The following is a 72,089-nucleotide window of genomic DNA, read 5'->3' as shown; positions in this document are numbered from 1 at the left end:
ACTTGCATTTCTAACTGGCTCCCAGGACATGCATCTTCTGCGGAGGTAATGCCCACTGCCATGAAGGAACAGACCACAGTGGGGAGAGGAGAGGGCAGTATAAATACCCGACCTGTCTCCCCTTCCACCTGCAGTCTTCTGCTAGTGTTTCCCATTGGCTGGACCCAGCCTGACACTAGGGAACAAGGAGCAGAGTGGTGGTGGCTGGGGAGGTCCTGCCACTGGGACCCAAAGCCAGGAAGACAATGGGGCTGAGAGGTGGAGAACAAGGGCCACCAGAGACTGTCCCAAACTTCCCCTTGCCCTCCGTTCCACCAGTCCAGTAAGCAGAGGACCCCATTCTCATCCAATACTGTTTTCTGCCCTCTGGCTTCTTTGAGTATTATAATTGAGTGCTAGAATACATTATATTTTGCTCAGAGGCCTAAAGAAAATTATGACTCTCCCGACTCAATTAAATGAATAAGCTCTCATGTGTTGTTACCCTGCAGTAACTTTACCCATTTCTTACATTGATAGATTCACATCTGGAATAAAACTTTCTTTGTTAACCCCCCTCATTTCAGCCTTTTCCTCACAGCTGTTTCCAGGGGGCCTGTTTTCTGATTAATATATGGTATTTTTTTCTTAGAATTTGGGTGGCTTTTTTCAAAACTAAGGAAATGATAATAAAATAGTACTTCTTGAACTTCCTCACCCTTTTGCTTCTTTTTTTAAGTTTACTTATTTATTGAGAGACAGAGAGAGAGAGACAGAGAGAGAGAGACAGAGAGAGAGAGAGGGACTCTCCACAAGGGTGGGGGAGGGGCAGAGAGAAAGGGAGAGAGAATCCCAAGGAGACTCTGCACTGGCAGCATGGAGCCTGATGTGGGGCTCAATCTCACAAACCACAAGATCATGACCTGAGCTGAAATCAAGAGTCGGACACTTAACTGACTGAGCCAGCCGAGTGCCCCCAGTTTTTTTGTTTCTTATATTTCTTGCTCCCTTAAAAAGAAAACCTTTTTCTTTTTTTTTTTTTTTTTTTTTTTAAGCATTGGGCCCGAATCTGTGGCGATTTGGCATGAACAGTTCAGGAGGAAGAAGATCTAATTAAAGTGCGTTTTCTGTTTGTGAGTGAAATCGTGAACCATTGTTAGTAGTTCCTCAAGAACCCCAAGTCCCCAAAGGTATCCCTGAGACTGACACAGTTTCCCCCCAGCAACTCTCAGAACCCAGGCAAGATTGGTAAGAAGAAAAATGAGGCCAATAGATGCTCCTGGCCAGGAGCCCACAGGGCTGGAACGTGTCCAAGTGTGACTTACAGGAAGTGTATCTTTGGCAGCTTCTGAGTCACTGAGGACATTCCCCCTCACGGAATGCCCTCCTGCTGCCCCACAACCCACCAGGGTTCCGGCTCTGCATCCCTCACTGAGGAGCCTTGCTCTGCACCTGCAAAGGTGAACGGGTTTGTCTTAGGTCTCGATTTTTACCCAGTGGTAGTGGTGACCAGTAGTGTGGCGTTGAGACGAATTACAGTGCTTATCTTCTGGTAAAACAAGGAAACACATGAAGGAAGAAGATAATTCCAAATCGTGGTAAAGAGAGAAATTGGTGGAGGCAGTTTTAAATAGAGGGGTGGTCAGGAGAGACCACTCCATGGTATTTGAATTTAAACTGAAGAATGGCACTTTAATACATACTCAAAAATGAAGTGAAGTCCTGGGGAAAGGGAAGACTTTGGCCTGTTCCTGGTATAGGACAAGGCCAGCGGGGCTGGAAGGAGAACGATCAAGGGATGGAGCAGTTTGAGGTAAGTTTTAGAGAATCTGCCTATGGTTGGTGCCCTTAGGATGCCTCTCACATTTGGACTCACGCTGGCCAAAGAGCCATTTGCACTCAGTGAGTGTCCTGTGCCCACACCTTGTAAGCGAGAGCACCGTGTGTCTGACTTCCAGGGTACATGTTGAATGGACTGCAGCCTTTATTGCTGGGACAGCTGCAATTGGGTATCTAGTTTATGAAGATTTTTTGTTAAACATTGTCACAGCAGGGGCGCCTGGGTGGCTCAGTTGGTTAAGTGTCCCACTTCAGCTCACATCATGATCTCATGGTTTGTGGGTTCGAGCCCCACGTCAGGCTCTTTGCTAACGGCTCGGAGCCTGGAGCCTGCTTCGGATTCTGTGTCTCCCTCTCTCTCTGCCCGTCCCCTGCTTATGCTTGGTCTCTCTTGGTCTCAAAAATAAATAAACGTTTTAAAAAATTTTTAAAAAAAAGATTGTCACAGCAAATCTGTAGTAAAGCTTCACATCCAGGAAGACAACACAAGATAGAACATGCTTTTGACATGGAGGGTTAGGGAGACAAAGCTGTGTACCACTGTTGTTGGAGGCCAAAACTTCCCATTCTATGATGGATCTCACACAAAACACAACAAAGACACAAGAGAATGTGGGACCTCCGACCATTTAGGAAAAAGAAACTTCAACCAACAGTTTTGATGCTGAAACCGAATTGTGATGATGTTACCTGAATGTTTAATTGGAATGACTACCACTTCTAACTCACCTCCCCTTTGATATATTGCAAACTGCAGCATTCGTATTAACGGCATTTCCCTTACTTGTTGAACCATTGTGGTGCACATCTGTTTAAACAAAGAAGAAAAGGAAAAGAACAAAGAAAAAAAATCAGCCTCATGGCCTATGGGTCTAAAAACATGAGCTCAGTCAGTAGAGCAGGTGACTCTTGATCTGAGGGTCCTGAGTTCAAGCCCCATGTTGGGTATAGAGATTACTTAAAAAGAAAAAATGAAGAACATCAACTTGGTTTAATGTCATTGAGAGGTCAGGGAAGATGAAAACAGAAGTTTATTAGGTTTGGCAATATGAAGGTCATTGACACATTTAACAGATCTACCGTTTCTATAGAATAGTGAGAAACCATATATCAGATGTGCCATCATCAAGAATCTTCACAATAGCCCTTAAACCTAAAGATTATTAACCTTTCATATTATTCAGTTTATACCTGGTCTTGAAGATACTCTGGAGCCTGAATGCCTGGCTCCCATACCTACTGACTGCATTACCTGGACACATTATTTAACCAGTCTGTACCTGTTTCCTCATCTGTAAAATGAGAATAATGATCATACCTCCCTTACAGAAGTTGAGAATTGTGTGATTTGATATATGCAAAGCTCTTTGAAAGCTTGTTAAACACTTACTACCTAGTTTATCACCACCCCCCCCCCATTGTAGATGAAGGAACAGAGGCTCCTAGAACTTTCTGTCATTCCCAAGACTAATAATGAGGAAGGATGTCAACCCTGTTCTCCTGGACTCTCCCTCTGAGCTAGAATTTGAGGAGTTATTCCCACTCAGTCACCTGCATCTCCTGGAAGTTTCCTTTAAGAGCAAGAGGCCTCTTCAGGAGATGAGCCAAGTGATCAGCAGGACCCAGTAAACAAGTCTACCCTGTGGCAACACTTGTCACCTCATAAGCCCAGAGACTGAACTGGTCATTTATAGATAATGTACATACTCCTTAACCATACAGTATGAGCATCACATCTAGTAGACAAGAACCATATACCTACAAACAATAACTCAGGTTACAAAGCCATAGTTTCCAAACATGATTATCATCTTCCCAAGCTATTCACTCCTTTTCAGTCTGGAGATTACTTATCTATGTCAAGTTTATTCATTCTTTATCAATGTTCCAATTATTTTAATGAGATTGGAAAATAAATCACAGCACATGAACAACTACTATTGATAAACTCTTTAGGAAAACAATAGGATATTCTGTATCCAGGATCCAAATAAGGTTAACACTCTTTGACACATGAAATTCCATTTCTGAGAATTTGTCCTGAGGAAATAATCCAACAGAAGGAAAGGAAATAAGGGGCACGAAGATGCTGTATTATTCAGTGGAAGATTATACAGTCAGGCCTTCTCATCTCCATAGCAATATGACAATTACTTATGCTCCAATGTGAAAATTTTTTACAATACAAAATTATGTCTGTACTCTTAGAAGCGCACAAAAATCATTTATGCAGATTGAAGGAAATAACAAAGAACATTGCTTTGGTCGATATTCTCCCAACATCAGCTTTATGACCTGGGGCAAGAACCTCAGCAAAGACTCAGTTTCCGTATCATAAAAATGGATATAATAATAACAAACATCTCTTAAGCATTTACCATGTGCTAGCATTTACCAGTACCATGTACTGGGCACTACATGCTTTAGAGGTCTTATCATATTTAACCCCTCAGTGACCCTGTGAAGTTGAAATTATTCTTACCATCATTTTCCAAATATAGAAACTAAAGCCCAGAGATGCGAAGAGACTTGTCCAAGGTCACATAGTAAGAAGAGATGTGACATTTAAACCCAGACTCCCACCCAGGTGATCTCTGAGCCAGAGCTCATGATCACCAGGCTATGGTTGAAACAAACTGTGAAAATTAAAGTTAATACATAAAAAGCTTTTAGCATATAATAGCTGCTACATACATAGATCTATTTGCCTTGTGGATAACTAGGTAAGGGGAAACATTAGAGTGGGTGGAGGGGACATTAAGAAGGCACGCAGCTGTGGAGGCAGTGCAGAATGTTGGGACCCAGAAAAGTATAAGAATAGCAAATTTGTGTGAATTGCTTGCTTTGTACTTGCCACTGTCCTAATTGTTAATTCACTCAGTCCTTGTAACAATCCTGTGAAGTAGAAGGTATTATTATTCCCATTTTATAAGGTGCTGATCAATTAAGAAACTTGCCTGAGGAGGACCTGGTTGGCTCAGTAGGTTAAGCAGCTGACCCTGGATTTCAGCTCAGGTCATGAGCTCTCGGTTCGTGATATTGAGCCCCCAGTTGGGCTCTGTGCCAATAGCAACAAGCCTGCTTGAGATTCTCTCTCTCCCAATCTCTCTGCCCCTCCCCTGCTCTCTCACTCTGTTTCCCTCTCGCTCTCAAAATAAATTAATTAATTAAAAAAAAAATGAAAGAAAGAAACTTGCCTGAGTTCACATAACCAGTAAGCAGAGGAACCAGGAATCAAACCCCAGGCAATGCTGCCTTTTCAGCCCATCTGCTTTGCTACCTTGCTATAACTGACACTCAAAGATTATACCGACTGCTCTATTATGTGGTCATCTCAGATCTAGGATTATCGGTAAATATTTTCCCCATTTTATTGGAAGTTCAATTACTGTTGCTATAGTGTTAATAAGTTTTTTTCAAAAGTAAAAATGTCTAAAAGCGGGGAAAGGACTTGAGTAGACATTTCTCCAAAGGAAATATACAAATGACCAGTAAGCACAGAAAAGATGTTGAATGTCACTGGTTGTTAGGGAAATGCAAATCAAAACCACAATGTGATACCACTTTGCACCCATTGGATGAATGGGTATTATAAACAAAAATAAATAAATAAAACATAACATGTGTCAGGGCATCTGGGTGGCTCAGTTGGTTGGGTGTCCGACTTTGGCTCAGGTCATGATCTCCTCCTGGTTTGTGAGTTTGAGTCCCACATCGGGCTTTGTGTTGACAGCTTGGAGCCTGGAGCCTACTTAGAATTCTTTGTCTCCCTTTCTCTCTGCCCTCCCATGCTTGTGCTGTCTGTCTGTCTCTCTCTCTCTCTCTCAAAAATAAATAAAAACATTAAAAATTTTTTAAATAAACATAAGTATTGACAAGGATGTGGAAAAATTGGAATCCTGTGCATTGCCGTAGGGAATGTATAATGGCTGCCGTGAAAAACAGTATGGCAGTTCCTCAAAAAATTAAACATAAAATTACCATATGTTCTAGTATATATACCAAGGAGGGTCAAATAAATTTCTGTACATGTTCATAGCAGCATTATTGAGAACAGCCAAACGGTGGAAGCAATCTGTTATGGGCTGAACTGTGCCCCTCAACCACCTAATTTACATGTTGAAGTCCTAACCGCTAGCACCTCAGAATGTGACCATATTTGGAGATAGGGCCTTTAAAGAAGTAATTAAGGTTAAAGAAGGTCATTAGTGTGGGCCTTAATCCAATACAACTGCCATCTTTTTAAGAACAAGAAATTAGAGGGCGCCTGTGTGGCTCAGTCAGTTGAGCCTCTGACTCTTGATTTTGGCTCAGGTCATGATCCCAGGATCATGGGATCGAGCCTGGCATCTGGCTCCACACTGAGCATGGAGCCTGCTTAAGATTCTCTCTCTTCCTCTCTCTCCCTCTGCCTCTCTCCCTGGCTAAAAATAAAGAAGAAGAAATAAAGAAAGAAAAAGATAAGATGAACACGCACAGAAGGAAGACCAAGATACAGAGAGAAAATAGCATCTACAAGCCAAAGAGAGAGGACTCAGAAAAAATCAACCCTGCTGACACCTTAACTTTGGACTTCTAGCTCCAGAACTGTGAAAAAATAAATTTTTCTTCCTTAAGCCACCCAGTCTGTGGTACTTTGTTATGGCAACCCTGGCAAGCTATCATACAACCAAGTGTATACCAACAGATGAGGGAATAATCCACAAGTGGTGTATATATATATATACAATAGAATATCATGTAGCTTTAAAAGGAAGGAAATTCTGGGGTGCCTGGGTGGCTCATTCAGTTAAGTGAAGGACTCTTGATTTCGGTTCAGGTCATGATCTCACAGTTTTGTGAGTTTGAGCCCCACGTCAGGCTAGGCATACTGACCACACAGAACCTACTTGGGATTCTCCCTCTCTCTGCCCTTCCCCTGCTCTCGGTCTCTCTGTCTGTCTCAAAAACAAAAAACAAAAAACAAAAACTTTAAAAAGAAGAAAATTCTCGGGCACCTGGGTGGCTCAGTCGATTGAGCACCAGATGTCGGCTTAGGTCTCACAGTTTGTGCGTTGGAGCCCTGCGTCGGGCTCTGTGCTGACAGCTCAGAGCCTGGAGCCTGCTCCTGATTCTGTGTCTCCCTCTCTCTCTGTCCCTCCCCTGCCTGAGCTCTGTCCCTCTCTGTCTCTCAGAAAAAATTGTTTCAAAAATTTTTTAAGGAAGGAAATTCTGACACATACTGCAACACGGATGACCCTTGAAGACATCCTGCTAAGTGAAGTAAGACAGTCTCAAAAGGATAAATATCATACAATTCCACTTATATGAAGTACCTAGGAGTAGTCCAACTCATAGAGACAAGAAGGAAAATGGTGGCTGCTAGGGATGAGGGTCTTAACAATAGGGAGGTACTAACTAATGGGTACAGTTTCAGTTCCGAATGGCGGAAAAATTCTGGAGAAGGATGGTGTCGATGGTTGCACAACAATGTCAATAAGCTTAATGTCACTAAACTGTACACTTTAAAAAATTGTAATCTTATAAATGTAATGTGTAATGTTAAATTTTTTTAATAAAAAAATAAAGAATTTCCAATAACAAAATAAAATGAAAGCTGTATTAGTACAAATAGGAAAACAGAATATTTCTGTTTTATCATAGATATTTTAAACAAAAAGAAGTTAATACCAAGAATTGGTTATAAGGTGTTGGAAGGAGCAAAAGAGGGAAATCACCAAAAGATTAACAACTGTGGAAAGCAGCTACTAACCCTGGAGCTGAAGAAGTAAAAGAGAAAATGGTGTTGTCACCCAGAGCCCGGGAGCATGCATCTCTGAGGATGCCAAACCCAGGAGACTGCACTGGCAGGCCACAGCTTCCGTCACCACTATGCCCAGGGTCACTTCCGGAAACAGAGATGGGGAAAAGGCTTCTCCTTCTCTCCCACCTATGTCTCTGGCCAGTGCTTCCTATTGGAAGATCCTAACAGAAGCCAGCTGAGCAAGGATTCTGGGAAATGTAGTTTGCAGGGTTCCAGACTAGGGAGAGCAGAGAGGGGAAACCTGATTGGATGGCAGATTCCATCCAACTCCTAAGTCTTTAAATATAGTGATCAGAATATGCGCAGTACCACAGTTGCTGGATCGTGAGGTATTGTACATTTAACGTGACTAAGCTCTGCCTGTCTTCAACGACAGCCTGCAACCTAACAACTATGCATGAGGGCTGCAAGAGCCCCATGTCCCTACTAATACTTGACAGTGAAGGACTTTCGGATGTTTGCCACTTTCATAAAGTAGTATCTCTTAAAAATATAAGTGAATGAATGAATGAATGAGTGAATAAATAAATAAATAAATAAATAAATAAATAAAGTGATCAGAAAGAAGGTAGCAGCAATGTGAAAGAAAATGAAGTTTTGAATTTCACAGGATTCTTATGGACATGTGTTACCTTCTAGCAACCCACCTCCAGTTTTTTATTTTTTTTATTTTTATTTCTTAACATTTATTTATCTTTGAGAGACATAGAGAGACAGAACATGAGCAGAGAAGGGGCAGAGAGAGGGAGACAGAATCCGAAGCAGGCTCCAGGCTCCGAGCTGTCAGCACAGAGCCCGACTTGGGGCTCGAACCCAGGAACCGCGAGATCATGACCCTAGCTGAAGTCGGACGCTCAACCGACTGAGCCACCCAGGTGCCCCAACCCACCTCCAGTTTTCATGGAACTTCCCAGTACTACTAATCCATGGGATTATGTGGGGCTGGCATTCAGGGAGCATGTTGCCTCCTAACAAGGAGCATGTTGCCTACTCCACAAGGCCAGCAAGGAACCCTTGAAGAGTGATCAGAGCAGGCCTAGTCACAGCCATGTGAGGGAACTGCTGGGCATAAAAAGGATCTCTTTCTTTAAGAGATCTTTAGCTATAAGGACTCTGTGAGCCTGAAGGTATTGGAATCATCTCCCTACTTAAGGAGAAAAGGCTTGGTTTTTTAGTCACTATTACCAATTACTGGTTAGTGTTGGACATGGGATAAATTAAAAACCCTAACACAGCTTCTTCTGCTTCTTTTAAAAGTTGTATCTTCAAAGCTTTCTCGTGTGAAATACTGTTGATTCAGATCTCCTCACTTTAAGTTTATGCAATGGACTTTTTTTTTTAATGTTTATTTGTTTTTGAGAGATAGGGGGTATGCAGAGAAAGGGAGAGACAGAGGATCAGAAGTGGGCTCTGTGCTGAGAGGGAAAAGCCCAATGCAGGGCCGGAACTTACAAACGGTGAGATCATGACCTGAGCTGAATTGACATTTAATCGACTGAGCCACCCAGGCGCCCCTGCAATGGACTTTTTTTAAACCTTAAATTCAGGTTCAACTAGTCCAGTGATTTTTTTTTTTTTTTTATATTACACTCTAGAGTTACACTCAGGAGCTGCCCTCAGGGTGCAGGTCCCAGCACTGTGGCCCTATAATTATGTGCTTTGGGACTTTCTGTAAATAATTGCCTTGGATGGGGTCCAAGAAGCTTTTTATTGAGCTCTGATGTGTACAGAAAGGTGTCTCTGTGACATGTCAGTGCATTTGTTTGCTTAGTGAGGACAGAAGTCACCAAAGCCAGGAAAAACCTAGAAACCACAGCGTCTAACCCCATCACTAGGTGAAAATCAGAACACCTTGCATACAACCAGATGCTTTTGGAGTTTCCTATGCCTCTAGTTCCTAATATGCTATTCATATAAATGGTATTCTTTCTGTTGCAGGTGACAAAAGCCCAAATCAAACTAGGCACAAGGGGGAACTTGATGGTGTCTTAAATGAACATGTCAGGGAAATCCTCAGCCATGACTGGATCTGGATGTGGGAACCTCTGTCTCTAGAAGGTCTTGTCTTCTTCCTTCCTGAGATTTCCATGTTGTAATTCTGTTCAAGCCTCTCAGGCAAATACAAGCCCAGCACTTACTTGGTCAGGGCACACCCAGAGAGTGGTATGCCATCTGGAAAGTCATTCCTGACTGTCATTATGACAGTCAGCAAGAGCCTCCCTCAAGCTGCCCCTACTTGAGGGCCTCTCAGAGACAAGCCCCTGTGCTGGACATACTCTGGGGCTGACTGAATGTGACCTGACATTGACATCAAGTTGTCTGTTCATGTATCTCCTTCACAAAAGCCCAAGACCCGTGGAGCCTATGATCTCCCCAGGTACTTCCCAGACACCCAGACAAAAAAGGGAACAGAGTGAGAGTCTCATTCCAAGAAGTATCCTTCTTCCCTTTTTTCCCACATGGACTCCTGCTTTTTTGGTGCTCAGGCCTAAAGGAGGCATTCAAGAATGCCTAAAGAGGTTCTCTGAGTGGCCTCCCACATAGAGCTGGCAGGCCCTGAGCCCCACGTGGGGTGGTGGAGGCAGGGTTTGGGGGATACGGAAGCCCCACAGAGTTCAAGCATTTCTGAAATTTATCTCCAAACCTCACCCCATATACCAGAATTTCAGTAATTTATTTGGATTTATTTCCACAACATCGCAACCTTTATCCCCCAACCCTGACAAGACTAGTCCATACATGATATTCATTAAAATGTTTACCAAATGCCCAGCAGTCTTTTTTACATTTACACACTCACCTTTTCTTTCCCAACACCCTGTGAGGGCTGGAAGAGTGATTTCCCCACTTTAGACAAAACGAAATTAACATAACTTGGCTACCATCCCATAGCTGGCAAAGTGGGGGAGCCAAGATCCACACCCAGACCTATGCTCCAAGATCTCATACGATGCTCATTGGCAGGGAAGGATGTCAATACCCCGGGCAGGGCTACTCACAAGATGCCTCCCCCACTGGCCTGTCCCAGCAATCAAATCAACACACCAACAGAGTCATCCCTTTGAGTAACAGCTGAATTGTTATACATTGGCTGGTGTGAATTCATTATCAGATTGCCTCCTGAGATTATAGGACCAAGGATGTAGGTATCTTGCCAGGAAGAAAAGGAAAATACTAGCAGGCTGCCAAATGCTGTCTGGAAAAGGGGATACTTGCAAAGTGGGCCCTCACGGGGGAATGAGCACCTTAGGATGTGGGAATTTCTAGAGTAGAACCAGAACCAGCAACAGGACATTGATTTGCCTTCTGGCTGTGTCTAGATTCTCTGCCTCCACAACAGGGTCAGAGGTCAAGGGCAGGCATCATCCCTCTAGCTGCATTCACCTACCTGAAATCCTACAGCTAAGTGTTCTCAGCAGAGGGACAAACACAAGGAAGGACAAAAGAGATTCCATATGAGGTTGTCAGTTACACCGGTGCTCTTCCCTAAAGCCGCTGACTTTTCTGACTCCATCATGATCTTAAAGAGACATCAGTTCTAACTACGGTTCATTCAAACATTCCCTGAGGACTCCATGCTGGATTCTACGGAGCCAAGTAGACACAGATCTGCCTTTCAGGCCATAACTGATTTTCTAGCCTCTTCTAAAATCCCAAACTCCTTGTCAACTTGACCCTAGAGTTTCTTAGCCTAGGATTCATTGGCTCCTGGAAGAAATCAATGGAACTTTCATATTTTTCTTTATGAGTATGACTTTTTGGGGGGAATAGTCCCTTCCTTGGCTTCACCAGACACCCATGAAAGAACCCACTGCTTAGGTCATTACCAAGGCACTGCTGCAATGTTATTCTTCCACAGAAACTTCCAATAATACATACTGTGCTGGAAATCCCTCCCATTTGCTGCAGCAGGTTCTATAAAGGGAATGAGGGCATGAATTAACCAACCCTGCAGTTATAAGTTTCTCTATATAACTTACTTTTTTAAATGAGGACTAATTTTATTCACATTCGGTAACAGGAAGCTGGAGCTGTCAACACCGACATTTATACATGTCATAAAGGCCCTAAAATAGCACTTGAAGCCAGTCACTAGATTCCATAAAGCTGATGCCTTAATGGAACCATTCTTCCCTTATTACAAAACAGTCTCCACATTGATAAACATGTTGTCATCTGTGGCAAAGAAACATGGGTTTAGGGTTTTTTAAATAGTAGCACTGCTGTCTCTCAGGAAGAACTATTTACATTATATTTTCAGATTAATATTAGTTGGGTATATTTTAAGCGGTTTTAAAGGGTGAGAGCCTGTTTTCCTCTGCAGAAGTAAGATTAATTCACACTGTTTTAAGGAAATGAATCCAATTTGATCTGATGGCTTCCCTGCTGGTTGCTAGCAGTACTGAGGGTTTTAGCAGTTCATTTGGAAACTCAACAAAATCATAGCAAGTGAAATAACACAAAATTATATATGCAAAGATTCCTGATAGCATCTGTACTTAGCTACTTTGCTCCCTCCTCCTTCCCTTTTTTCCCCTCCTGAAAGTTTTTGAGCTCATAGCAGGGGATTCACTTTGCAGCCAACCCCCCAAGGATACTTGATATCTTGAACAGCTTTTAAGCAATTATTGACTACTGGGTTGGGATTTACTAGAGGCACTTAGGAAAAGACTAAGATCTAACTGTGAAGGCAAGACTGACACAAAATAAGTATAAAGGAATATAAGATGATAGGTAATTAAGTATTAAACTAAGTTCTGACTCAAAGTGCTATCTGAGTTTAGAGAACAGAGACGGCAATGTTGGTTTGATTATTGTGATAGATTTGAAATAGAGGTAAAGATCAAGTTGGACCTTGAAAGAAGATGGTAGTGATAATATTAATATTAAAACCGGTGCCCTTAGAGGGGGAAAAATTAAGTAAATAAATAAAGTACCAATTTTCACAACCTATTTCCAGCAAATACTTTACTTGTATGAATTATCTCATTTAATCGTCAGAATGACCCATTTCACAGATGAGAAAACTGGGGCTCAGAGAGGTTAAAGACCTTGGCCAATGATGGAATCAGGTTTCTCTGCAACTTAAGCCCATTTTCTTTCCACCACACCACATGTACCAACTCCCCAAGATGCGGGACACAGCACTCTTCCTCTTCTCCTGATGACAATTCTTTTAATATTTTGGAATTGTAAATCTTGAGTAATAAGCTTCAAAAAGAGCCATACTCCAGCTGCTCCTAGACTCTCAAAAGGTAGACATGTTAACTGAGTCAGAGAAGACCAGGTCATTCATCTGGCTCAGAGGGTGTCCCAAATTCCCTAAGGAGTGGGGTCAGAAGGAGGGAACTTCTACAAACTAAAAACAAGAGGTAGGAGGCCAAAAGGAAAACCCCTACTCCCCAGGTAGGAAGAGGCAAGGAAATGTCTAGCTTTCTAAGAAAGGTGACTGACCCAATGCTATGGAATTCTGGGTAAAGATGAGGGGCCCAAATGAAACCATTGGATGCCTGGGAGACCAAGTCTGCATGGTATTACATCTCGGATCACAGATGTCAATCCAGTTTAAGCATAGGTTATGTGGTACCAAGCCTCCCAAATAGCCCCAATGATCCCATCTCCTTGATTTTTTTTTAATTTTTTTATTTTAACGTTTATTTATTTTTGAGACAGAGAGAGACAGAGCATGAGCAGGGGAGGGACAGAGAGAGAGGGAGATACAGAATCTGAAACAGGCTCCAGGCTCTGAGCTGCCAGCACAGAGCCCGACACAGGGCTCGAACTCACAAACTACGAGATCATGACCTGAGCCGAAGTCGGACGCTCAACCGACTGAGCCACCCAGGCGCACCCCCCCCCCCATCTCCTTGATTTACACTCTTGTGTAGTCCCCTCCCATAGTGCACCAATGTTGGTCTATGTCACAATAGCATTGATGGAAGTGATGGGATCTCACTTCTGAGATTAGATTATACAATACTGGCTTCTATGAGCTCTCTTCTTCTTTCTCCTCCTCCTCCTCCTCTTCCTCCTCCTCCTCTTCCTCCTCCTTCTCCTCCTCATTCTTTTCTCTCCCTCTCTTTCCCTGAAGTAGACTACCATGTTACAAACATCTGTATGGAAAGGCTACATGGTGAAAAGCTTGACAACAACCATGCAAGTGAGCCAAGAAGCATATTCTCCAACCTGAGTCAAACCTTAAGATGACACTGGCCTAGGAGATGGCTTCACTGCAACTGCATGAAAGATCCTGAGTCAGAACAACCAGAAGCTAAGCTGCTTCCAATTCCTGACCTCAGAAACTGCATGAGATAATAAATATTTCCTATGGTAGGCTGCTAAATTCTATATTAGATCTTAGACAGCTGATACAGAAGAGGACAGGCTTTAACAATCAGGCAAACAAGATGCTCCTGATCAATACAGCCCAACAGAGGAAATGAGCTGTTTGATTCTCCTGCCTCCAGGTCCCAAAGCTCACCCCCTTGTTCTTTGCTTCCACACAGGCTATTTTCTCTGCCCAGGGCATCTTTCCCTACATGTTGTCCTGTCTGCCCTTAAGAACTGGGTTCCAACATCACCTCCTACAGGAATCTCCCCTGATCTCAGCTTGCCAAGCTGTTCTGTCTTCTAGGACCCCATTCTTCCCCCCCACCCCGTGCTTACCTTTATCACAGCCATGAGTTTTTATGCCCATTCAATGTGTCTATCCACTCCACTAAACTGTGAGCAACTTGAAGGCAGAGCTGATCCCAGCATCTAGCTAAGTACTTGGCACCTAATAGGTACCCAGGAAGGTTTCAAGGGGCTTCTGGAAGCTCAGATCTATAGAAAGCTCCTGGAGAAGAGAAACACTCAACTGCAAAGCAAATGGTGACTGGTCTGAAGAGCAAGGAGAGAATCTTTGGGACACACAGGAAAGGGACTTCCTCCCAGAGAAGCCAGGGGGCAGTGCAGAGATCAAGGCAACTAGGCTGCCTGCCTTAGAGTGGAAATATCAGAGTGAGCTGAGTAGAGTGACTTGGGGCCCAAGGCCTGAGACTGGGAAGCCAGCTCAGGACAGGACACAGCATCCAACCAGAACTGGACATCAGGCCAGCCCCATTGACCTTGGCCTAGAAGCCAGACGTTCTTTATTTAGGAGCCAGACAAAGCAGCCACGAGGGAAAGGAGCCAGGGCCCAGGTGTGAGATCAGCAGGGTCAGCCAGTCTAATCTGGGACTAGGCTTTGGTTAATCAGAAACTAGGTTTCTAGGGGCGCCTGGGTGGCTCAGTCAATTAAATATCTGGCTCTAGATTTCAGCTCAGGTCATGATCTCACGGTTGGTGAGCCCCACATTGGGCTCTGCATTAAGAGCACAGAGCCTGCTTAGGATTCTCTCCCTGTCTCTCTGTCTCTCTGTCTCTCTCTCTCTCTCAAAATAAGTAAACTTAAAAAAAAAAAAGAAACTAGGTTTCTAGAAGTAAGGCAGTGGGGGAGGAGAGCAGTGCACAGGAGTTTTGCAGTTGTTTCCTTTTTAAAATTTAATTGGAGAAAACAGTTCAAACTTACAAGAAGGGGATTTTTTCCTACATCATGATCAAGACACAGGAGTAGGGAAGGAGGATATCCTGGGGATGGAAATCTTCCTCAGTCCCAGTGCCACCCTAGTTAACCTGGATTGGCACAAACACCATACACCCAAGCATGTGAGGTCATGATCACTAATAGCAGTGGCAACAGTAGTAGCCCACTGGTAGTCTGATGCCCAGGTGGGGCACTGCACATAGCACAGATGGGATATGCTCTATTAATATAAATCACTTCCTCCAGCAAGCCACGCCCTCTGTGATGGACCTAGCCCAAATCCAGTTCCTAGCCCCAGTCCTCAGAACACATATGCCCTTATATCCCACATCAGGCTCAGGTTTGAGACCACCTAGGTCTGTATTAACACACTCAGAGTACTTTAAGAACAAGAGAAACCAGGTTGTAAATATTTACCCTAGTTTGTCATTTGTTTTATTCCTTTGTACATGATATTTCTTTGCACTATAGAAAATCGGCATTTTTAGAATCAAATTTATCAGCCCTTTCTTTTATGCCATCCAGGTTTTGTGCCATGTTTAGAAGAGCCTCCTCATACCCAAATTACATCTTTTTTGGAATCTCCTATGATTTCTTCTAAAATGTTTATGGTTTCATTTTTACAGTCAATTTTATTGAGATATAATTACATACAACAAAATGCACCCGGCTCAGCCATACAGTTCAATGAATTTTAACAAATATATACAGCCAAGTAACCAGCCATATGAGTAAGAGTATTTCCATCACCTGATTCATTTCCATCCATTAAGTTTCCTCCACTGAGTCTTTGTCCCCTTTACAGGTAATCAGCACCTCCAACCCCCACCCCAGACAATCATCCATCTGCTTTCTCTCCCTTTACATTAATGTTGCCTATGCTACAATGTCATATTAGAATTGTACAGCATGTCCTTTGATTCTGGCTTCTTTCACTGAGCTTCGTGTCTGTGAGATTTATCCATGTTATTGCATGCATTTTCTTTCTTCTATATTGTTAAGTAGTATCTCATTGTATGGATAAACCACAATTCATTTATCCTTTCACCTGCTGGGTATTTTCCAGTTTGGAGATATTATGAATAAAGTTACTTGGCTTAGTGTTATTTTTTTCTGATAATTTCAATTTTTAAAATGTTTTTAAAGTTTATTTATTTTTGAGACAATGCAAGAGACAGAGTGCAAACAGCAGAGGTGCAGACAGAGGGAGACAGAACCTGAAGCAGGCTCCAGGGTCTGAGCTGTCAGCCCAGAGCCCAACATGGGGCTCCAACCCACGAACTGTGAGATCATGACCCAAGCTGACGTCAGACGCTTCACCGACTGAGCCACTCAGGTGCCCCTAATAATTTCAATTTTTAAATAAACTTTATTTTTTAGAGTAGTTTCAGGTTCACAGCAAAACTGAACAGAAAGTAGAGAATTCCCATATACCCCTGACTCCACACATGTACAACCTCCCCATTGTCAACATCCTCCGTCTGAGTGGTACATTTGTTATCATTGATGAACCTACAACATCTTTGTCACCCAAAGTGCATAGTTCATGTTAGGTTTCACTCACGGTTGTGCATTCTATGGGTTTTGACAAATGTATAATGACCTGTATCCACCATTATAGTTTCACTGCCCTAGAAATCCTCTGTGCTCTGCCTATTCATCCCTCCCTCCTTCAACCCATGGCAACCACTGATCTTTTTAATGTCTCCACAGCTTTGGCTTTTCCAGAATGTTATATAAATGGAATCACAAAGTATGTAGCCTTTTCGGATTGTTTTCTTTCACTTAGTAATATGCATTTAGGATTCCTCCATGTCTTTTCATGGGTTGATAGGCCATTTCTCTTTAGTGCTGAGTAATATTCCACGCATGGATGTACCACAGTTTATTTATCCATCACCCACTGAAGGGCATCTTGGTTGCTTCCAGGTTTTGGCAATTAACTAAAGCTGCTATAAATATCTGTGTGCGGGCTTTTGTGAGGACATGTGTTCAGTTCTTCTGGGTAAATACCAAGTATGATTGCTGAATCATGGGATAAGAGTATGTTTAGTTTTATAAGAAACTGCCAAAACGTATTTCAAATAACTGTACCATTCTGTAGTCCTAACAGGAATGAATGAGAGTTCCTGTTGAACCACATCCTCATTAGGATTTACGGTTGTCAGTGTTTTGGATTTGAGCCATTCCAATAGGTGTTTAAAGGTATCTCGTTTTAATATGTATTTTTCTGATGACATATGACATTGAACATTTTTCATATGCTTACTTGCCATTTTGATATCTTCTTTGGTGAAGTGTCTGTTCAGATCTTTTGTCCATGTTTTCATCAGATTGTTCATTTCTTATTGCCGAGTTTTAAGAGTTCTTTGTATATTTTGAATAAGAGTTCTTTACAAGGTATACGTTTTGCGAATATTTTCTTCCAGTCTGTGGCTTGTCTTTTCATTATCTTGATTTGGCTTATCTTTTTGTATTTAAATCTTTGATCCAACTGGAATTAATTTTGATCTAAGGAATGACATTGGGAGTCCAAGTTTTGTTTGTTTTTAGCAGATGGGATAATCTGGTAAGCCCAACGTGAAATTGTTTTGAAATGCCACTTTTACACTAAATTCTTATATGTATTTGGGTCTAAAAAACAGAATGCTTTTAAAAGTCTGTACCTGGTGATTACTTAAAATAAGAGGTGTTTATACACTTCCTAACGCTTCTCCAAATATGATAAGGTATACGCATGTGTTCACCATATCCTAGAGTTTACTGCAAACAGTGGTTGTATAACCACTCAGTGGGGCTCCCTGAGAACAGACACCATTAGCTTGGGAGCTCCTTGAACTTGTCTACTCTCTCAAACTGGTCATTCTCTACATGCAGCAATACAGTAACCTCCTCTTCCAGCAGGCTAGGTAACACAGTAAGAAGTTTCCTCCTCCATCAGGAGAAAGGGCCTTTTTGATCCTATTTGGTGAGAATGCCCTGGGGCAGAGGCTGTACAACCTTCTGAAAATCACTGGATACCTGCCCAAGACACCAGCCACTCCTTCCTCCTTGTTGACTATTTCTTAAAACTATTCCTGGCCCTGGGACTCCCTGAAGAGAAGGTGGCAGTGTGTGCTGTGGCCAAGTAAAAATAAAGACCATTTCTGTTTGGTGTCTGTTGCTGACATTCCTCCTGGCCAGCAAAAAACCACTTGGGGGTGGAGAATGGCCTCTCCTCATCCACAGCCAGGCAGCTCTGGTTAGGCACACTTTACCCTGCTCAGTGGCCCCCCACAGAATGAGGAGGTCTTCAGCTAGACGTCTCTACGTCCCATAACCCACTTCCTCCAGGACTGCCTCTGCTTTCCCAATATTGCTGGCTACAGTCCTTCCCTTCCTAGGCTTCTCTCTCCTTTTCTTTCCCTTTGACCGTTTTTTTTTTTTTTTCCTTTTCATAAAAATAAGCTTGCAGCTTTCCTCAGGAGGGCTGAAGAATGGAGCTGAGCAGAGAATATTCTGGGTAGAGTGATTATCTCTGGTGGGACAGAGCAGAGGATGGTGAGATAGAACTCCGCTGCAAACCAGAATCGGAGGGGGGCTGGGGTTCAGTACTTTCAAGACTGCCACAACTCAAAGTTACTCACCGCTCCCTAGACATTGTGTTAGCAAGAGTTCATGATTAGTATTTCATTGAGAACAAATTAATAAGACATGCAATTGATTGTTCCCTTTTAGCAACCCTATCTTACTAAAGGCCTGTAGCCTCAGGACTCCACCATGGGGCTCACTCCACCGGCAGATCTGGTGGGCTCAGCTGTTCAGAGGAGATGAAGGAGCCAACACCTCTCCCTGAGCCCAACAGTGAGCAGCGGGTATGGCCTTGGGAAGGCCCAGGGGAAAGAGCAGGGTACTGCAGGGTATCAGGAGGGGACTGGGAGAGCGGAAAGTGTATTACCAGCTTTGATGGTCACCTGTGGTTTCACTAAAGCCTGCATTTCTCCATCTCTACAAGGACGGTAGCAATTCCATCTCACGGGATTATCTTGAGGATGAAATGATACTGCATATAAAGCAATTATCTGCCACACAGTAGAGGTTCAATAAATGGAAGTTAGTATTCCAATCAAATTATCCAAGACTCTTTATCCAAACACCTTGTTTTATACTCATGGAAGGTGCTTAACAGCACCTTCTACTCACTATGATGACTCTCGGTTGAAAATCACATTTTTATAAAAGATATCATATACTTTCTTCCTCCTCCCCATTCACTTACTCCTCCCCTCCCCCCAGCCTACTTATTACTCCTCTGACAGCCCTCTGTCCAAGCCACCACCTCAATAGCCTTCTAATACGTTTCCTATTTCTTTTTTGCCTTCCTTGTATCCAGTTTCCACATTAGAAGAGTGATATTTTGAAACTGAAGACTGAGTCCTTGCACTACTGTGCTTAAAACCCTCCAGGGGGCTTTCACCTCAATTAGGCTAAAATCCTTGCTGTGACTTACAATACCCACTGAGCTGGTCCCTGGCCATCTAGCCAAATTCATGTCCAAACAGTCTTTCCGTGCTCATTCTGCTCCTGCCCCACTGCCCCCATTTCCCCTTAAACTCACTCAGGGCTTTTGCACATGCTGTTCCTGAAAGGGCACTTCACCTCTGCTATGGGTTGATTGTGTCCTCCCAAAATTCACACATTAAAGTCCTAACTCCCAGTACCTCAGAATGAGATTGTATTTGAAAGATAAGGTCTTTAAAGAGGACATTAAAGCAAAATACAAGAAGAAAAAAAAAAGGCAAAATTCAGTCATACAGGTGGACCCTAACCCAGTATGACTGGTATCCTTATAAGAGATTAGGACACAGACACACACAGACTAAGGGACAATCATATGAGAAGTCAGCCATCTGCAAGCCAAGGAGAGAGGCCTCAGAAGAAACTAAACCTGCCAACACCTTAATCTTGGACTTCAGGCTTCCAGAACTGTGATAAAATAAATTTCTGTTGGTTAAGCAACCCGGGCTGTACTATTTTTGTTATGGTAGTCCTAGGAAACTAATACAAACCCCCATCTTTATATGACTGGTTCCTTCTTATCACCCTCAGTTCTCAACAAATGCCATATCCCCAGAGAGTATGTCCATAGCCACTCAGTCTAAACTACGTTTTCCCATCGTTTGTTTTTCTTCACTGAAAAATTTCATAGTACAAAATTATTTTATTTGTTAACAGCATATCGTCTAGAATAGAAGTCCAGTCAGAGCTGGTCCATTCAGTGTCTTGTTGCACTGCTGGGACAGTACCTGGCACAGAGCAGGCACATGGAAAATATTTAGTGAATGTCCACAATGTCAAGAGGCTACAAAGACAAATATGAAATGGTTCCCAACCTGGAGAAGGTGGTCTCTATGGTGTGCCAGGAATCCTGCCGCTCAGGGAGTGCATGGGATTGAGGAATGGACAGGGCATGATCTTCAGAGGCCAGTACAGCTGTTCAAGTGTGGGCAATGCCAGCAGTTTAGCTGGCCTAGAAGGGCCTGTGCCTGCAGGAAGAGGTGGGAGAGCGGGAGGGAGAAGTAGATGTGCCAGGCTAAGGGAGTTGAGGCTTCCTCTCCCCACTCCTCTTCCTCTCTCTCTCTCCTTCCATCCCTCCCTCTCCCTGATAAGGAGGGAAAAAAATAAACCCAACGAAATGGATGTGTTGTGAGAACAGAATGAGGTAATACATGTGAAACATCCACCCGTGTGTTGGGTCCCTAACTGATAAAAATTACTTGACTCTAAGTTAGTTGCATAACTGTAATAAACATTTCATTACTTGGACCAGAAAGGATGGTGTACCATTTCTAATCCACACTCCCAATTCCACCAGTTTATCACTTCTTCGATGACCTACCTACTACCACACACATCTAGCAGCTCACCACTACACTGTTTGTATATCCTGTCTTTGCCAATGTAAGAGTAGAATCATGCATGCACTTAGTTTATAGGAATCAAGTTATAGGAGCAGTGGATGCACTCAAGCTTGAAACAATCACATAGTTCAGCGAAAATCATTTTCATAATTTACTCAATTCCATTGTGGTTGGAGAACATAATTCACATACCTTGAGTCCCCTTAAATTCTTCCAGATATATTCTGTTAGCCTAGAATCTGGTCTTTCTGGTAAATGTTCCCTGTGCACTTGAAAAGAATGTACATTCAGCTGTTATTGAGAGAAGTGTTCTATACAAGTATTCTATGCAATTAGTGCAAGTGTGTTGATAGTTCAAAGCTGCATACCCTTGCTGAGTATACCCTGTCTGTCTACTTGTTCTATCAATTATTTAAAGAGAGGTACTGAAATCTCTCTGATTGTAATTTTGTATTTGCCTATTCCTCCTTTGCAGTTCTAACAGTTTTTTGCCACATGTATTTTGTAGCTTTATTTTAGCTAAATAAGAATTTAGGACAGTTATATCCTCTTGATGAATTGACTGTTAATCATCATGAAATGACCTTCTTTATCCCTGATAATATTCTTTGTGCAGAGACCTACTTTGTCGAATAATACAGCTCTTCTGCTTTCTTTTACTAGTGTTAGCATGGTTTATCTTTTTTTTCATCTTTTTGCTTTTAAGATATTTGTGTATGTTATATTAGTGGGTGCTTTAGGGCTTACAGTGGACATTTTTAACTTATCACAGTTTACCTTCAAATGATGCTATACTCTTCCACATATATGTAAGAAACCTATAATAGCATATTTGGGGGCATATTTTCCTGCTTCTTTGCATGCCTGGTAATCTTCAATTGATGCCAACATTGTAACTTTTATCTTGTTGGGTGTTGGTTGTTTCCGAACTCCTACAGATATTTTTGACCTTTGTTCTGGGATGCATTTAATTGCCCATAGTTTAGTCCTTCCATTCCTCACTTTTAAGATGTATTATGCAGGACCAGATCAGTGTTTAGTCTAGGGCTACTTCCTCCCCACTATTCTTCCCCACTTGTGAGTCAAGACTCTTCTGAGTACTCGACCCATCACCCCATGATCCATGAGGTGTTCCACCGTGCTGATGGGAATAGGCACTATTCCTGGCCCTGCAAGAATGACAACGTGATGTTCCCTCTAATTCTATGAGATGTTTTGCCTCCCTCAGGCAGTCTCCTCATGGGATTAATACTCAGCTGGAAATTTAAGGAGGACCCTCTGGAGTTTTTGGTACTCTGTGCTCCACACTCTGGCTGCCTTGGTCTCCCTGAATTCTCAGCTCTGTGTCCTCGATCCAGGGAGTCTGACAGCTGTGCCTGGTTTTCCTCTTCCTGTGGTATAGCTACAAACTCTCTCCAGGCAATAAGCTGAGGCAATGACATGGCCTGCTTTGTTTCCCATCTCTCAGGAATCATTGTCTCCCATTGCCTGATGTCAAGTATCTTAAAAATCACTGGCTTATATATTTCGCCTGGTGTTTAATGATATTTCTTTTTTTTTTTTTTTCAACGTTTTTATTTATTTTTGGGACAGAGAGAGACAGAGCATGAACGGGGGAGGGGCAGAGAGAAAGGGAGACACAGAATCGGAAACAGGCTCCAGGCTCCGAGCCATCCGCCCAGAGCCTGACGCGGGGCTTGAACTCACAGACCGCGAGATCGTGACCTGGCTGAAGTCGGACGCTTAACCGACTGCGCCACCCAGGCGCCCCTAATGATATTTCTGATTCTTGGTACTCCCTCTTGTTTGGAAGGAAGTCTTACAGAGCCAAAATTATGGAAAAGCTGTGAAAACAACTTCAAGTATTTTCCAATCAATGACAAGATGAAAAACACATTGTTTAGCTGTGGCCAAGAAACTGGATGGTGACAGTCTCACCGACATTCTGGAACAAGACATTAAAGGATTAACTGAGGACAGAGAGAAATATTTTAAGTCTAAAAAGTTCTTAGTATCCTGTATTTCCGGGAGATTTAAGGGCTTTTCCAAGGTAATTCTGACTATGGTGTGTGGGGCTTCCCTACCAGCACTGATCATTGATCCTAAACCCAAGTACAATGGGACTCCCCAGTCCTGTTCTCCATTTCCCTTCTGTTCACTCAACTATTAAACAACCTAAGAGTGTATGGCCTGGAGTAGAGGCTGGAGAAGTGAAAAGCTGCTGAACCTGTTCTTCCCACACCAGGCTCAAGGGAATTGGCCACTTGTGAAATAAAGCTGTTATCACTCTTCACCAAACATTTGTCAAGAGCCTCTTCTCAGAGCATTACTGCCAAACCAGAAATTTATCCTTTTAACTTCTGGCCCCTGACCCTAGGTACTGACTTAGTGCTAACTTCTTCCCAGGTACTATAAGGGAGAGATAATATCAAGTACTATTTTGGCTCTGAGGACCGAAAGACTAAACTAGCATATGTGAAACCATTAAAGAGCTCTCTAAGCGTACATCTTAGATTTTCATTTCCAGACTGAAAGGGCCCACTGGGTACCCAACACAATGAATGTAGGAATCCCACCACCATCCTGGCACTTTGTCATGGAATTTCATGAGAAAGGAAAGACCCTAAAGGTTAAAGAGCAAAAACCATGTTATACATAAAAGACCAGACGTATAAATGGAGTCAAACTTCTCAATATTAGTCCTGGAAGCTAGAAAACGATGGGGCAATGGCTTCAGAAGTCAGAGGGGGGCACCTGGCTATCTGGGTGCGTAGAGCATGTAACTCTTGATCTTGGGGCTGTGGATTCAAGCCCCACATTGGGTGTAGCGATTACTTAAAAATAAAATCTTGAAAAGCAAAAAAAAGCCAGAGGGAAATGATGTTCAACCCAGAATCCCATACTTAGCCAAATTATCAAATGGGAAGATAAAATAAAAGCATGTATTATCATAATAATACTTCCTATATACCTTTTTCTTTGGCAGCTGCTGAAGGATGTACTTCAGCAAAGTAAGTGGCAGATAAAGAAAAAAAAACAAAAACAAAAACAAAAACAAAAAAAACATGAGCTCTAGCAAACAGGTAGGGGGCTGTATAAATCCCAGAATGACAACTGGCAGCCAAGAGAGCTACTAGTTCCTGTTGAGGCAGGAAGATGGAAGAATCTAGGAGGAAGGTAGGTCTTCAGAGGGAGCAAAAAAATGGGGTTGAAAGACTGCTATTTAAACATTTAGAAAATAAGATTTCTAGGCCATCAATAGATGTGATGTAGTATGTGAAAAACATTAAGGACAGGTATAGAAAATTAAACCAGTGGGAGAAACATACAATTGTTAACTCCAAGAAGACTAAAAAGTTGTACAAGAAAAACATGTATGCCATTTGGCTTTGCAGGGGACAAAATTGACATAGTCATAATAAGATAATTGCAGAGTTAACCGAAAGACCATGATTCGACTGGGAAGCTGCAACAGGGACAACAGGGCAGGGTTGAAGAGGGGGGAGGCAGAAGTGAAGAGGAGCTAACTCTGCATCTGTTATAACAAGAGGGTTCAAAATTAATCAACCAAGAAAAACAACATGAACTGCTATCATTGAGAAATATGGAACTGAAGAAAAAGAGTTGAAAGTGGTTAGCTGTAGGAGCAAAAACGAGACAAAATTAAATGGGTCAGGAACCTGGTGTTTGTCATTATAACTTTTCTAACACTGTATTTACTTTATAACAGCCATGTGCATTGCTTACATTATTTGAGTTTGAAAAATATTTGTAACATGAAATTTACCATTTTAACCATTTTTTAGTGTACAATTCAGTGGCATTAAGTACATTCGCATTATTATGCACCCATCACCACCATCCATTTTCAGAACTTTTCCAAACTGAAACTTCATACCCACTAAACACTAACTCTCCAATCCCCTCTTCCCTTAGCTTCTGGTAACCACTCTTTCACTTTCTTTCCCTAGGAATTTGACTATTCTAGAACTTTCATATAAGTGGAACCATACAATAATTGTCCCTTTATGATTTTTTTTCATTTAACATAATGCCATCAAGATTTATCCATGGTGTAGCATGTGTCAGAATTTCCCTTCTTTTAGGGATGCCTGGCTGGCTCCGTTGGTGGAGTGTGTGACTCTTGATCTTGGGGTTGTGAGTTTGAGCCCCATGTTGGGTGTAGAGACTACTTAACAATAAATCTTAAAAAGGAAAAGAAAATTTCCCTCCTTTTAAATAAAGACTGAATAAATATTCCATTGTATGTATATATCATATTTTGTTTTTCCATGGTTAAAAAGAAAGCCACAGACCCAAAATGGTGCCACTTAGACTCAGTTCCCAAACCAAGGCTTGACACACTATCTAATTAGTTTCAACCTCCCCGAGAAATGGAGTCTTAACCAGACAGTCAGGAATTTTTCAGTCAGGGTCAACCAGTTTGCCACTTGGGCCCTCTCCACTTCCCCAAAGAAAGATGAGGTCATCAGCATAAGACCCTTTGCCTTTCCCCCTAAGGGAAAGCCACCTTGTCTGAAACAATCCTCTTCTTATGCTAATAACTTTCTCACCCCCACCCTCCTTCTATAAAAACCTTCCATTTTGTACATTTCCGTGAAGGCCCCTGTATTGGCATGATGGGATGCTGCACAATTCATGAATCATTTAATAAAGCCAATCAGGCCCTTAGAGTGTAGTCAGTTGAATTTTTGTTAAACACCATTCATCTGATAATGGACACTTGGGTTGCTTCTACCATCTGGCTGTTGTGAATAATGTTGCTATAAACACTGGTGTCAACTTCCCTATTTGTTCTCTGCTTTCAATTCTTTCCGGTATGTACCTAGAGGTGACATTGCCAGAACATATAGTAATTGTATGTTTAAGTTTTTGAGGAACTGCCATAGGGTTTTTCACGGCAGCTGCGCCATATTACACTCCCGCCAGCAGCGCACAAGGATTCCAGTTTCTCCATCTTGGCCAACACCCCAGGTATTTTCCGTTTGTGTTTTTTTGTTTTTACGGTAGCCATCCTAATGGGTGTGAGGTAGTATCTCACTGTGATTTTGATTTGTATTTCCCAAATGATTAGTGATGCTGAGCATCTTTTCAAGTGCTTATTGGCCATTTGTATATCTTCTTTGGAGAAATGTCTATTCAAGTCCTTTACCTATGTTTTGAATTGAGCTGTTTGCCTTTATTACGTTGTAACCAAAACAAAGAATTAATGTTAAAAGCAAGATCCCTTCCCTACCCAAAAAAACAAGATCCAAATGCCAACAGGAAAGTTGGATTTCGAAGCAGGGACCCCTGGTAAGGCCCTTAGATGGATTCTTAAATGGGAAGTGGGGTACTTCTTCCATATTACCACAGATTGTTGAAGTTCCAGGCATTATCCAGGCAAAACTTAAAAAGTGTGTACCCTTATCTCAACAAAATCTGTGCAATTCTTTGCAAGTTCTCCTCACCTTTCTAATACCCTTGTCTTGGAGGGTAGGAAAAATTGGATTTTGGTTTGTTTGTTTTTTCCAAGCCTCCTGGGACACATTCCTGAACTGCACCCTGAGGGATAGTGTTTCCTACAAGCAAACTCTTGATCTATTCTGGGTAAAACCCATTTCTCTAACCTCCTTATCTGTCTCCAACACAAGCTCTGCTTTCATGAGAAGGACCGTTTATCTCTGAATGTAAGTGTTACGCACAGTGCGTAATGGAAGTGGTGCTCGGTGGGAGATCAAACCTGCATGAGGGGGGCAACTGCTCTCACGACTCTCTATCTGGGGCTCAGATGTAAGAGCACATTTGTCCTGTGGGCACCACCTCTTCGTAAGTTCCTCTAAAAGTTCCCCACTCTTTGCCCTTTTGGAGTAACTATAGCTAACATTCTCAATCAATCAAAAACACAATTGAGATGGTGTAGAACAGAGGATGAGCTTACAGCCTCTGAAGTCAGACTACCTAGATTTTCATCCCAGCTCAGCTACTTGCTGTTGAGTCACCTTGACAAATCCTCTAACCTTTCTGTATCTCAGTTTCCTCATCTACAGACCTGTCCCTCATTAGGTTCTAGAGAGAATTAATTTAAGTACACGTGAAGAGCTTGCAACAATGCCCAGCACAGGACGAGTGCTGCAGAGTTCGGCTCTTCTGAGATGATTGCCATCATGGCATAGAGTACCTAGAAGGGCACTCGCTGAGCTCCTACCAATGATTTCTTCTGAGGAACGGGATTTAGGAAGGGAGGTTGAGGAGAGGATTTTCATTTCTATTTCATGCACCTCTGTATTGTTTGAATTTATTACTTTTTATTAAAAGCAAAATAGGAAAATAAATTAAATGCCATCTGGCTAAGAGAATGTAAAAATATCTCTCCCAACTTCCCACTAAAATAGTTAAGAAGGTACAGAGATTAAAAGAAAAAAATCCTGGAAGTGCCTGGGTGGCTCAGTCGGTTAAGTGTCCAACTCTTGATTTCCACTCAGGTCATGATATCATAGTTCATGAGACTGAGCCCCGTCGGGCTCTGGACTGACAGTGTGGAGCCTGCTTGGGATTCTCTCTTCCTCTCTCTGTCTCTCTCTCTCAAAAATAAATAAATAAACATTAAAAAAAAATCCTGGGGCACCCGGCTGGCTCAGTCAGTAGAGCATGTGCCTTGTGGGGTGTGAGTTCAAGCCCCACCTTGGGGGTAGAGTTTACTTAAAAAAAAAAAAAATACTATCCAAACATCTAAAACTAATGTTGCCCAGGCCCTTGGCTAGCTCAGTTGGAGGAACATATGACTCTTGATCTTGGGGTCCCGAGTTTGAGACCCAGGTGGGGTGTAGAGATTACTTAAATAAACAAAACTTAAAAAAATAAAATAAAGCTAACGTTGCCAATCCAAGGCTCGAAACTCATACAAATTGGCTGTACCTACAAGACCAATAAAATCTAAGTGTGTAGGGGGCAGGGGAGGCTGGCATCGGTGTTTCATCCATGCTCCTCCACTCTCCCACAAATTGCTGAGAACTTTTCTTTAGCCCATTAGTAATTAAAATTCGAGGTCAGTACCAATCAGGAAATAGAGTAGCAGTGCTCTCTACAGTAAATTTATTTGTTCGTTTTGAGATAAGTATCCTGTTGAGGCCACCCCTTCCCCATCAGTTTCTTTCTAGATTCAGTTAAAAACTACAACTCCCAGAAGTCCCCCGGGAAGGAATAGGGAGGTTGGGGGAGATGAAACGTGATCTTAGCCCCACTCACCCTGCCTTAACATTCTCCTGGAAAAGCACCTGGAAGCTCAAGAAACCTCTCTGTGCTGGTCTTGAAGGAATCACTTGAAGGCGTGCTCTAGTCAACAGGAGCAGGCAGATGGCAGTGCTGTGAAACTTCAAGCATGACAGGCAACTCAACCCCGGATCCCCACAAGAATGAGGACCTCTGCAACCACACGCAAGTGGGCGGTGCCAACGTCGTATCAGCCTTAATGCGCAGGGGTCAGAGTCTCCTTCCACGATGGCATCTGAAGGAAGTTCAAAAGCAAAGGATCACATATGAACTGTTATTGCCCATAAAGGAAATAACTGTTACACATAAGAGTTCTGGCTCCCTCCTCACCAGTTATAGAAGATTCATTAAATGTAATTGACATTCACTATGTCAAAAACAGGCAGCTAGAGCTATTGTCTTAAAAGAAATACATCTAAAATGGTGCAGTCACTTTGGAAAATAGTGGAAGGTATTCAAGGGTTCAAACATAGGGCTGTCCTAAGATCCAGCAATTCCACTCCCAAGTGTATTACCGAGAGAATTAAAAATGTATGTCCGTGCTAAACCTTGTACACAAATGTTCATAGCAGCATTATTCGTGATAGCCAAAAAGGGGAAATAGTCCAAAGAGCTGATCAGTTGAGAATGGATAAACAAAATGCGGTATATCCATACAAAGGCATATTGTTCAGTTGTAAAAAGGAATTAAATACTGATACGTGCTACAACACGAATGAACCTTGAAAACATTATGCTCAGTGAAAGAAACCAGACACAAAAGGCCACATATTGTATGATTCTATTTATATGAAAAGTCCAGATTAGGTAAATCCAGAAAGATGGAAAGTAGATTAGTGGTTGCTGCAGGATAAGGGAGAGGAGAATGAAAGTGACTGCTAACAAGTGTAGGGTTTCCTTTTGGGTGAGGAAAATGTTCTAGAATTAGGTAGTGGTGATGGTTGTATGACTATGAAAATATACTAAAACCCACTAAATTATATACTTTACATAGGTGAAGTTTATGGCATTGTAAATTATACCCCAATAAAACTGCTGTAGGGGTGCCTCAGTGGCTCCGTCAGTTAAGCATCCTACTCTTGATTTTGGCTCAGGTCACCATCTCGAGGTTTGAGGTTCGTAAGCTCAAGCCTCACAACAGGGTCTGTGCTGAAAACACAGCCCTACAGCGCTCTGGCAGTGAGTGCGCTCTCTCTCTAAATAAATAAATAAACTTAAAAAAAAAAAAAAACTGCTATAAAGAAAGAAGTGGTCCCCAAATGTTACTGAAACAGTTTTGGATAAGTATGGCTGGGTGGCAATTTTTATTTCTACTTTTCTAGGTTTTTTTCTCCAAAATGTCCCCCCCTTTAATGGGCAGTGATTACCAAGTGAAGATCTGGAATTGGACAGATCTAGCTGGATTCAAATCCAAGTTCCTTCTGAATTAACTGGATAATCTTGGGTAAACTACTTAATTACTCTACACTTCCGGCTCTTCATGAAAAATTGGGGTGATATATTGCTTACCACAGGGGAGTTGGGAGAATTTAATAAGAGAATGCTGTAAAGTGCTTAGATCAGAGCATGGCATATTAGTAAGTGTGCAAGAAATATCAGCTGCCTTTTTTTTTTTAAGCTTTTTTATTTTTTCAAGTCATCTCCATGCCCAATGTGGGGCTTGAATTTACCACCCAGAGATCAAGAGTTACATACACACAGAGCCTGGTGGCTCAGTCAGAAGAGCATGTGATTCTTGATCTTGGGGTTGTGAGCTGGAGCCCCATGTTGGGTGCAAAGATTAGTAAAAATAAATAAATAAACTTTACAAAAAAATAAAATAAAGTTTAGTGTCTTGAATATCTTCTAAAAAAAAAAAAAGTTACATGCTCTACCAACTCAGCCAGCCAGGCTCTCCCTGACATTTCCGTTATTAAGAATAAAAGACAATAAAATAATACTAAGTTTTACAGATAGTGCTTATATAGCACTACTGTAGATGTTTTACATATTTTAATGTATTTAGTCCTCACAACTCCCTTGTGAGGTAGGACACTCTTATGCCCATTTTACAGATGAGTATTAAGTGTGACATTTACCAGTGACATGCAGTCTGCACATTTTGTAGTAATTTAGGAACACATAAAGAGCATAGAAAGCTGAGGCAATCAGGGGGGACTTCATGAAGCAAGTGGCCATGGAAGGAAAGATGGGCCCTGGTTAATCCTACATGGCTGGGAAAGGGTAGTGAGGGCCTTGCATGTAGAATGGAAGTTTCCAAACAAAGGGGTGGAAAATAACATTTGTACACTGTGGTGATGAGTACAGATTTTGTGTTATATTATTTTCTGTACCTTTGTGCACCTTAGAAATAGTAATTAACAAAAACTAAAATATTTAATTACTGTGTTCTGAAGAAAGAACACATTTTCTTTCGCTAAGTCTGTGATATACGTATATATATTTACCTATATATTTATATTTACATATATATAAGTAAATGATAGTTTTCTTTATTCTTTGTAAAATAAACCTTGGTTTTTAAATTCTATTTGCCTGTTAAACTACTACGCCTTGGAATTTTTTTCCATATGGATCTCTCTTACTCCTTGTTACAACTGCATATTCCACACTAAGAATATTCCAGAATTTATTTTTCCCTTCCTCACAGATCCCAAGTTTCTGTTACAAGCATTATTTGTAAACACTGTACCAACCGTAAAAGCCTTTCCCATGCACTGAGGTAGATATCAGGAAGCGGAAATGCCAAAAATCCCATATTCAAAAAGTGAATCAAGGGGTGAATGGAAAATCTCTGTACTTCCCTGTCAATTGTGTTGTAAACCTAATACTGCTATTTAAGAAAGAAATAGTCTTAAAAGAAAAAAGTCAGAGACGGGCACGCTGGCGAACCGGGAATCCAGGCAGTTTCTCACCTGCTCCGGGCCGGAGCGTGGGGTCCCATCAGCCCGCCCGCTGGCGGGCCCAGGAGGCACCTGGTGGAGCCTCCTAGCCCCCGGATTAGGTGCAAAAGCACGGTGACCTACTACCCTAGGGACACGCTCTCCGCCCCGCCTCGAGGCCCTTCATTGAAAAAAAAAAAGAAAAGAAAGAAACCTTGGCGATCACGTGAAACCGGCATGCCGGCCTCATGACGTCACGAAGCGCGGACCAATGGGAGCTTCTGTTTATGTCGGGGGTCATCAGAATATCAGAGCCCCCGCGCGCAGCCTCGCCCCGCCGCTGCCGCCGCCGCCGCCGCTGCCGCGCCGCTCTCCGGCTCTGGTCGAGAGCGCCCAGCTGGAGCGGGAGGCGGCGCGGCTGCAGCGCCGCGGGGAGGGCCGCGCCGGTTGCCTTCTGCAGCCGCGTCTCCGCTAGTTGGCCCTGCGCCGTCCCTGGGGCACTGTGCAGCTTTAGTCCGGGACTGAAGCTGCCGGCCTTCGCGGGTACCTGGATCCGCGTCCCGCCTCAGCGCCCGGAGGACATGCGGGAGAGAGAATGAGCCAGAGGGACACGCTGGTGCATCTGTTTGCCGGGGGGTACGGTCCACACTGGGCGTGCGGGCTGGGGCTGAGGGTGCTGGGCAGAAGGTCGTGGCCTGACACGCGGGCGACACGGGTGAGGGGGCTCCAACCCGCGGGGCCGAGAGGGTGAGACCCGGGCGGGGAGGGGTGAGGGGGTTTGAGCCGGGGGTGCTAAGGAGGCTGAGGTCGGACGGGGAGGGTTGGGGGCTGAAGCCGGGGCGGGGCGTGAGGCCTTAGGCCCGCGGAGCCGGGGCGAGGCTGGAGCGCGAGCCTGAGGAGCGGCGGGCGGGGCTGGGGGACTACGCGGGCCAGGGCCACGCGTCGCGGCCTATCCGGTGTCCGAGATGCGGGGCCGCGGAGAGGAACGTGGCTGCAGGCCTCACGGACGTTCCTAGGCCTGGGGGTACTGGGCGGAGGTGCCGAGGCCGAGGACAAAATGGGCGCCGGGGCCGCCTCCTCCCTCCCCCCGTGCCGCGCGTGCTGCGAGGCCTCCTCACGTTGCTCACGCAGCACCTCGGACCTTGGGTAGCTGTTTTCCCGGCCCACTCCGCGGGGGTGGGTCTTTGGGGGGCTTCCGGCACCCGTGGGGAGGCTTTGGTGTTCGCTCGCCGGCTGGAGCTGTAGGTTTCTCGCTCTCGGAAAATTTTCTGCCCGGGTTTCTCCAGGTTGCGAGATGCGGTGCAAAGCGTCAGTGCCTTTGGGGTCGGATTCTTTTTGTGAAAACCAACCCTCTTGCGCACCCGCTGCTTTTCGTCTGGTGAAAGGAGAAAGTCGGGGGTAGGGAGAGGTCAGATGCTTTGGCCATAGTTACTGTGTGTACAAGATTAGGACTCAGCCTAAAGTCTCAGTTCCCTGATTGCCAGCCTACATGCTACAGATACTTTGTTGAGCCAGTTTAGTCTCTTTTTTAGGTTTATTCCTTCCAAGTTATTTGGGGAATGCTAGAATTTTTTAAGTTTAAGAGTTACTTATCTGTGGGATCATGTTACTCCAAAAACGGCTTTGGTGAAATATGCTGAGGCTCTTTTCTGTCTATATGACTATATAGCCTCATCCCCTTAAAGCGTACAGTTTGTTTTAAAATCGACCACTTTAAGACTTTATTGCCAATGATGGCAGTACTTTTCTTCCGTTGGCGTATTCACTCGACAAACTCACTGTATACCAGCCATGGGCCAGTCACTGTTGTGGCATAAAAAAGTGTTTTTCTTGTAATCTGTGAGGCCAAGCTTAGGCGATGTATTTTCCACATTTCTGAGACTTTTACCAATGATCCATCTTTCTGATATGTTAACTAAATCTTAGTAAATTAAATCATTTTTTTAAAAAACCATTAATCATGTAGGTAGGTGTTCCTGTAAAGGTATCTTGTTATGCAAACAATTGGGCTTCCTTGCGTAATTCTATCACAGGTAATACCTGAAAGTTAGGAGACCGTGCTGCTATTTTGAGTGAAAAATGGACAAAACCTTTTTTCCATTATGTTATTTTAATAATGTCCATTATTTTAATTGCTTCATTTGTAACGTGAGGGAGGTGTACTATATGATCTCTAAGGCCCTTCCTAGGTCCTAACATTTCTACTACTCTACGTTCAAGATTCATGTATTAAGTTTTGTTAAAAGTGGGGCATGGTAACTTGAAGTGTTAGCTTGATTGCACTGACTTCCCAATTTGGATTAAGATCATCGGGCATTTTTTTGTTATGAATACATGTAAAGGCCCTCCTTGTTAGATTTTTCCCTAAAAGCAGAAATGGAGAGTGTTTGCAGCATGTAAACAATAGATTTAGGAGCCTCTCCTCCACAAAGAACCTAGCATTTGCAGGTTATTTGCAGCATTAAAAGGTACTGGGATGTAGGGCCTGATACAACATAGGTGATCAGCCTTGTAAATTCCCTTCCTTTGTATCTCTTGACTTCACATTTATATGTGGTTGCATAATTTGTTGCCATAAAATCTGGTTTATCTTTTTTTTTTCCCTTGGTGTATCGTTTTCAGAGAAACATTAGAACTAGGAAGGATGGTAAAGATCATCTGGCTCATCCCCTTAAAAATGTGGAAAAATACTGAGGTGTATTGATTTACCCAAGGTCAAACAGCTTTCCATTCACGTAAAATGAGAGATAAATAATGTCTAACAGATCCTTCTATCTCTCTATTATATGAAGTCAATTTTATAGAATATTCTGGAAGTCTGTATGTTAAGCATTGTGGAAGTACACATTGGGTTGTGCCAGTAACATTCTCAATTGGAGATGTTGAATTTTTTTATATATGAAAGTTGCTTACTTAGGCAATTGTTTTCAGGACATTCTTCATAGAAAACTAGATTTCATTATTTTTATCCTGATAGAATTACATTAATTAGGAATTAGGAAAGTTTTTTTTGTGTTTTTTTTTTTACTTTAATAGTAATAAGCTGAAGAAAAGGAGAGAGATCTTTTTATGAGCTTTACACACAGGGATCATTTAGATTAAGTTCTAAAAAGTCAATATATTTTAACAACTAAATAACCTTTCATAGTGGCATTTAATCTTAGGCAAAAATTGAGTATATGGCCTTTGCATCATTTCCCTGATAATTATAATTATGTTCAAGTATGTGTTTATTAGGATTTCAGAGCGATTTCAAATAGCCTAGTAGCTATGTTATTAAATCAGAAACATTCGTGACAGACCAGTGCTGGACCTTGGGTCTGGACTGGTGCTGGACCTGGTTTATCTTTAGGACACCCTTTGGCCCCATTTTGTATTTGCCAGAGTTAATCTTCGGAATTTATAAGGTCATTGGTTAGGTCAGGGAAGTTATGGAAGCAACTCGTGTTAACCTGCAAAAAGGATGTAGATAAGATTTATTTAAGCTGTACTTCTTAATTTTTTTTTTTTTTGCATTTATTAGCTCTTGGTTCTTTTTTTTTTTTTTAATTTTTTTTTTTTTTAACGTTTATTTATTTTTGAGACAGAGAGAGACAGAGCATGAACGGGGGAGGGTCAGAGAGAGGGAGACACAGAATCGGAAACAGGCTCCAGGCTCTGAGCCATCAGCCCAGAGCCCGACGCGGGGCTCGAACTCACGGACCGCGAGATCGTGACCTGGCTGAAGTCGGATGCTTAACCGACTGCGCCACCCAGGTGCCCCCTTAATTTTTTTTAATGTATATTTATTTTTGAGAGACAGACAGACAGACAGACAGACAGACATGAGCAGGGGAGGGTCAGAGAGAGAGGAAGACACAGTCTGAAGCCGGCTCCAGGCTCTGAGCTGTCAGCACAGAGCCAGATGCAGGGCTCAAACTCACGAACGGTGAGATCATGACCTGAGCCCAAGTTGGATGCTTAACTGACTGATCCACCCAGGAGCCCCTGAGCTGTACTTTTCATAACACTATAGGTATGTGAAGATATAAGCAGTATGATACATATTTTTAAATTCTTTAATAGAACTATTTATTGTCTGTTATTATGTCAGCTACGTATGTGCACCAAGAGGCACTTTGCTTTTTTATTTTGTTCTTTGAGAGAGATTGTCTCAGATAGAAGGAATAAATCTTGGAAACTGTCCTTTCTAGATTTTTTTGATGTTATAGAATAATGAACTTGTATGCTGTTCAGCTGTCAAACTTGACTGTTCTTTGCTTGCTAATCAAAGCACTTAAAGCCAGTGAGCAAGTGGCTTTGAATTGTAACTTTGTCTTTTAATGGTAAAGCATCCAATTTAGTACTTTATTACTAAATCACAGTAGTAGCAAATCACATTGGTGATACCTTGCAACTGATCTTAACTCACTGGTCACGTCACTGGATCAGAGGGACTCAGGACCAGTTAGAAGGCAAAAAGAAAGTGAAAGCCTGCTTTAAGGCACTTGAAGTGGGAATGGTCAGGGGAAGTGTGAGAGGAAGTTTGGAATGCAGAACCAGAGAGACTTGAAGATAGCTGGATGTCAGAAAGCCTCTGTATGCCTTATACACTCTTCCAACTGATGATTGTTAGCCTTTAATATCTCATACAGAGGAGCTTCTTCACATGGTGTTTTTTTTTTTTAATTGTGTATATTTAAGGTATACACCACAACATGATGATTTGATGTAAGTAAGTATACATAGTGAAATGATAACATCACATCTGATGCAGTTGCCATTTTTTGTATGTGAGACCATCTGAAATCTTTTAGCAAATTTCCAATATTCAGTACAGTAGTATTTTAATCATTATGTTGTACATTAGAACTTTAGACTTACTCATCCTACATAACTGCAATTTTGTATTGTTTGACTAATACCTTCCTATTTCTCACACCTCTTGCCTTTGTTAACTACCCTTCTGTGGTTTTTGACTTCTATGTTGTTTGACTTTTTTAGATTTTACATATAAATGAGATCATGCAGTTTTTTTTCTTTCTGTGCTGGTTTATTTCCCTAGTATAATGTCTTCCATGTTCATCCATGTTGCAAACGGCAGGATCTTATGCATGGCCTTCTTGATCTTGGAGTCATCGCAGCCTCACTACAGTATACATTTCTATTTTGCAAGTTTTTTTCTTTAGTTTTTAAATGTTTATTTTGAGAGAGAGTGCACACACATGAGCAGGAGAGAGGGACAGAGAAGAGAGAATCCTAAAGAGGCTTTGCATTGTCAGTGCAGAGCCCCATGTGGGGCTGCAGGGCTTGAACTCAGGAACTGTGAGATCAGGACCTGAGTCAAAATTGAGAGTCGGATGCTTACTGAGACACCCAGCTGACCCTATCTTGCTAAAATTTTAAAGCATTATATTGGCTGTACAAATTAATATTCATGAGGAGTTTGCTCATTATAAACGGTAAAAAATACGTAAATCAGTATTCATTGCTAAGAAACTTTCTTTTTGGGAGACTAGAGTAAAATAATTTTAAATGTTATTTTTATATAGAATATTTTAAAAATAATTTCTAGTCTTTTCCATTAATTGTTTTATTTTTTTTTATTTATTTTTTTTTTAACGTTTTTATTTATTTTTGGGACAGAGAGAGACAGAGCATGAACGGGGGAGGGGCAGAGAGAGAGGGAGACACAGAATCTAAAGCAGGCTCCAGGCCCTGAGCTGTCAGCACAGAGCCCGACGTGGGGCTCGAACTCACGGACCGCGAGATCATGACCCGAGCTGAAGTCGGACGCTTAACCGACTGAGCCACCCAGGCGCCCCTCCATTAATTGTTTTATAACTTGGTTGGCGTAATAAAATGTGCTATCCAAATCTTACAAATTAATAAATGAGACAGTATATATTTAATATATTTTAGTTGTACTCACATTTAAGTTGTGAAGCTTAATATGCATGCATTGTCCCTACCCTCCAGCTATTAAGTTAGCATGCTGCTTTAATCTTGCAGTAAATTGACCAGTGCATAAAAAATACCTCTACCCCCAAGCACTTAAGATGTGTAATAATAACAATACAGAAGAACAGATTCTTCTCCTTATATCCTTCCTGGTTAAGTTGCATCTAACTTAGTATAGAACAGCATGCTTCAAATTTATAGCAACCCATTAGTGGATTATGAAATCAATTTGGTTTATAACCAACATTTTTTAAAAAAGATAAAAATTCTGCAAAATGTGCATGGGGATATACTGCATCTTGATGTAAAATACTCCTTCTGGATTTAAGTTAGAGATTTGAAAGGAAAAGAGCTGAACTAAGAATCAGGAGATTTGGGTTGTTCTTTAATTGACTGTGAACGTGGAGCAACTAATTTTCCCTTGGAAGATTTTTGTTTCCTCATCTGCAGAATAAGGAAGTTGGGCCAAATACACTGTCTCCTACCTCTTAAATCCTGAGTTATCAAATGCTACAATGTTCATTCACTCATTCAGCATGAGTGCTTGCTATGTCACAGGCATTAACAGAGATGTTGGGGTTATTAGTATTGGATATAAATTGCTGATTTCCTGATGCTTACATTGTAGCATCAGGGAACACAGCAGAAGGTAAAGTAAATAAAATATGTTAAGTGACAATATGGGCTGTAGAAAAGAGTAGTGCAGGGAAGGTGGATAAAGAGTCAGTGTAGGGGTTTGAGAGAGAGAGTGCAAGCAGGGGAGGGGCAGAGAGAGAGGGAGAAAGAATCCCAAGCAGGTTCTGCATTGACCACGGAGAGCCCAGTGTAGGGCCTGAACTCATGAACCGAACCGTGAGATTATGACCTGAGCTGAAGTTGGATGCTCAACTGGCTGAGCCACCCAGGCACCCCCAATGTGGGGGATTTTTCAACGTTTATTTATTTTTGGGACAGAGAGAGACAGAGCATGAACGGGGGAGGGGCAGAGAGAGAGGGAGACACAGAATCGGAAACAGGCTCCAGGCTCCGAGCCATCAGCCCAGAGCCCGACGCGGGGCTCGAACTCACAGACCGCGAGATCGTGACCTGGCTGAAGTCAGACGCTTAACCGACTGCACCACCCAGGCGCCCCTGTGGGGGATTTTTTATATGGCGATCAGACAGGACATCACTGAGAAGTGACAACCAAGCAAAGATGAGGTGAGGTAGTAACCCATTCTCATATTTGAGGCAAAAATATGAAGATGAAACAGCAAGAACAGAGATCCTGAGGCAAGAGCATGGTTCATGTATTAAACTCTAATTAGAGTTAGAGCAGAAGCCAGTGGCTTAGACCAGGATGGACATGATAAGAAGTGGTCAAGATTCCCGATTTACTTAAAAAAATTTTTTTAATGTTTTTATTATTTATTTTTGAGAGCGTGAGAGAGAGCATGAGCTTATTATTTATTTTTGAGAGCATGAGAGAGAGCATGAGCAGGGGAGGGGCACAGAAAAGGGGAGACACAGAATCTGAAGCAGCTCCAGGCTCTGAGCTGTCAGCACAGAGCCTGATGTGGGGCTTGAACTCAACCACCAGCTGTGATATGTGACCTGAGCCGAAGTCGGCCACCTAACTGAGCCACCCAGCTGCCCCAAGATTCCAGATTTATTTTAGGGTACTGAGTCCAAGACACTTGCATACCATACACATCATTTTTTCATGGGGTCCAGTGAGTGGGTCCCAGAAACTTCAACCATATGCTCCAGTTAAAAACCCCTGCTGTTCCAAAAAAACAAATACTGCTAGAGTTTTGATTAAAATTATTTTAAAAATAAATGTATGCATATCGTGTTTAAGCTCCTTTAAGATTTTTATTAATCAGCATTCCCCATCTCCCCTCCCTCCACATTTCCTTCCTAGTGGGAACCTAGTATATGTCTTAGCTATGTGGAATTTTCTTCATACTTTCTGTTCTGGTAGATGAGGATTTAGTTATACCATTCTCTAATTCCCCTATCTTTCTATTCTCAGTAGATACATCACAGTTTTTTGGTTAAATCAATGGGCAGTGCTTACCTTATTGTGACACTATAAATATTGGTGATAGTAGGGCTCAGTTATTGACCTTTTCTTTCTTGAATAACTTCATTTTTCCTCCCTTGGAGTTAATAATTGCTGCACATTTAAAAATGCTTAGTGGGGCACCTGGGTGGGGTTAAATGTCCTGTTTCGGCTCAGGTCATGATCTTATGGTTTGTTGGTTTGAGCCTTGCATCGGGCTGTGTGCTGATAGTTCAGAGCCTGGAGCCTGCGTTGTATTCTGTGTCTCCCTCTCTGCCTCATCCCCGCTTGCGTTCTGACTCTCAAAAATGAATAAATGGTCAAAAAAAATTTTAACAAAAAAATTAAAATGCTTAGTAATATGAGTACTCGAATATTTAGTTTTATATCATCAAATATATTCATCTGTCAGTCTTTTTTTCCTGAAGTTCTTCATCCCTCTGAACATTGTTACCCAAATCCTTTCTGGACTGGTTATTTTCTAATCCTGACATATCTTGGGATTCCTTTCTCCCTCTCCTGTGTTATTCATTCTGTTCCTAAATTCAATTCCCCAGCCCCCATTTTATTGAGATATAATTTGACGTAGAGCCTTGTATTGTTTTTAGGTATATTCCCTCCTCTTTTTTAGATTAAGCCCTTAACTCGCAGAACACATTCTTTAGTAGCTGTGTAAGAAAGGGTACAAGGTAGGAAAATTCTTAAATATTTCTTTGTATGCGAGTGTATTCTTTCTGCTTGACAGGTTTGGTACAGAATTCTAGAATAAGTAATCTGCAGTTGTTGGGAATTCTATTCTTTTTTTTTTCTTTTATGTTACCTTTTATTCTTTGTGGAAGTTGATAATATCTTTGTTTCCAGCATTTTATTTTATTTTTTAAAGTTTATTTATTTATCTTATTTTGAGAGACTTAGCAAGCAGGGGAGGGGCAGAGAGAGAGAGCATCTCAAGCAGGGTCCAAGCTGTCAGCACGGAGCCCAACACAGACCTTGAACTCAAATCGTGAGGTCTTGACCTGAGCTGAAGTCTGATGCTTAACCAACTGAGCCACCCAGGCACCCCTTTGTTCCCAATATTTTAAAAGATTGTAGTAGTGCAACTTGGTGTGAGGTTTTTAAGTATCTATTGATTCTACCTGTGAAACCTGACCAGAGATTCTTTTAAGCTTTTTTTTAAAGTTTATTTATTTATTTTGAGAGAGAGAGACTATGAGCAGGGAAGGGGCAATGAGAGAGGGAAAGAGAGAATCTCAAACAGGATCCATACTGTCATCGTGAGTTCAACCTGGGGCTCCAGCCCGTGAACCTAGCAATCATGACCTGAGCCAAAACCAAGAGTTGGATGCTTAACTGACTGAGCCACCCAGGCACCCTGACCTCAGAGATTCCTAAATTCATGTTCTTTAGAGATTTAAGCTTCTGCCTGGGAGCATAGTTTTACTGGTAACATGGTGGTGAGTGGGAGGGGTAGATCCCACTACGGTATCCCAACTTCACTATATAGCCTATCAGCCAGCCCTTCTATTTTCAGTTCTTTGGCTTACTTCCATCTTGAGTACTTCATGCCCTTAATCTTTAGGCCTCTGAGATTCTGCAGGGCAAAACTGCTACTTTCCTTTGGTATTTCCTTCTTTAAGCCTTTCTTCCTCTTTAAGTCAGTTACCCCTTCCTACTTGTTTCATTGCTTGAAATCTTAGGTCTTGTTCATTTCTCCCCTGGTTCTCTGTCTTTGTGGCATATTTCTTTAGACAGTTGAGGTTTTTGACGTGGAGAAGAAATAGTCTATAGTTAATTCCTGTTGTCATAAGTAGAGATTTTATTTTTTTTAGTTTTTTTTAATGTTTATTTATTTTTGAAAGAGAGAGACAGAGTGTGAGTGGGGGAGGGGCAGAGAGAGAGAGGGGAAGACACAGAATCAGAAGCTCCGAGTGATCACAGAGCCCAATGCGGGGCTTGAACTCGTGAACGGCGAGATCATGACCTGAGCTAAAGCCAAACGCCAAACCTAATGAGCCACCCAGGCGCCCCTCGTAAGTAGAGATTTTAAGTGTTTATTGACTCCAAGAGTTTTTTTCTGCATCGATTTTAATGATTTCAGCTTGGATAATAATTTTAAATGACTTTAAGATAAAAACAGCATGAGAGATACTGGAGTGTCACCCCTGTGCTTGCATACCTGTTGCATTTTGTAACGTAAAACTGCTTCAGGACAACCTGAGTGCTTGTGTGAACACCTACTTACATCACTCCCTAGCTCTGTACAATTTAGATCCTCATTACTTGTTGAATTATGTTTTTAGGAATTACAGCATATATATATCTTGTCTGTGGTCTGGCCTTAAAGTATCTGTAATAGTTTCTGTTATAGAATTTTAGGTATTACTATCAGTAATGGATGCTGATAACTTCAGTAGGTAATATTTTTTTAGTATTTTCTATGTGCCATGTCATGAAATACTGTACATGGGTTATATCATATATCATTTTTACAAGAAGACTTTTCCCCCAGTAAATTGTTTTTTGTGTGTATAATAGGTTTATTTTCTTGGAATCAGGAGTAGGGTAAGAATCATGGCCTATGTGCTACCTTGGCTTTTTGTTTTTATTTATTTTAATTTTAAAAAAATACTTTATTTTTAAGTAATCTTTACACTCAATGTGGGGCTTGAACCCATAACCTCGAGATCAAGAGTCGCACACTCCACCGACTGAGCCAGCCAGGCACCCCTATATTTATTTATTTTAATTATAGAAGTAATTTATGTTCATTCTGAAACCCAAGAATACATTTTATGTTTTACAGAATATAAACCAAAACCAATATGCATGATTATTAAAATTTGGGGCCTATTTCATTTTTATGTTCAATAAATTTACAAAGTAAATATACTAAGTAGTTAAAAAGAAAAAATCCAGGTAACTTCACGTTAAAAACAGCTATGATGGACTCTAACTAAACCACTATTGTAGTGTGAATACGGTGTTTTACTGCACAGGTTGTCTTCAGTTCTGCAGCATATACTACAGCATGTACTGTGATGATTCACATTTCTTGCCACTTAGCCCTCACCAATGAACAGAAACAAACTTGTGGCTTCTGTTTAAGATTTTGCTTCCGGTCTTTTACATAAAGTTGACCTTTGGGGCGCCTGGGTGGCTCAGTTGGTTGAGCGTTCAACTTCAGCTTGGGTCATGACCTCACGGTTTGTGAATTTGAGCCCCTCTTTGGGCTCTGTGTGGCCGGCTCAGAGCCTGGAGCCTTCTTCGGATTCTGTGTGTCCCTCTCTCTCTGCCCCTCCCCCAGTCATGCTTTGTCTGTCTGTCTGTCTCTCTCTCACTCTGAAAAATAAATAAACATTAAAAAAAATTATTTTTAAGTTGACCTTTGATCAACATTGATATGAACTGCACAGGGTCCACTTACAGGCAGATTTTTTTGGGGAGAACTACAGTACAGTACTGCAAATGTATTTTTCTTATGATTTTCTTAATAACATTTTCTTTAGTTTTATTGTAAGAATACAGTATATAACACATACACAAAATATGTATTAATCAACTGTTTATGCTAGTGATAAATCTTCCAGTCAACAGTAGGCTATTAGTAGTTAAGTTTTGAGGGAGTCAAAAGTTATGTGTGGATTTTTGACTGCATGGGGTGGGGGGGGGGGTTGGTGCCCCTAACCCCCATGGTATTTTACGAGTCAACTATAATGAGGTTTTAAGCCTGTTTCATAGCTGTTTAAAAATAATATCTGTTCCTTGTTTATTGAGTATAGAGTCTCCCTTGAGCTAGTTAATTTTGTTTCAGATCTCTTACAGCCCTACTATTTATCTAGTTGATGTGTTAATTTCTTACACCATAATTATGGTTTTGATCTTTTCTTTTTGGGGGTTTAATTTTTTAAATTTCCTATTTAAAGCTATAAGTGGAATTTTTAGGAGACATTAAGTTTATTATGATTAAGATTTTGACATAGTGTAATTGTATTCAATTGCAGGTAGTTCATATACTTTTTTTTTTTTTTACTAGTTTTCACATATTCAGTTTTTTCATCAGATTTATCAAGGTATATATAATAAAACTCACCCTTTGTTAATTGCATAATTCAATGAGTTTTAGCAAATGTATAAGGTACTGTAACTACTATAATCAAGCTATAGAACCTTTTTTAATCCCAAGAATTCCTCTGTGCCCTTTGCAGTCGGTTCTTCTCCCCTCCACTACCTCTTGGTAATCACTGATCTCATTTCTATTCTTCTAGTTTTGCCTTTTCCAAAAAGTTATAAAAAAGAAATGTCAAAAAATAAAAGCCTTTTGTCCCTGACTTTTTAAAGTTAGCATAATGCTTTTGAGATTGATCCATGTTGGTGCTTTTTATTGCAAGATAGTAATAATTCATTATACTGATACACCATAACTTGTTTATCCTTCTTCAGTTGATAGACATACTGGTTTTTTCCAGTTTGGGGTTATTAAGAGTACAGCTACCGTGGGGCTTCTGGCTGGTCAGTTGGGTAAGCATCTGACTCTTGATTTCCGCTCAGGTCATGATCCCATGGTGCGTGAGATTGAGCCCTACGTCGGGCTGCACACTGACAGTGCAGGGCCAGCCTTTAGTAATTTAGCCATTAATAAATAGATCTACATCTGTTATATGTCTATTGTATCTCATTGTGATTCTAATTTGCATTTCCCTGATAAATGATTTTGAAAAACCTTTGTATGTTTATTTGCATCGATCTGGTGAAGCATCTTTTCCAGTCTTTTGAGTTGTTTTTATCATTGAGTTGTGTTTCTGAATATAAGCACTTTATCAGATACGTGTTTTGCAAATACTTTTGCAAAATATTTGCAAAAGACAGACTGTTGCTTATCTTTTCATTTTTTCAATGTTTATGTATTTATTTTTGAGAGAGAGCAAGAGCAAGTGGGGGAGGGACAAAGAAAGAGAGGGAAACAGAATCCCAAGCAGGCTCTGCCCTGCCAGCAGAGCCTGACATAGGGCTTAAACTCACGAACCCGCAAATTCACGAACCGTGAGATCACGACCTGAGTCAAAATCAAGAGGCTTATTAACTGACTGAGCCACCCAGTCATCCCTTGTCTGTTCATTTTCTTAACAGTTTCTTTAAAAGAGTGGGAATTTTTAATTTTGGTAAAGTCCAGTTTATCAATCTTTTTCTTCTAAAAAAATTTTTTTTAACGTTTATTTTGAGAGAGAGAGAGACACAGAGCAGGAGTGGGGGAGGGGCAGAGAGAGGGGGAGATACAGAATCCGAAGCATGCTCTAGGCTCTGAGCTGTCAGCACAGCACAGAGCCATATGCAGGGCTTGAACCCACAAACTATAAGATCATGACCTGAGCCAAAGTCAGCCACTTAACCAACTGAGCCACCCAGGCGCCCCTATCAATTTTTTTCTTTTATGATTTATGCTTTTTTGTTGTTATCTAAGAAACCTGTGCCTAGCCCAAAGTGAAAAGAATTTTTCTCCAAATGTTTTCTTCTGGAAGCTTTACAGTTCGATATTTTACATCTAGGTCTATGATTCATTCTGAGTTAATTTTTTAAATATAGTATGAGGTAAGAGTCCAATTTTATTTTACATATGGATGTTCTCAAATTTTTAAGTTGTTGTATTTTTCACTGTTATCTCAAAAAATTTGTTCTGGTTTTATTTCCTTGATGGCATGTACTATTACATCAATATAAAATACCATATTTTCTTAAATTTTATTTGTAGTGATATTATTGCCATGCCTCTGTTTTTTATTATGTGTTATATATATGTATGTGTGAGTGTGTGTGTATATGTATATATATGGATAGATGGATGTAAATAAACATACAAAGGCTTTTCAGAGTCATTTATCAGGGAAATGTGAATTAAAATCACCATGAAAATATATATATATGTGTATATATATATATATATGAAAATAAATATATATATATATATTTAATTCTAGAGGTAGAATTGTTCAGTGTATTTCTGTGGTGGGCTGCTTTTCTTTTTCTTCCTTTAATGCCCATTTTGGAGGTCCAGGTTACCTCTGATTTGGTCTGCTTTTCTCTTTGACTGTGGTAAGAGCTCTCCTGAGTGATTTTCATCTGGTTAAAAGCAATTCTCAGGGTTTCACTAAGTACTTATTAATGCTTTAATTATGTCCCACTCTTCCACTTAAAAAGAATAATTATTCAGCCTATCTCAAATTCCTTTAAAGTTTAAATGATGTCATTTGTTAAGAGCTTTATTATTTATCCAGTTTTTATGTTTAAATTAGATTCTTATAGGTAAGCCTGCCTACCTGGTACAGATTTCTACATGTGGGCCTAATATTACTGATTTTGAGATTCACATGTAATTTTTTTTGTAGATAAGACACTTCTGAATATTTGAATATTTCAAATAGGAAATGTATGATTAACCATCAATGATTAATTTTTATTGCTCTGAAGACAATTTCTCCGAAGTTTTGAAAGATAGGATAGGAGTTTGAGAGAGAATACTCAAATAGTGATCTAGGTTTCAACAGAGCCACGAGTAATATTTGGGCAAGGAGCACCAAAGAAACCCTTAGAAAAGTATTTCAAACTATGATGTGACTTACCAGTAAAATTTAGTAACAATATCCACCATTGGGAGTCTTCTTTAATTATTTTTGCTAGGTAAATATTAAGTTCAGTTCTTTTTCTTTTCTTTTTTTTCTTTAAGTTTATTTTTGAGAGAGAGCACGCACATGCGCATGAGTAGGACAAGGGCAGAGGGATGGAGAAAGAATCCCAAGCAGGCTACGCACTGTCCGTGCAGAGCCCCATGTGGGGTTCTATCCATGAGAGGCTTGAACTTAGGAACCATAAGGTCATGACCTGAGCCAAAATCAGGAGTTGGACACTTACCTGACTGAGCCACCCAAGTGCCCCTAACTCAGTTCTTTTTAGCTACTAATGGTGTTTATATGCAGTCAAATAAATGAAACATTAAAATAGTTTAATCTTCTAAAATAAAAAATCGTACATTTTAGTGCCTTGATGAAGCCCCCAGTTGCCCACTCATTTTACAGTCTAAATGTGTGTACTAAGTAGATTTGTTCTTTTCATTTTTTCCCAGATGTGGTGGTACAGTAGGAGCTATTCTGACATGTCCACTGGAAGTTGTAAAAACACGGCTGCAATCATCTTCTGTGACGCTTTACATCTCTGAAGTTCAGTTGAACACCATGGCTGGAGCCAGTGTCAACCGAGTAGTGTCTCCTGGACCTCTCCATTGCCTAAAGTGAGAGCACAGTATTCGTGAATCTGTTTTTTTTAGTCTGTTTACCTTAGTGATGCCTAAAGTGAGAGCACAGTATTCGTGAATCTGTTTTTTTTAGTCTGTTTACCTTAGTGATGCCCCTGTGTTTTGTTCATTTATATTCTGCCACATTTAAAGAGGTTTTTTACAAACTTAATAACAGAGTTACTCAATTATATTCGTCAGAAATGATCATCCCTAATGGAGAAGAATAGTTAGTTGGATAATATAAAATGTAATATTATTTCCAAATCATGTGTATTTGGAATATTTTTCTACATTTATCCTGGATTTATTTTCTAAAGCTATTATAGGTATTCTATTTTGGATTATTTATTTATCTTTGAAATGTGATAGTGTTAAATGCTAACTCTTTGTGTATGTGCTTTTAATTTTCCAAGTACTGACATACTGACACAAGTAAGTACATCCAATTAATGGCAGTCTGTGATTTTTCTATAACCTAAACATAACTGAGATTTAAAGCAGAATTCTGCTGATTTTAACAGACCGTTCACTGTTTGCTTGAAATTTTTTGGTGGTTTGAAAAAGATTTGTTTTTACGTTTTACCATACTTCATTATATTGCAAATTAGATTTGAAATTTCAAAACTACTGAAATTAGGTTTTACGTGTTCAGACTTAGGTATGTAACTCGTATCTGCCTTATCAGGTCACTTGGGACATGATCTGTTTGAACTTAGTTCAGTAGTGTTTATTTTGTGGTAGCAAATAAACTCATACTGTGTGTTTACCGTGGTTACCAAAAGATTTCATCAGTCTTTTCTTTTTAAACTTATCTAAGTACATGGATAGGTAAAATAAAATTGCTACCAATTAATGAAAGTTATCAATATCTGATGAGTAATAGTATTATCAATCCTGATTAGTCATATCTTGATTAAAAATAGAATATTTTATCTACTAATAATAGGTTATTTAAATATCATGATTTTGCCTTTATTACCATTGATTATCTCTCCTAAACTTCTTCCTTTCACCTTCGTAACAGTACTGTATTTTTTGTCTTCTTTTTCAGTGGTTTTGCTTTCTCTGGTTTTCCTCAGCATTAGGAATCCCTCTCTGCTTCATTTTAATTTGTTTTTCAGGCCCTCTTATAAGAGCTAATTTAACATGTTTCACCTATCCTCAGTGTTGAGGTGACTTCCAAGTCTGCATTCTCTGCCTTAACATCTCTTTACTCTCATTCCCATTGTTTCCCTGTTCAGGCTCTGTCCCAGTCAGTCTGATTCATGGTTGCTTTTTTTTTTCCTAACATCTTTATTTGAGGAATAATTCACATACCATAAAATTCACCCATGTAAAGTGTAAAATTCATTTTTAATATATTAACAGAGTTGTGCAACTATCATCACCTTCTAAATTTCGAACGTTTTCATCATTCATCACCAAAAGAAAGCCTTATCTTGTTAGTAGTCACTTCTCATTTTCCCTCTCTTCTCTCCCCCTATCCTCTATCCCTAGGCAACTCCTAACCTACTTTCTGTCACTGTACATTTGCTTTATCTACTCATTAGTTGATAGACATTAGGTTGTATCCACTTTGGGAGTATTATGAATAGAGCTATTATAGACATACACGTTTTTATTTTGGGGGGATATACTAGGAGTGGAATTGGTGGGTCATATGATGACTTTATGTTTCACATTTTGAGGAACTGTCACACAGCTTTCCAGAGTGGCTGTATCATTTTACATTCCCACCACCAGTGAGTGAGATTTTCAATTTCTGCATTGTTTTACTGTCTTTTTTTATTAAAACCATCCTAGTGAGTGAAGTGTTTCATTGCTTCTTAACCAGCAACTTTAGGGATCCCCTGCTGGGCTCCCTTAGTTTCCTAGGTAGCTCATGGATGAACTTCAAGAGCTCAATAAATTACATGAAATTGTTTGCAAAATTGTGAGTGTTAGCAAATGTGTATTTTTTTAAAAGAACATTTACTACCTTCCTTAATTTCTCAAGGGGATTTATGATACAGAAAGGGCTAACAAGCATTTAATCTTTAAAATGTGCTCTATAATTTGTTATTTTTAACTCTGCTTCTGTCTAATCTAGTTTTATCAAAAGGGTTTCCGTATCACCTGTGTCAGTCGTCTGAAGGCATGGTAAAATGCAAATTACTGAGCATTGTCCTATATCTATTGAATCAGAATACTTGGAGGGTGAGATCAGAGCAATTTGTGTGTTTTGGGGGGTTTTGTGGGTGGTTTTTTTAGTTGTTTTTTTTTTTTTTAATTTCAAGTTAGTTAACATATTGTGTAATAATGATTTCAGGAATAAAATTTAGTGATTCATCACTTATGTATAACACCCATGCTGAAATTGGCATTTTAAAAAACACTCCATCAGTAATCAATATTAAGATTTATCAAGTGCTTACTGGGAGCCAGGTGCTCTTTTAAGCACTTTATATATTAATTTACTTATTCCTCACAGTAACCCCAAAAAAGAGTACTGTTTTTCTCTGTTTACTGCTGCTGTAAATAAAGATAAAAGACATTACTTTATGTTCTTATAACTAGTCATTTACCAAAACTGGGCTTCATATTAAGAAGTCTGGCCCCATAATTCAGGCCTTTATTGAACCATTATGCTCAACTGCCTTTTAAGAAATTATTCTTCTGTGTATAGGTGGTTGAGAACCACTGCCCTAGCCTATTAACTCTAAGTTAAAATAAGTTAAAATAGCTATTCCCTTTGTTTCTTCTCACTTTCAAAACTTAATACCTCACCCTCAGAAAGGCTTCCTCTTCCTTTCCCTGCTGGGCATATTAATCTAGCTTGTGTAGCATTTGCTTATTAATATAGTCTGTTGAATGGTTTCAGTATAATTCTTTTTTCCACAACTGGTTATCAAATTTCTCAGTGGCAGGTGCCTTACCTTCTTTCTATCTACTTTGCTCAGTTTTTATACAGTAAGTATTCAATATAGTAAATGTTAAATGAATAGAGAGAGAAGTGGTAACAGGCTAACCATTTTAGTACCCTAAAGGAGGTTAGGGTGACAAATTTTGACAGCATTTCACAGGAATGGTTGTATGAGATAATGTTGCAGTACTGAGAGAATTGTCTGATACCAAGAAAGGACCCCAAATACTAGATGGGGACCTGCATTTCTAATTGGGAATTGAATTTGCTGGTAAAGATGGTAAAATGGAGAATATATCGAAGATCATAGTAGCATGATCATATGAAAATAAATGTAGAAATTATACTGTAGTCTTTAAAAGTTTTAGGAAAGAATCTGATTGGAGTTCTTTTTACTATCATTTATCAGTCTGTGCTGTGTCAGGAAAAACAGATGTTCACAAGTAAGAAAAACTGACCAGAAAAGCACAACATCATAGTAGAAACGTATGGGTTTAAAAGTCTAAGTTTGGTATACAGATGAAGTACTAGACTTTGAAAGATATTTCCTTTCTAAATAACATTTTTCTCTTTCAGGGTGATCTTGGAAAAAGAGGGGCCTCGTTCCTTGTTCAGAGGATTAGGCCCCAATTTAGTGGGGGTGGCCCCTTCCAGGTAAAGAATTTTTTTAAGTTAAGCAAAATTGTGGCAGTCTTTCTTGTTTCAAGCTTAATGACAGAAGATGCTGAAGAGAAGTCAAGGTGGTAAGGATAAAGCACTAGGGTGTAAAGAACAGACATCTGTAACCATCCAAAAAGATGGGCAGTTTGCACCATGTGGAGGTCATTGGGAAGCAGTTTTTGTACCAAGTTTCAAAAGGCAAAAACCAAACTGAAGGAACCAGCAGTGAGAAGAATACCTAGAACTCTAGAACTAACCCTATTTTTTGGATTCTAGGACAAGCTAAACAGGTAGAATGGTTTCATTGCCTATTAAAGAAACCAAAAAGGCCTTAATACATTAGTCATTTTTCTCTGCGGTCCTTTTGTCTTAGACTTTCTTCTTCCATGAAAGAATACTGTAGAGTTTACATTCAGAATGAAAATGCAAATCTAGCTCTCTGTATCCCATGTACTAAGTCCATGTCTTATTATTTATTGGGTTTCAGGTTTTTAGGGGCTCTTTTCTCTCTTAAAAAAACTATACTAAAAATTTTACCCTTACTGTAGAAATTTTAAAAGTATAGCATAAAGCTTGACATTCCATCTTAAACATGTCACCTCTTGTTGCTGTATGCCTTCCTGCAGATACTTACTCTTCTCTTTACAATAACTATTGTTAAAACAGTTTGGTGTATAGTCTTCTGTTAACTTTTCTGGCTTATCGTGTATATAAAATGTATAATATGTATACTTACCACCATTTACATTAATTTTTTTCTTTTATAAATTTACTTATTTAAATTCAAGTTGGTTAACATACAGTATAGTATTGGTTTCAGGAGTAGAACCCAGTGATTCATCACTTAGGTACAACACCCGGTACTCATCCCAACAAGTGCCCTCCTTTTTTTTTTTTTTTTTTTTTTAATTTTTTTTTGAATGTTTATTTATTTTTGAGAGAGACAGAGACAGAATGTGAGTGGGTTAGGGGCAGAGAGAGAGGGAGACACAGAATCCAAAGCAGGCTCTAGGCTCCGAGCTGTCAGCACAGAGCCCGACATGGGCCTCCAACTCACGAGCTGTGAGATCATGACCTAAGCCAGAGTCGGACGCTCAACCAGTTGAGCCACCCAGGTGCCCCAAGTGCCCTCCTTAATGCTCATCACGAGTCTAGCCCATCTCCCCCCACTCACCTCCCCTCCAGCAACCCTCAGTTTGTTCTGCATTTAAGAGTCTCTTATGGTTTGCCTCCCTCTCTGTTTTTGTCTTAATTTTTCTTTCCCTTCCTCTGTGTTCATCTATATTAATTTAATCATATTAAAAGTAGTTCACGAAATTTGCCTTGAAGCTTTTTCCATTGGAAATCATATAGGTTTTTTTTTTTAAATTGCATAGTATGGCTATTCTGTCATTAATAAGTATTCCCTTACTGATAAAACTTTTAGATTTATCAGATTTCCACATTTTTTTCTGTTAAACAGTGGTTTTGTCAACATAGCTGTACTTTTATCTTTGAGTATCTAAGCAAGTGTATTTCTTTATGATATTTACTTAAAAGTTAAAATTTCTATATAAAAGAACATAGGCCTATTGTAAATTAATATTGTTCAACTGCCTTCTAAAAAGGTATTTCATATTTTTATTCTCAAGTGGTGAATTAGTTGCTCATTATCCATATACTACTCATGTTGGTAACTATTCATGTCTTTTAATACTCGCTAAAGAGACCAAACGTGATTTTCACTGTTTTGATATACATTTGTTTAATTTTTGGTATAGTCACACCATCATTCTTATAATTATTTGCCATTTGTATATCACTTCCATGAATTACCTGTATATATTCTTTGCCTGTCTTCTCATTAAGAGGTCTTTTTTCTTTTTTCTTATTCATTTCTAGGAATGCATTGTATATACCTCTTCACAATTCATCATCTTTAAATGTATTTTTTTTCTTACTCCTAAAGTAGAATGTTTTTGTTTTGTTTTTGAGAGAGAGAGCACAAGTGGGGGAGACAGGGAGAGAGGGCATCTTAGACTGGCTTGATCCCATGACTCTGGGATCATGACCTGAGCTAAAATCATGAGTCAGACGCTCAATTGATGGAGCCACCCAGGCACCTCAGCATGTTTCATTTTAAATTATATTAATTTCCATTTTTCTTCAGCACATTTAAAAAGGCACAACAGTGAGACTCTGGCTCTTGTACTTGTTTGCATATTATGTTCCTTATTAGACAGATAATCAGGATTGTTGGGAAATAATAGGATATTTGATGCAGCAAGCAGGTAATTCAGAGCCTGGAAAGCAAAACAATGAGGAAGTAGTTGAGAGGCATAAAGTCATAGTCAATAAGTTAATGGGAGATATTTACAGATTTAATGAAATGTTTACAAACATTAAAAAATATGACATGATAGGGCTGATTTCTTTGGAATTGTGTCTATTTAAGGATACTGTGAACTACTCTGTGTATAATGTAGATTAGAATATACCACAGTATCTCAAATTTGTTTAATATATTTTGATTAATTGGGTCAGTTCTACAACCCTCTCCTCACTTAAAAATTGTTATATATATATATATGATACATTGTATCTTAATAGTTTATATTAATATAAACTAATTATATTAATTACATATTTAACAATATTTTTTTAAGTGCTCATGCCATATTTACTTAACTCAAGTGTCTTTAATTAAGCTTTACCATTACATAAGCCTTCCAGCCTTACGTGTTTTCCCAATATCAAAATCTTCTACAAATACTTTTTATTTTAGTTGCTGTGAAAGTATTGGGGCTGGGGTAGGGAGTGTCTTTTTGTTAGAGGATGCTTTGCATTTGATTAACTTCACATCAAAGTTTGTCTTTTTCTTTTTCTTTTTCTTTTTTTTTAATTTTATTTTGAGAGAGAGAGAGAGAGAGAGCATGCAAGTGGGGGAGGGACAGAGAGAATCCCAAGCAGGCTCTGTACCACTGGTATGGAGCCTGATGTGGGGCTCGAACCCATGGACTGAGATCATGACCTGAGCCGAAACCAAGAGTTAGACACTTAACCACCTGAGCCACCAGGCGCCCCAGAAGTTTGTCTTTTTCTTAATGAGTCATTGTAAGAAGTACTTCAGGATCTTCATGGAAAAAATACAGAAATTATAGAAATAATATAGAAATTAACCTGAGGTTATGTGAGACTTGGCTAAGACTTTGTTTTTAGATTTCTCTAAAATTATAAAGATTAATTTACTTGTCATTTAAATCTTATGAATTTAAGCAACATGCTTGTTGATAAAATTTAAATCTTTATTTTAGAGCAATATACTTTGCTGCTTATTCAAACTGCAAGGAAAAGTTGAATGATATATTTGATCCGGATTCTACCCAGGTACACATGATTTCTGCTGCAATGGCAGGTATGAATATCTAATATTAAAAGGCAAAAAAGTTTCCAAAAGCTAGAGACTTAATACTGAATTACGATGAATTTACATTGTACATTTGTACTTTTAAGACAATGTTCTCTTCATTGATTAGCATCTACAAGCATAATTCTTAAATTTATTAGTATATAGTAAATTTCATCAGGAGGTATACGTAAAATCTGATACCAGTTGGCATTTTTGTAATTAGGTTTGTGATAGCATACAGGTAATATAATATTTACATTGTCTTGTGTAGTCCACTGTATATTTAGTGATCATTTTTAACAGTTTAAAGAATCCAACCATAATTACATATAAATAAGTTATGGAGCTGTAATTTACTCTTCTCTCCTCAATTTCTGTTAGTGCCTTTTCCCTTTTTGCTGCATGTTTTGGCTTCTGTCTGAAATGTGCCGGCAGTTCTTGGTAAAGTATTCATTTTGTCCTGTGCTCAAATGCTGAAGTTTTTGTGATGTATTATTGATAACTAAGAGTCACTAATTTATGTATTTTGAAATATATGTTTAGCACTCCATATAAATCACACTAGATAGCACTTGAAATTTAGGCAACGGCTATGTGTACATGCCTGCTGTAGAAATGTTTTCCAGGGACTCTTCTATCATTATTATTGGGTATATATGATTCTGAATCAAAGCAGCTAGTTCTGGGCCTCTGCACTGCCTTAAAGATAAACTAGGAGATTGATTTGACTAGTCTGGTTTTGGAATCATTTGTTGCAATGCGTGTTAGACAAAGCCATGACCTTTGGTTCATTCTCTGCAGTTTTCTGAGATTCATTGCGTATTTAACCATACCTCATGTTTCCAAATTATACTATGACTTTATTAAGCAGATTATGACTACTTTCATCAACTGTTGAGCAGTAAATGGAGTGTCAATTACGTGTTTAATGAGTGCTTTAAACTGTTAACCATTTTCTGTTTAGAAATAAATTGGATCAATTTGAACCACATACTTTAACAAACTAAGTGTAAGTTGGAAATAACTAATTTATGAAAGGTCAATAGCCGTAATAATCTACCATATACTTTACAATTATTCTCAAGTCTTTTTATACTCGGTAATTGTTGACTGACTTGTTGAAGTTTTAAAGCTGGAAGGAAAAACCTTAGAGGTCAAGGTAGTAAACTACTCTTATTTACCCATGAGGAGAGATCTTGGGCAAGTTACACAGTTTGTATGAACCTCTCTTACCTTATCCTAGGGATGTAGATTGCGCTACAAAGATTTGGATTTTGAGAATTAGTTCTTTAATACCATAAAGATCATCTAGTTACAACCAGAATTTTTTTTAATGTACTTTTTTATAGATGTTGAATATGAATAGAAATGATTTTCCCTCTACAAATTTGAGTGGTATAAGGTAAAAGTTAGTGGCTAGTTTCAAATTATATAACCACTGTATTAGGATCTTTAAGAATGTATTTCTGGATTACCAGTGTTTATGTTTTTGTTTTTTAAACCCAGAAAATTATTAAAGAAATGTTAATCTTTCTTTTGTTTTGTTTTGTTTTGGAAGACTTGAAGTCAAGAAAGTAGATGAGTGGTCATTTTTATTTGAGGATAGTTGTTATATATTCAGTGGTGCAAATTTAGGGTTTCAGAATATCTTGATTCCCAATGGAACATCTTTTTTCATTAGGATAGCTCATCAGAATTTATTACTATTTTTGTATCATGTTGCAAAGAATTTCAGTGGAATTGTCATTTTGTACTTTTTTCTCAAATGTGTACAAATGTCAACTCATAGTTTTATATCTATACGTTGATACGATTTTCCAACTTGAATTCCTTGAGTTTTTGTAAATTGATGGTCCTATTGTTCAGAGATTATTACACTATATACTTATTGTGTAATTTGCAAATACTTCTTCCATTTGTTTACAGTTACATTTTTCTGAGAATTGTGCTTTCAGAGCTTCCTCGCACTATTCATGAGCATTAACACTTAGCTTCGCAGTTTTTATACATAACTACATGGTTGGTGAAACTGAATGGTCCCTGTGCAGACTCATTAAGGGAGCCTTTTGCCCCCTTCATTCTTGAAATAATCTAGACCAGATTGCTCTGGTTTTTCCTCAGCATTACTTTTAGAAGTCTTCTAAATATGAATTGGGGGTACAAAGTGCTTAGAGGCAGTCATGTGAAAAATTGTTTTTTAACTGGCTATTAAAAAAAATGCTAACCTTGTCATGTTAGTATCAAAAAGTGCACTAAAATAGACTGTAATGATATTGCCTGCAAGATTTTGCCACATCAAACAAAACATTAAGGATTTCTAGTAGACCTTGTATGTAATTTTTATTCCAGGTAGCCTGTTGATTTTGTATTTTATCCTCATGAACTCAAGTGTTCAGATAGTAAAACTTTTTTCTCAAAATGACAGTTAATTTAAGGTGGATCTTATTCTGGCTTTAGTGTTTCAAGAGAAGACTATAGGAATTTATAAACCTAAATCTGGAGGTATAAATTAAAAAATTATTTCCAATTTGAAGGCTATTTAATCAAATTAAGTATTGTTGAGTCTTTATGTTTTACCTGTTTTTTTCCCCTTCCCTACATGTAACCTTTATCAGATTGAGAGTATTTATTTCGTTGAGGTTATTTGTATATTTTTGTTTAAATGAACTTATCTCTATGCATATCCCTAGACACAAGTATGCATACAAAAAATAGTATTGTTTCTTTATAGCGATTCTTAATTTTCAAAAGTTTTTATCTGGAATATATATGCTTTTCTATACAACATTACAGATTTAAATGAAACGAATTCTGATTTTTATTGGATTAGATATTCAAACATTATCACTATATTTTTAAAATACTAGTAATTTAATCATTTGTCATTTATAGCCTACCTTATGGATCTTATTTGCTTTTATTTAGCATTCACTGTTATTTTTCAAGATACATCTTTCTATCTAACTTAGTTTATTATTAAAGATTAAGTTTTACTCATTACAAAGAAATTTTGTCTTGCCTGTATAAAATATATTTTTTAATATTTTTCCATGGCAGTTTATTCAGCCGAATGGATATTTAGACAGATGTTTTGTGTGTTTGTATGTAAACATTCTTCCTGTTTTTTGTTTTGTAGAACACAAGAAATTAAATATAAAATAATCCAAAATATTCCATAAAAATGGATGTGCAATATTATTGGCCATAGTGCAAAGGTGAAAGGTATTATTCTAGCAACATATGCTTTATTTTATTTTAAAAAATTATAAATTATTACAAAATGTTACTTGAATATTCTGGGTTCTTTTTTAAGATTTACTAAGCAAAAAGGATTTACTAAGTAAGCTGATGGTTAAAGTATAGAAAATTGTGATTTCACCTCTGATGGTAGATAACTATGATTAGAAAATGGGATATAACAATCCCTTCTAAATATTTTCTTAGATTCCCCATTGACAAGGTTAGCATTTTTTTTCTTTAAGGCAAAATTCATCTTTTAGGTAAGTATTTGGACTCTGAAACTGCTGCAGATGGCAGAATTTTCAGTACTCGGTGCATTTTTTTAAAAAAATTTATGGCCCATTCTGATATTCCTTTTTGTTTTTTAACTTAAAATTTTCAAAAAAGTTAGATCTCACAGTAAATATTTCTGAAATCCTTCCAATGGGATTCATTTTGTACACATGTTTCTGATGAGGTCACTGCTTGTTGTTATGATACAGAAAAGCCTGTGTCTATTTTAGGCATTTACTGTACATTTCTCCCGAGAAAAGAGTGAGATCGTGTCATCTCATGCTCCCCATCCGCAGGTCACTTCCTGTAGAAATATGGACTAACTTAAACCTCGTGAGTACTGATCTGAGCATCTCTTGCAGCCTCTAGTTTTAAGAAACACACCCTGGGAATTTATGATAGCTATGGAATTAATAGAAGGCGGGAAGAACTTTTATTTCCTAAATTTGTGTGTGCGTTCTGAGTATTTTATAAAACTTTAATTCTGATCCCTTTATACTATTCCTTCTAGAAGGAAGAATGGGGTAATTTTTCAGTCATCGTGTAATAAAAGCCTGGGGTCTTCAGCTTGGCCATAATAGCCTTGACCTCCAAAGAATTTGATGACAGTATTTAAGATAAATATAGTTGTAAAGGTATACCATCCTACAGCTTTCAGGAAAAATAATAGTTCTCTTTGCTTAGCATAACATATTTTAAAAGTCTAATACAGTGCTCTCTATTCTCTTGTCTGTTGATACTTACTAGCTTTCTACTTCCTTGCAAAAATAATCTATCTACATTACTTTCCAATAAATGCAGGTTAAGAATATGTGGGATCTAAGCTGTTTTAGTTTTAATTGGGTTTTTTTTCTTATAATTTTAATGTATTTTTCTTAGAAGGTTAGGTGGGCTTTGTTCTTACAGAACTTGATGAAATAAAAAGTACAGAAAATGCAATACTACAGGTATCACTCACTTAATGAAATAGACATTTTCAGCAAGTTTCCTATAAGCAGGATTTCTCTTAATCTGGTTTACATTATCAAATGGAGTGTTAGATGAAGCAGAACTCTAAAAGTTGCATTTTGAAAATTTTAAACATTTTTCTAATAACATTCTAACTGTACTACTATACATACTAACTATAACAGTATGGCCATTACATTGCCACTTTGCTTTAACTGACTAGAGCAATATTAATTCTTATTATCTTACAAGTAGATCCTTCAGATACCTCTTAATGTTTAACAGGTACTCAGAATATTAATATGAACTAGCATATTACCAAAATTTCACAAAATTTAAATGCCAAAATAAAAAGCTACAGTAAATATCTAAACTTCAGGGATTATTCCCAGTATCTTTGTCTTAGAAGTAGGAAGATCTGTTTAGCTTTGGCTGTTGGCGAACTTCAAATTGCCCTAACATGTATAATTCTAAGTTAGTGACAGATTTTTGTTTCTTCCCACTTCTTTCATTTCTTGAATTAATAGACTTTGTTTTTATAGATGTAATTAGCCTAATATCTAGTTAGTTTAATAAAGTGTGGTTAAGAGAATGTAATAGCATCAAATTCCAGGACTAGAATTTTAACTATGGTAAGGCCAATAGCTAAAAAGCTGTGCATTATGCCTAGATTCTGTCTAATGGTTCGCCAGCATTTAGGCTAGTGTCTTTATTAAGATCTGGCTTTTTATTGGGGGACTTGAGCCAGAACAACTCTAGTTAAAGCACAAGTTACTGATAGTAGCAGTTATAGAGGGATAAGATGGCAGCATTCTCTTACCTGAATTTTAATGTGTCCTGTTCTATAGATCAATTTGTATCTGGAAATGAATTTTAGTTAAGTGAGAAATACCTGTTGTTTGCGCCCTATCATTGTTCATTAGTGTGTACAGAATAATTTAAAATTTTATTCACTGATATTTAAAAATTAATTTCTAGTAATAATTAAATGCAACATTTTAAAGTTTACATATGGTATTTTTTTCAGCTTTTAATTGAGGAATTTTGTGACTTGGGAGAGTATCAAGTTTGGGTACTAAGTTTATTTTTTAAAATACAACTAATATTAAAAAAAACTTTGCTCATATTTACAAATAAAGTATAATAGATTGAATGAGATTTTTACCTAGACAGGTAAAAGTTCGGCATAAGGATTCCCAGTTTTAGGCTTTCAAAATTTAATGAAAAGCAAATATTTTTTCTTAATTTCCACAGGATAATTAATAAAGGCTATTGTGAATAATGCAGAATATTTTGTTGCCTTGTGCAGCTTTGTGGGCTTTTACTAATAACCCCCCTAATATTGCTATACAGATATTTAGCTAATAATAACTATTTAAGTTAAAAAACAAAGAATCATCAATTTAGGGGTATGGCCAGAATACTGTCCGGTGCACATTTACTTTAAAATATAATTTGAATGTATTTAGTTTGAGTTTTTCACTTAGGAAAATGAGAGTCAAGAAAAGAAAAAAAAATTCTTTTAACTTTATTCTCCTTTAAGCTGGAACATGCAAGAAAAATCTCTCCAGAATATTTAAACTGATCTAACAGGGTCATATTTTTCTTCTCTTTTCCTTTTCTAAGAATTTATATATGAAAAGAAACTCTTATTTATTAAAAATGCTCCTGACAGCTGGTCCAACACTTTAAATTTTTATTATTTTAATACTGGCACATACAAAATTGTTTCCATACTAGTTTTATACATATGTATGCAGTATTAAAAGCACTAAAGAGAAATGGAGACTATAGAACTATTAGAAAATTGGGCAAGTTATCAAACCAAATTTCTATTCCATTTATCATGTTTTATAAATAGATTCAATTTTAAGCATCTTTTGTGAGACATCTGGCTATTTCTACGGTGTTAAAACAGTGGATTAAGGGAATAACGTTTGAGTTAGCTAACTGTCTGACATTATGGTAGGGAAAAGAACCTATGAGACTAAATACTACTTTGTACAATTTAGTAAAATTATTTTGCATTTTAGGTATACCCATAGTAACTTCAAAAGCCAAGGAAGGATAATGATTGGTTCTGCAGTATATGTTAACTTAGAAACCAAAATTATTTTTAAGTACACCCCAGCATTTTTCTTTCTGAATTCACTTTACTCACATTAAATGTGCTGGTTATATTCCACCTTTCTAAAAGCTAGTTGATAGTATTAAAACAGTTAAGATCCTTAGACATTTCTGCATGTAAGTTTCACTGGATTTAAAGGCCAGTTGAATAAATCTAGCTTGATAGAAGTAGTTCTGTGAGGTTTCTATAGTGATCTTCAGTGTTCACAAGCAATAGATCAAAGCCCTGTTTTATAAAGATGAAGCAATCTTCATAAATTCCCGTTTTCAAGATGACATTTCATGGGCTATTTTTCAGTAACAGTAGGAAGATAGCAAGTAAAAGATATGCAATAGTCTAGAGACCCTGTTCCAGAAATGTTAATTTACTAACTAGAATGAGACATCTTAGGTGACCACCCTCTGCACTGATAATATATAGTACTTAAGTTTTAAAGTAAGTTAGAACTACCTTCTACTCTGAGTTTCTCTCTTAAGTGTCTGTAAGTGAGAGGGAAGTTTCAGTTTGTTACTTTTCGAACTTTTGAGTTTTTGTATGTGTTTAAGTGGATGAAAAATAGATCTTTTCCTATTAACCCTAACAGAAACCTTACTTCTGTGATACCATTATTTTAACAGTATTAGTAAGCATATGTTTATATAAAGCATTCATAAGGGCAAACAACAGTCCTGTTATACAGCCCCATTAAGATCATATATAGTAAATGCTGGCCTTTAGGTAGAATCCACTTTTAAGATAGGGAATTGTGATTTAAGGATGTCAAGTAGCTGTTGTAGAGTTTGCATGCTAAAAAGCCCTAGAATATACCAAATTTCTATTAGGTTTGTCTGTAAACATGGGGTTTTAAATTTAGCGTAGAGTGTAGATGGGTACCCCAGAGAATATTCTGAATATGGTGGGAGAGGAATTTATATATAATCAGAATTTGCTCTTAAAAGAATTGTTTAGTTACGGTCAGAATTTGAGAATGTAGATTGGAAATAAAGTACAAACGTTCATGATTATATGGGTTTGTAAAATAAAAGTGTAAAGTATACATCACTTAATAGTTTAAATATTTATTATGCATTTTCTTTAATATAGATTTATATACTATTTAAAACCTTTAACTTAATAGTTCTTCATTTTTACCAGAGTTCATTTTAAACATGTTTGTTTAGGTTTTACTGCAATCACAGCGACCAACCCCATTTGGCTTGTAAAGACTCGGTTACAGCTCGATGCAAGGTATGTTAATTCATTAAAACAAAATTAAAGTTGGTTTCAACTAATTTTTTCCTATAAATTTATATGTGAGATTTCAGTGCCATGTATCTAACTATGTTTTTCCCTTTTTTGGCTGCCGAATTTGTTTTTTTGTTTGGTTTTTGAAACTTGGGTCTGCCATCAGAAGCAAAAGAGATATATATAATAGTCGGCAATATGACACTTGCTAAGGAAGAACGTAGATTATGTGTTTCTATTTATGTATTTATTTATTTGCTTGCTTGCTTATTTCCTTATTATTTTATTTCTTGAGAGTGCACCTGAGAGCAGGAGAGAGGCAGAGGGAGAGAGAGAATCTTAAGCAGGCTCCACGCCTAAGGCAGGGTTTGATCTCACGACCCTGAGATCATGACCTAGCTGAAATCAAGAGTCAGGAGCTCAACTAACTGAGCCACCCAGGTGCCCCTATGTGTTGTGTTTTTAAATAAAAGGAAAAGAATATATATTAATCTAGGCCAAGTAGTGATAGTTTCACTACATGAATGATTATAATCAACCACCCAACAGTTAACCGACAGGATCAACTGGTCTAGACTGAATCTTTGAGGAGCATTGCTCAAATTTAGTAGCCTTATGTACAGAGAGGCCTGGCATGGGATTTAGCTCTCATATATTCATAGACTTGATCTGTTACCACTGACCACTTTATGGTAGCACAATTCATTCATTTGATCTATGTTGAGCAGATACTGCTGTGTTCTAGGGATATACCAAGAGACATTGGGGACCGACGTTAGGTGGAATAGTTAGGGAATGTTGTTTTGAGCCCATTTTTAAGCAGAGGCAGTGGTCTGTGCAAACCTCATAGGTCTTGAGGTTAGGGCCTCTGCTGTGTTCTGGGAACTGAGCAAAGGCCAGAAGCAGTGCAGTTTAGAGTCTTGCCATGTCAATTCCTGTTGGTCTTTAGTATGGACGATAGGAAAAATAATACTTTCATGGAGAGATGATCCTATTGGTGTATTATAATAATAATAATGAGACTTTTGAAACTTTCAGCCTTTCTGAAGTAGACTATAACAAATTTCCACCTTTTTTACATTTTATGGCATGGGAAAGTAGTGTTATATCTCATAGACTATAAATAAAACTGATCTGAGAAATCATTAATAATTATGCCTGCTTAAATATCTGTTGTTTACATTTTATCATGTTGAACTGTATGCTATTTGGAGACTTGAAATAGCTCTAATTCTTGTTTCATCTGAATAATTTTTAATGAGATCCTAAATGGTGAAGCAAAACTCAAAGTTTATTTTTTTTTTTTAATGTTTATTTATTTTTGAGACAGAGACAGAGTGAGAGTGGGGGAGGGGCAGAGAGAGAGGGAGACACAGCATCCGAAACAGGCTCCAGGCTCTGAGCTGTCAGCACAGAGCCCGATGCGGGGCTCGAGCCCACAAACTGTGAGATAATGACCTGAGCCGAAGTCGGACGCTTAACCGACTGAGCCACCCAGGCGCCCCTCAAAGTTTATTTCTTAAAGCTAAGAGATCTGAAAAGTAGTGGCAGCTGAAACAACCCAAAGGACAAAGAAATGTGAGATGCCGGTCCATATTATACTACTATAAGCTACCAGGGGTATACTGCAGGATGTTATAAGGTGGATCTGTAGGGGGTCCTGAGAAAAGTATGGCTTAAAACTCTTTATTATTTTTTTCACTTCTAATTTTAACGCACAACAGCACAAGTTCTTAGGCTTGGGAGTGGTGGGGAATGAGGTGGGTTTGGGGTAATAGTGAAAGGCTGGTTTGAGGATGCTCATTTATAACTGAGATCAAGAACAGGGCCGATGTGTTTGTATATTACCCTTTGGACTTGTAGCATTCTAACTTCTTGTGAAGAAGTCTCTGATGGCAGAAACTGATTACAATTGGTTGTATGGATCACTCAACTGAGAAGTATTCATACAGTGTCATTAGTTGAGGACAGTCATTAGCTCTAAACAATAATTAGTTCATAAAACTGGAGGAATCTGTAGGTTATCAGGTGGGTATCTTAATTGTGTTTTTATTTTATGTCTGAAACAGGCTGTATTTATAAATAGGTAAATTTTCTATTTTTTTCCCTGTAGGTAGCATTTAAACCCATTTCTTATAGGTAAGGTTTTATTGGGAGAATCATAGTATAAAGTAATATTTTTACAAACTCAGAATTGTATATGTGTAAGAGTAAATGCTGTGCCATTAAGTAGCACTAAGGAAGTTTTATTGGACACAGTACTCAATAACTACTTGATAACTATAGAGATCCTCATTCACTTTTCACCATGATACTGGCTGTTGCCTTAAAAGGATCATAGGAAATTTGACTTTAATTCACATAGTCATTTTTAGGGAAGAACTGAGTGGGTTTGGAAGAATCCCTCAGACGTACAGATACTAGATTAATTGTACTTGCTTTATGATACACTGTCATCACTGGTGTCTCAATCACTCTTTTATGTTATTAAGTCCGAAGAAATCTTCTCATTTGAACTGGATTCAATGTGATGTGACGGTTTGTTTTATCTTGAGCTGCAGTCACAGCGTATTGGGACTAAAGGATTTTGTTGCTTATCCCTACAATACAAACTTCAATGAGCACATGAAACTGAAGATTTAATATACTGTATTTTGCATTTGTAAAAGAAAGTATTTACATGTTACCCATCTAATATGACAAAGTTCAGGCAGAAGAATAGGAAATCTAAAATGAATGTTTTAAAATTTTGGTTTCACTTCTTCATGAGTTACAGAGGATCATTCTGTACTGGAGTGGCAGATTTCGTCTATACTTTATTTACCTTATTTAAAAACCTATACTACTTTATTAATAAGATTTTTCCTTTTTGCTTTTCAGGAACCGTGGGGAAAAACGAATGGGCGCTTTTGAATGTATTCGTAAAGTGTATCAGACAGATGGACTTAAAGGATTTTATAGGGGCATGTCTGCTTCATATGCTGGCATATCAGAGACTGTTATCCATTTTGTTATTTATGAAAGTATTAAGCAAAAACTACTGGAATATAAGATTGCTTCTACAATGGAAAATGATGAAGAGTCTGTAAAAGAAGCATCAGATTTTGTGGGAATGATGCTAGCTGCTGCCACCTCAAAAACTTGTGCCACAACTATAGCATATCCACATGGTAAGAGGTGTTTGAGTTTATAGGAGTAAAATTCTATTAATTTAGAAATTTTCCTGTGTCAGCCAATGGCCCACTTATTAGCACATTTATAATTTTATTGAATTCCAGTAAAACAGTATATGGTTTCCTAGGAGTTCATCATAATGGGATTAAATCTGTAAGTAACGGTTTTAATTGGTCAGTATATATTATAGTAGCATGGTGGTGATTTAGCATGGGCTTTGGATAGTCACATTTCAGCCCAGAGTCTGTCAGATTATAGCCAGGTGACTTTTGGGAAAGTTTCTTTAAATTAAAAAAAACTATGGATACGGTTATGGTATGCTAGATACTTTATATACATTAGTGCTAATCTACAAGAAAATTTCTGTGAAGTACTTAACCGTCTCTGTTGAAGTCTAAGCATGCTAATACATACCCAGAATTTGTCTTTATTTTCAAATGGGAAACAAGAAATGTTAAGATTGAGTTGTCCAAGGTCACACAGCTTACTCAGATCACATACCTTTTTTAGTGGAGGAGCCCAAATTTGAAATTGGGTCTGTAATCCCAAAGGCCAGCCTATTTTACATTATTTCATGTTGGCAAGTAAGTATATATGATTTATTTCTCTCTGAAGTTTTACAGTATTAGCGTATTTCATTAATAGATAACAAAATTACTTAAGAATTCGTCTTGCGATGTGCTGAGGGTTTGGGTTTTTTTTTTGTAATTTTTATTGTTTTGTTTAAAGGTAGCCTTTGATTTTGTTGTTTGGGGTTTCTTTTGCTTCAGGATTATTTTTGTTCATTTATTTTTGAGAGAGAGAGAGATTGAGCTTGAGCTTGAGCAAGGGAGGGGCAGAGAGAGAGGGAGACACAGAATCCAAAGCAGGCTCTAGGCTCTGAGCTGTCAGAACACATGAGCTATGAGATCATGACCTGAGCTGAAGTAGGACGCTTAACCGACTGAGCCACCCAGGTGCCCTTTTAAGGTGTTATTTTTTAAGTAATCTCTGTATCCAGTATGGGGCTGGAACTCACAGCCCCAAGATCAAGAATTGCATGCTCCACTGACTGACCCAGCCTGGCACCCCCGCTTTGGCATTTTAATCTAAATGCTTCTCTCTTGTTACACTGATGAGCATTTAGCTTCACCCTTGTGAAGCTAAAGCCCTGTAATTAAAGCTGTATCAAGACAAATGAAACAGGGCTATGAGTAAAATGAGAATTTTACTCGTAAGATGTAATTTACGAGTAAAACCAAGTCTAACCAATTTGCACTGTGAAGTTCTCTCAGTTTCCTGAGGGAAGTTCCTAACTTCTTTCTTTAAGAGAAGTCAAAAGAGGACAGTATCAGCATTGTTTAGGTTCTGGCTCCTATGGGATGCCTAGAACCATGGCCTGCTAAGGTGAGAGACAGAATTTTAGAATTGTAAGCACCCTGTTCCTTCCAGTGAGATGACGTCACTACAAGAAGAGGTAATTTATAAATAGTATTTTGGAGTGGAATATGTAAATGGCATTAATTTTTAAGAGAGGACACAAGAGATTTCAGATATTCACATTTGCAGTGAAAATGTCTCTAGGCCATTTCCCTCAGGCCCATCAGGAGTAGTGTGTTGGAAAAACAGACTCTTCAGTAGAGAGCTCTGAATTCTTGTCCCAGCAGTCCTGATTCCTCATCTTTCAAAACTAAGAAATACGGACTAACTATACGTAATCTTTTAGATTTCTTAGAGCTCTAAAACTTTACAATTTTTGCTTAGTTGCTTCCCAGATGGAACCTTTCAGCTGATTGGCTAGTATTTTGAACATATCCAGCCTCATGAACATGAAATTTCATGTTGGCATTTGTGGACCAAATAGATTAGTTGTGGTGAATAGATTAGTTGTTCTTTTTTTCATTGTAGGGTCCACTTAAAATCTTTTCTGTCACTATATCTTTGTGTATTCGTCATTGATACCACCTACATTCCTTTTCCTGTCTCTTTACCTTTTTCTTACAAAATCTATTCTCCCCTTTGTCTATATTAGTATACAACGGATACTTCTGTTTTATTCTTTTACCATTAAGGAACCTGTTATAATTACCACTTACTACTAGTGATTTTAGCCAGCTGACTTAGAAGTTTGGTGTTACTGGGGCGCCTGGGTGGCTCAGTTGGTTGGGCGTCCGACTTGGGCTCAGGTCTTGATCTCACGGTCTGTGAGTTCGAGCCCCACGTCAGGCTCTGTGCTGACAGCTCAGAGCCTGGAGCCTGCTTCGGGCTCTGTGTCTCCTCTCTCTGCCTCTCTGCCTCTTACGCTCTGTCTCTGTCTCTCTCAAAAATAAATAAACATTAAAAAAAAATTTTTTTTTAAATAAAAAAGTTTGGTGTTACTGTAATGTAACCAGTTTCAATCAGTTATGCATTAAAAATCACTCCTTATCCGAAGTGTACACTTAAAAGACTGGCAAATGGGATATGCTCAGCATTAGGAGGGTATAAAGATATCACTAATGTTTTAAAATGACTTTTTCTCCCCTAAACAGAAGTCGTAAGAACAAGACTACGTGAAGAGGGAACAAAATATAGATCTTTTTTTCAGACACTGTCTTTGGTTGTTCAAGAAGAAGGTTATGGGTCTCTTTACCGTGGTCTAACAACTCATCTGGTGAGACAGATTCCAAACACAGCCATTATGATGGCCACCTATGAATTAGTGGTCTACCTTCTCAATGGATAGCAACTTCAGGCTGCTGTATACTATGAAGAGGGAAGACCAAAAGATGACAGTGGACCATGCAGTATCGAAGCCAGCATGGTGGACAGAAGAAAATAGTTTGGGAACATGTAACTATGCCTAAGGGAAAGTTTGGTTGTAGGAATTAAAGTAATCATAATAACCGCATTACTTGGTCTTTTCAGTAATGTGAAAAAAACCTAGGCTGCCCAAGAAAAAGCCTTTAGAAGCACTACTTCCTCCAAATTGCCATTTTCTCTACCATGTCCATGGGACATAGTTGTATTTTGTTGATTTATGGCACAATATAGTGTTTATTCCATGAGCACTTTTTCAGTCTTCTGATAAAGCCATCCATAATTATATAAATATTGTAACTATCCAAAGATAGTATTGACAGTCATAAATGTCTTACCTCTGGCTTCTGTGTAATTTCTGTAAAATTGTAAAATAACAATAAGTGAGATCCTTAGTATTGTTTTCACATTTCCTTGAGAGGATCTGGAGTATTTTAAAGGTAATTATTTGGCATTATTCATCACTAGTTTTGACAGCTAATGAAATAGTATCTAAATATCTTGCGTATTTTTAGCTTTAAAATGTTTTGGTTTCCACTGCTAACAGGAACATGATGTTTAGCAAAATGTGGACACTTAAATTGTTTGTTAACATATCAAACTCAGTGCTAATAGTTTGGGACAGAAAAAACCAGTAAAATGTTGATTCTTGGCCATTTCAATAACTTGAGCGTGTCCTCCGATCTTTTCTATCTTTATGATACGTGAATGACTTCAGTTGTCTTTTCAGTGGTTTATTAGTTATGGACTTAAATTATCACCTATCATACCTAGGTATTATTTTCTTAAAGTGGAAAAAATTTACCACTTCTGAATCTTTCTCCATTAGGAATTTGAACCTTTGAATTATTTCCAGATGATCAATATAAATTGCATTTATTTTGTAGAGAAAATGGTAATTTTCAGCTTTGCTGTAATAGGTTTTTTTTTTTTTAAGGTGGCATTATAAATATCTGGGGCAGTATAAACATCGAAGAGGGGCCCTTTGCCATCTGATCGAACAGGTGGTGATCCTAATTGACTTACAATTTTGTAAATGAACAAACTGCTTTTGACAAGAAATGTATGCTATCCTAATTTCTTGAATGGTAAATCATAGAAAGATTCAAGTTAATTCAGATTCAGTGTGCTAACAGGATATAGCTTTTACATTTTGCTGTTGAGTTCACCTGTACCTCTTAATACTTAAATGTATTATATGTATGGCCTTTATGAAGATGTTTGCTATAATTCTGTTAAGAGACTTTACTAATGGATGTTGCTATACTGGTGTATAAAACATCTACAATTAAACTCCAGTGTGGTACTCATTTCAGTATAGATGAACTGTACATTTTGTGCAATGGCTTTATCTTAAGAATGACTCTTTGTGAATGCACTTTGTGGCCTTTTTTGGGGGGGTGGTGGTGGGGTGAGAGTAACAGAGAATTCCACTTTAGGATTATTTTTTTTTTAAACATTGGTCATGTATTAGGCAGAAACAGTGTTCAACAAAACATTTTTCTGGGTTTTAGATACAGTGTTTTGGAGATCTTTAATAACATAAATGTTTTACATATTCTATGTACGCTCTAGTGCCCCCAATATAGAAAATTGTAGCACATCATTGCAAGCTTACTCTGTTGTCACCAATGAAACACAGTGCCCTCTTAAATTCCTCACCTTCCTAACTCATTATAATCAGTAACTGGATGTTTTTGAGGTGCTTTGATTGGAATTTAAAAATATTCCAATCTCTTTGGAGACCAAAGGCAATTTCAGTTTCATTACCTTTGGGATTATTCATACCTTTTATGGTGACTTTTAGCTTTGACATTTATTGTGAGAAACATGCCAAAAAAAAAAAAAAAGCAACCCAATAATAGGGGGTTCTAACTTAAATCTGTAGAGAAAGTCTCAATCTAGAGTGTTTGCCTTTTCAGGTGCCACTTATACTGCCTAATACAGTGCCATTTGCCTTGTGAAGATGCGTAAACATTAGTTGTGCTGAATGTAGGACAGACATTCTCCCTAATCTTAATGATCTCAGTACACCACAGATGATTAAGAATGATCTGAAAACCAGCAGCTAAGGAACATCTTATTTAGCTGTAGCAAATTCATAATAAGTGTCCTTCAAGGATGAACATGTATTCTATTCTGGTTTGTATTTAGCAAGTAAAACTTATGTTGACCTTTAGTGCATTATATTCTGCTATAGAGTATTCTCTATGTACTGGAAGACAAGATGTTAGAGTCTTTTTTACTCTTTTTTTTTTTTTTTAAATGTTTTTATTTATTTTTTGAGAGAGAGATTTACAGAGTGTGAGCAGGGGAGGAGCAGAGAGAGAGGAAGACACAGAATCTGAGGCAGGCTCCAGGCTCCCAGCTGTCAGCACAGAGCCCAACACGGGGCTCAAACCCACGAACCGTGAGATCATGACCTGAGCCAAAGTCGGACGCTCAACCGACTGAGCCACCCAGGCGCCCCAGATCTTAGAGTCTTAGACTTTGTTTCTTTGTACAATAACTGGAAAGGAGCAATGAAGCTTTTTTTTTTTTTTTTTCCCAAAGCACAATCTGCCATAGTTTACTTTATGTGTGATAGAGATAATTTTAAAAAAAAGACTATATATAAAAGTTGTGTATAAATTTTGTCTCTGAAACATTTCTTTGGAGATTTTTTAATTGATGCAAATGTTTAAAAAAATGCATACTTAAAGGATTGGTTTTTTTTTTTTTTTAACTGTTTTCATCTATTTTCTATCAGATGACTTTTTATTTCTAGCATAGAGATAGGCAGCACTCTTCAGACTGGTCTGTACTTTTATTATGCAGTCTTCTCAGAAAATTGAATTGAACTTATTCACATTAAAGAAGTAGATACTGAAAGATATGCTCATAGAGCAGCAGATAGAACTTTGGTACCTGTAGCACAGACAGTTTGCTAAATCTCAAAGTCCAAATCTGAGAACTACCAACCCTGTGACTGGGGTATAATACAGTGCTTTTAAATCGAGGGAAAAACAAATACTGTATCACCAAAGCTTTGTCTTAATTTTCATTACGTATGTAACTTTGTGGAACCAGCCTTCCTAGATTGGGCCCACAAGTAATTTATTTATAACTTTGAAACTAGGAGAGAATATTGTTAGATTAATTCATCCAAGCTTTTGTCTCCTAAAACCTAATGCCCGTTGTGGGGTAGCATTATTGTATTAGGACCAGGTTGTTAAAAATGATGAGTGTTTACTCTTTTACTGGAGTATAAACATGTCAGCATTTTTAGATTGTTTGAAATCACTAAAATACCAATTTGAACTTGAAGGATGTAAGTGCTAGAAATCAATCTATCCCCTTACTCTTCAGCATTGTTCATGCCTATCTTTTGTTGTTTACATGCTCTTCTGCCAGGACTTTAGTACTGTAGGGACCCCTTTTGGCTTAATAAATATAGTAGATGAGCCTTTCTGTCTACTGATCATGACTTTAACATTCCTAAGAATAAAGGTATTTCTAAATGAATTAAATTAGAAGGAGTTTTAATTATATGAAGGTGTTTAATACAGTGTGCATTCTGCCCATTCAAGTCTCTTCTCCATCATCCCCTTACACTTCTTGTTAATCTAAACACTGCTTTTTAGGCTATCCCTTTCAGAAACTGAAAATTCTGGTTTCAGTTTTTACGTTAAAAAACATTTGAATGTGTACCCCTCATATGTGAACAATTATGATCTATTAGTCATAGCTAAATAATCAGCTTCAAAGGAGTTGGTATCTTTTGATCGTTTACGTGAGGTTTGTTATTCTTGCATTTTGTGTACATGGCTGTAAATTATGTGCATTTATTTATGTTAACTAGCTGAATTTTATTTGAATTGTTAAATTAAAAAATTAAAACACCCTTATGAAAATATGGAGGTTTTTTCCTATAATGTATTCTAATATTATGGTGAGAATGTTATACTTTCTTAGGATTATGTGAAGAACAAAAGTGCATTGCCATTTTCAAGGTGTTAGGCCCCTGTCTGCTAGACATATAGTAATGTCTCTAGAGGAAACAAAAGGTCAAATAATCGAATTCCCTTGTAATTCAGTAAGGTATTTCTGTTCTGCCATATTTTCCACAGGTTTATTGATCTTTAGGTACCATACTTTTTTACGTATCAAAACATCCAGTTTGCAAAATATATCTGAGAAGTTGGAGACCGACTAAGTTATTTGATTGATAACTCCTTGGGTTATAATGATTTTTTTTAACATCATGAATTTTTGTTAGTTTTGGTTTCAGCCTTTCAGAAAGCTGCTAAGAAAAAATTAAAAAGCTGGAAACTTGTTATAATAACCAAATGAATCCATGTATGACAAGTTGCAGCACGTGACACAGATATAAATGTTAATAGTAACTACCCATTTTACATTTTGTCCATTTGTTTAAGTTTTCACGAATTAATAGCAACCATCAAACATCACCTAGTTTTGTAAGTGAGGAAGGAAATCGGACAAATTTGTTGCGTTCCTTTCCTCAAACATAAAACTCAAACCTTTTGACTGCTTTCCACTGAAGACTGAAATAGTGGATGAGGTGAAGACATTGGGAAAATAATAGTTGAGGTTGGTATGACCAGCATATTTTAATAGTGTCCCAGGTTTTATTTATTCATTTATTTATTCATTTATTAGTGAATAGCAGGAGTTGTGGTAGAGGAAGGAATTTGTGAGTGTGTGATTTCTTGAGGTTCAGGTATGACCTTCATACAAGCAATAAACTCAGGCAAGAAAGCAAGATGTAGTTAAATGGTTTCCTTTATTTTCCTGATTTTCTTGCATTGCACAAACCAGCTGACTATCTTAATATGTGGAATCAATTCGGTAATTTTAAGT

General features: G+C 38.7%; 1 protein-coding gene across 1 annotated transcript; it reads left to right on the top strand.

The window, feature by feature from the left end:
• Window positions 1-31,549: 31,549 nt before the first annotated feature.
• On the top strand, window positions 31,550-71,107 carry SLC25A36 (solute carrier family 25 member 36). Its single transcript, XM_043595268.1, has 7 exons — window positions 31,550-31,878; window positions 46,341-46,505; window positions 49,990-50,067; window positions 53,367-53,467; window positions 61,211-61,277; window positions 64,155-64,444; window positions 66,959-71,107. Exons 1-7 carry the CDS (start codon window positions 31,838-31,840, stop codon window positions 67,150-67,152), a joined length of 936 nt encoding a protein of 311 aa, XP_043451203.1. The 5' UTR covers window positions 31,550-31,837; the 3' UTR covers window positions 67,153-71,107.
• Window positions 71,108-72,089: the final 982 nt, after the last annotated feature.

Source organism: Prionailurus bengalensis, chromosome C2 (genome assembly GCF_016509475.1).
Source record: "Prionailurus bengalensis isolate Pbe53 chromosome C2, Fcat_Pben_1.1_paternal_pri, whole genome shotgun sequence".
NCBI classification, from domain to species: domain Eukaryota; kingdom Metazoa; phylum Chordata; class Mammalia; order Carnivora; family Felidae; genus Prionailurus; species Prionailurus bengalensis.
The sequence above is the reverse complement of the archived record's forward strand: the minus strand, read 5'-3'. Positions and strand labels throughout refer to the sequence as shown.

Coding starts and splice junctions, on each gene's coding strand:
- SLC25A36 (XM_043595268.1), top strand. CDS start 31,838: ATGAGCCAGAGGGACACGCTGGTGCATCTGTTTGCCGGGGG. Junction 50,068..53,366: donor GTGGGGGTGGCCCCTTCCAG/GTAAAGAATTTT, acceptor TCTTTATTTTAG/AGCAATATACTTTGCTGCTT. Junction 53,468..61,210: donor GATTTCTGCTGCAATGGCAG/GTATGAATATCT, acceptor ATGTTTGTTTAG/GTTTTACTGCAATCACAGCG.